The sequence below is a fragment of the Beta vulgaris genome, chromosome 8 (genome assembly GCF_026745355.1).
Source record: "Beta vulgaris subsp. vulgaris cultivar EL10 chromosome 8, EL10.2, whole genome shotgun sequence".
Lineage (NCBI taxonomy): Eukaryota > Viridiplantae > Streptophyta > Magnoliopsida > Caryophyllales > Amaranthaceae > Beta > Beta vulgaris.
Window position 1 is genome coordinate 26,819,448 of NC_079209.1, and position 72,089 is coordinate 26,891,536.

The following is a 72,089-nucleotide window of genomic DNA, read 5'->3' on the forward strand; positions in this document are numbered from 1 at the left end:
ACTCGATTTAATAATATAATTGGGATATATCATGCGTTATTATAGCTCTAAATAAAAAACTCGTCAAAAAAAAAAAAAAAAAAAGCTCTAAATAAAATTAATAGGGTCATCTAAACTCTTCAATGGATATTCATGTTAGAACATGTTCTCCTCCCCAATCTTAGCACAATACATAAGTAAAGGTAATTCTCTTAGTTCTTTCAATATAGGAATAAATATAGTTATGTGTTATTTTATTTAATTTGTCTTAATAAATACATTATGATAATTAAATTTTATATTTTTTTAAAAAAGATTTAGACTTATATATAATTAAGATATTAAAATAATTGAAAATAGTATGTATTGGTAAACTTGGAAATGAGAAATTGAAATATATTTTTTAAGATGGAAGTAATAACATATACCAGTTTGGCAGTTTCTCTTAAATACTTTGGGAAATAGTTTACACTATTTACAAATGAAATAAATAAAAAAAGAACACTTTTAGAGAAAAATAATTTCCTCGTAACTAAACCCTGTCTTGAAATGCGAGAAAAGTGAAAAGGCCAAGAAAAGTTAGATGGGAGGTTGTTGGTTTGGAGAAGGTAACTTGTACGTGATAGAAGGCTAAAAGAATAAAGAAAGAACAAAAAGGACGGCGTTTAATTACGGTTAATTAATTTTTATGGAAGCTGCAGTTTAAACTTTGGATAAAATAATTTAAGAATGTAAAAGAATTTTGGGTATTACTCCACTTTTTACCTCGTTGTTAGGGAAAAAAGGAGTGGGGCCCACACATAAGAGGGTTGATCTAGAAATCTTGGAGTTAGACATGAAAACCAAGAATGTTGAGTAATTGACACGGCTTCGGGATCCGTTCACTTTACACTCTTAGACAGTACAATTTTAGGAGAGAGAAAATGAGATCGGCATTTACCCAAAAACATAGTGTATGTCGTTTCCTTGCTTTGTATTTACGTATCACTAAATCTTTTATATCATTAAAAATTTATTGTATTATTATATAAATTTTTTTAAAGATTGGAAGAAAAAATCTTTTGAACGGTTTTGCACAAAACTCCACCCAAATCCCCAGATCAATATTGGTATTCTTCAAGTAATTCTCAAGAAGAGAGAAAATGGAGAGCGAACTCTACCTCAACGTTGATATTTTTTTTTTATGTGCTTTGCTTTTTATGGAGAGAATTTGGAGAAATGCTCTTCCACAAGAGTATCGGGAGAGCATGCTCTTGGTATAGGATGATGACACATGTCATTGAGAATATTTTTAAAAAATAGCAATTGAAGATAATACTCCCTCCGTCCCAAAATATAGTTCTCAATTCATATTTAGTTCCACATTTTTTCGTAATTTGTCTAGAAAAATCGTGTCCCATCATTTATTTGCTTCTTGAATTTTGTTTTGTCCTTTCTTTATTCAACCAAAATGTTACAATTAATGCTCTTTCACCAATTATTCACTCTCTCTCCTAAAATCATCTTTTCCCATACAACATTTATTTAAATGAACAAAAAATCTTTACTATCCCTCTTATATTCTATTTGCATAAATTACCGTGAAAAAAGGGAAATGGGAACTATATTTTGGGACGGAGGGAGTAATAAATTGGAGAGTATATTGGAGAGTGATAGCACTGTTAGCAATTTTTGAAGGGGTGATCTTGGGATAGAGAAAGTTAAAAATAATAAATTGGAGTGTAATCTTGGAGAGCTATATTGATATTGGTGCTCTTACAAACGAAACACCCCAACTATCCTCCCCCTTAGCTCTCATGCAAATATTTGGGCCAAGGAGTATGATTTGAACCCTATACTTTGCTAGGGAGATGAAAAAGTTCACCGTTTGAATCAACTCCATACCAATTTTATTTAAATTTTATTGTATTACTCCCTCCGTTTCCTAAAGATCTTCTCTCTTTCCATTTAAGGGTGTTTCCAAAAGATCTTCCCTCTTTTGCTTTATTCCTTATTTGGCAAAACAAATTTCCCTATTTACCCTCTCATATCACTATCATATGGTCCACCATTAAATTATTAATTCAATTTTACTCCCTTTCTCTCTCCTACTTTAACCTCTTTTTATTTGTTTATTTATCTTAACCCCTTTCTCTCTCCTACTTTACTCACACCATGCACCACACAACTTGATTTTCCCTGCTATATGTAGGAACAGTAAGTGGGAAGATCTTTAGAAAACGGATGGAGTATTATATTATTAAATAACAAAATCCTTAATTTTATTGCATTTTATTAGATTTATGTAATTTTTGTTATACACTTGGCTATACTACAATTTTATTTCATTTTATTGGATTTATGAAATTTTTATTATACACTTGGGGCTTGTTGGGCCTCTGAATGAGTGGTCCTGTGCGAGGATAGCCTAGAGATAATTCATCTTACTACGAGTTCCTGAAAGGGGTCCAAATATATTATTACTTTATAATGGGTCAAGTACTACAGATAACAAAAATTTAAACAATGTAGCAATTAAAAAGAAATCACCATTTAAGAAAAATGTAGTAATTAAAGAAAAATGGAGGAGGTATGAGTATAGTTTATGCAAGATTTTTTTGCTTATTTCTTATTTGAGATGAGAAAAGTTCATTAAAAATAGTGGTTTTAAATAAACAATGAGCACAAAAAATACTCAGATGTATCATATAGGAGTGTATTATAGATACACATTACTAAAGTTTATATGAATATATCTCTCTATAAAGTTAGAAAGAGATTCCTATAAGCATGTGTTACTTATTCATGTTAATTAATACAGCCCTATATCTTCTCTGACGGGATTCAATATTAATGTTGATATGACTCATAATAATTTGTATGCATGTTCGATCATGTTGGCTTGTATGGACCATTGTAAGGAAAAAATATTGATAAAGTTTTTGTGGATTGGATTCATAGCAAGTTTTTCCAAGGTGAATGTCATCTTTTGGGAATCAAGAATATAGTGACGGTGACACTATTCTGGATAGGTACGTAGTGGAGAGAATTTTTTTCAGAATACATGGAATTAGTGGAGAGATAATGCCCACTAATAATAGGAGAAAGAGGTATTGGTAGGTTGGTAATCATAAGGAGAACTAATTACTAATTAAATATTACATAAATTTAATGTTTACTCTCATTTTGTTTAATTTTAGGTCAAAAGTCAACTCTAGCTAGTAATGCACTATAATACTTCCTACTCTCTTTGTTTCAAATTATAAAGAATGTAAATCACTTTTACACATATTAAAAATTTAGTTAGTTTTACATAGGTAATAAGAATTAACATTAAGTATTGTATTGATAATAGAAAATAACCTATAATCTTATCTTAATAGTATAACGTTATATTAAATTTTATATTGGTAATGTACAATGCCTTATATTTTGAAACAATTTTTTTTTAGCTAAAATACCTTATAATTTGAAACATATTAAGTATATATTAAAATTAAAAGGAGTTAAGAATTCTTAATATGATTATGAGTAATCCTCGTTTCGCAGGCAATATATTGCTTACATGACATGAAAAATAATCTTTTAGACTTGCAACAAAGTTGTCAAATCTTACAACAAGAAGTCAGAAGGATCATTCCCATTTCCCCTCATTTCCAAATATTATTGTGCAAGCAATGTTGATGTGGACGATGAATGACTTTTCCCCTTACACCAATTTGTCTAGTTGAAGTATTAAAGGGTTTCTTGCCATGTCATGAATGCACATTATAGACATGGAAAAACCTATGCGGTGCCACGTGTGAACGCATTAGAAATGTGGAGCAAGAAACTAGCAGTACAATAAAGCTCAGGAACAAAAAAAAAAAAAAAGGTAAGGAAAAAAAAAAAAAAAGCTAAGGAACAAAAGATAGAGTCGATAGTTAGTAGTTACCTATGAATCTTTGCAAGGAAGAAATTCATAAACCTTAATTGGTTCATCAATTTGTAAGGGAAATGAATAAAAGGATCCAATCCTAATCAAAGTTTTCAAGCCATATAGCCTGAAATGCGGTTTATTACTCCATTGATCTTAAACCAAATAGTGGATTTGAGTATGAACAGTGGCGGATCTTGACAATTTTGCTATTGGGGGCCAATGAACTATTTTGAACCTTTAGTTAATATCTATGTTACAGGGACACAAATACAAGATGTGGTCCCCATTGGACCCCTATCACATTATCCTTCTCAGATTATTTTGGGCTGGGCTAGATAAGTTAACAAATCTGTAATTTTTCTCCAAAATCTTTCAGGGGCCAGGCCCACTCCTGCCCCTGAAAAGATCCGCCATTGGGTATGAAGGTGCAAATCAGGCCATGATCCCAGATTCGCCCATAACACTAGCTCTAATAATCAACACAATTTAAAAAATCCAGTAATTTAAATAACCAAGAACACCAAATTGGCTATCTAAAACAAGCACTGTTGCTAAAATAGGGCTATTTAGGCTTTGTTATTTTGGACCGAATTGATGAAAATTCAGTTCAATTCACTTCAGTTTAGACAATTTAATTCACTTCACTTCAGTTTCGGAAAAATCAGTCTAAGAAAATTCAGTTCAATTCATTTCAGTTAGTTTTCTCTCACAGATTTCATTAACTTCAGTTCCGTTCAATTCAGACAAATTCACTTTAGTTCAGTTAAGACAAATTCACTTTAGTTCAGTTAAGACAAATTCACTTCAGTTCCGTTCAATTCAGACAAAGCTTTGTTTTGGTATAACAAGTTGCCTGCCTCCATAACCACTTCTTGGGCAGAGTTATCAGTTCAATTCAGACAAAGCTTTGTTTTGGTATAACAAGTTGCCTGCCTCCATAACCACTTCTTGGGCAGAGTTATCAAAAATGTTCCTTATCAAATGGTATATCCACACACACACACGCGCGCACGCCCACGCGCTCGCGCACGCCCACGCGCACGCGCACACACACACACACATACATATATATATATATATATATATATATATATATATATATAATAAAAAAAATGCTGTGTTGAAATTTCGCTAAATTTAATCCCAGCTCTGATTATTTATTTATTTTGGAATAAATTGAAATTTTGGTGATAGAATCTCAAAAAAATATGAACTCTTATTTATCTTGCATAAGATAAACTCAAAACAGATTGGTGATGACAAGAAAAATAAGAGTTCGGATTATTTTGAGAAGTTATTCCCCAAAGTGGGGGATATTCTGCCTTGCCTCGCTAGCGCATGTTCTATGTGTGAGGCCACCACTGGGGGTTGCGTTTTATCCTTCCAAAAAGTTCCAGAGCGATTGTGTTGGATCTCTATCATAAGCAAACCTACCCAACCATGACATTGTTCTCTTATTCCTAACTTGAGAACTTGAGTGCATCTTACATGTGGCCACCTCTTTAAGAAGAGGTAAAAATAGTGGGATTAATCTCGTAGTCATGGACCCTTTCAGACTTAAGTTAAACCTAACCCTAGTTTCAAACATAAAACTAGACTTTAGGTTTGAACATTTGCATTCATGTTACATGACATGATTTGCTTGTGATTGCAATTTTGCCTATTATTAACTTGTGAAATTGTCATTGTTATGCGTCATACCTAAGAAAATCGCGTCTAAATAACAAATAAAAAAGAATCGTCAGTTGGCCAAAACCTCGTCTAAAACCCCGAAAAAATGTCGGGGGAGTAGTGCGCCAGACGCAACACTGTATGCTGGGCGCAACAATGTTGTGCGGCACACAGTCTGTGCATCGCATGCTTTCGTTGATTTATTCGTCGTGATGGTCGGTCATATATTCGATCTGCCTTCAGTTGCGTAAAAGCACGGTCATTCTAAGGGTCTCACCTAATGCAAGCATAAAAAAAATAATTCTTTTCATGCAAGGTCAAGTCTGTCCTAAAAAAAGTGCATCTAGAAAAGTGGACATGTTAGAGTTAGGATTGTCATGCATATCTACCTTCTCTCTGCTGTCCAACGAAGCTTCCCTATTAATCTTACCTTCTCATATTCAATCAATATTAAAAAGAGAGAAAAAACTTACATTTTTCAAAATCAATCCTACACCCTCTTCTATTCTACCACTTTTTCGAAAATATTTACTAATCAGTTACCACATATTAAAAATATATATATTAGGCCCGCTAGCATTATAGTCGATCTTATGCCCATATAAGTCTAATTCATCTCAAAACCTAGGCTCATCTGCATCTTTATGTGAACCCCAGTTTCTGTCAAGCCCAGTATAAGTCAAATCCCAGTCTATTTTTAATGTCAAGCCCACATGCATCTTCTAGTCTAAGTCAAACCTATATGTTAATCCATTCCATAATTAGGTTCATTTAGGCCCAATTCATATCCTAGGTCTAGTTTTCATCTCCATGTAGCATGTAGGCCCTAGTCAAGTCCAACTCCTTCCTAAGTCCATAATGACCCAAATTCCTAAAGTTTAGCGTAACTGGTCCTTCCATAGATCCATAACTACCCAAATCCTTGAGTTTAGCTTAGTTACTCAACACTGCAAGACCATAATGGTAACCCCAAAATCTAGCGAACTAGCATTCCGTAATATAAGTCTATATAGGCAATTTTTGAGTCTAGATTGCTCAATTTAATGTAAGTTTTGAAGATTAGTTATCTAGCATGACTGCTCACCCTTAAGTTCAAAGTCTAGTTGCCTAGCCTACTTGCCTTAAGTTAAGAGTCTAGTGTCCCTTATTGTCCACCTTTCCTTAAAAGTCTAGCCTACTTACTCACCTGTCAGTTCAATGTCTAGTATCTCCTATCATCATCAAAACCCGGTTATTCAATCCAGTCTGCTTGCATAGTCTAGTCTAGTCCAGTCCAATCCATGAATGCATATGCATATAGTTAGGCCATGCTAGCATCATGGTCAATCCCATACTAGTCAAAATCATACCCATCCCCATTCATCCATTTTCCATTCCCATTTGTCATTTCCATTTCTCATTTCGAAAAATCATTTTCTAAAACCTTACAAGCAAGATCCACACGGTTTCGTTCATGACCAATCGAGATATTAGAACTTAGAAACGCTTAATGGAGGAACAAAGTGTGAGCCTACTTTACAACTCATCAAGCGCACTATCACCACACCGACTTTATTCAGAGTCATGAAGATTACTTTTGCCCGCTTTTACAGTAGAGGCGCGATCACTTCTATAGGGACTACTCCGAACCCTGGACCTAAAAGAAAATTCAAAAGGTGCAATCTACATATATACTGCAAATTCCGACGTAATAATGGACATCTGACATCTAGTGTTGGATCCTACAAATGCAGTGTAAATTATGGTCGATAATGATAGAATACTAATACTTGTTACAATGAGAATAAACATCATCGACAGCCCCTTAAGAAGTACATCAACAATTCAACAGGCTTAGTCTTTAATTTCTAGTTTCATAGGATGAGTCAGAGAGTCCTTATCCTGAGCCATCTATGCCATTTTCCATCGAGTCTATGTCACTATAGGACTTCATCTAATATACCTTTTCATTTCATTTTCATTTCATTTCAATTTCATTGGCCTTCCATTATTTTATTTATGCTTCTAATTCGATGATGAAACCTAAATTACCTAATGATCTTGACTATAAAAAAAATATGAAAATAAAGAAAATAAAGAAAAATGACACTTGGACATATTTTGGATTATGAGTTATTCCCTCTTACCTCCATCATCCATAAACCATCATCTCCGTTAGCTAAATAACCTTTTCAAATCAAAATATCCACTAATAGCTTTAAAACCTTCCAATATCCTAAACCAAAAACCTGTATGCAAGCCTTACTACATATAAAAAAAAAAATCAATGCTAGGCGAAATTTTTTTTTTTTAAATTGAAAACAATTAAAGTGCGAAAAAGCAAAAAGCAAAAGCTTATGGAAACTCACAGGACAAAAAAAGCAAAAAATAAAAATCCATAGGCAAAGAAATAAAAGTCAAGCTATGGGGCTTGCATACAAGTCTTACCCCTCATTCAAATCCTTCATCCAATTAAAACTAATCCATGATCCTCCATTCGCCAAACTAGTTAAACATTCATCAAAATTTCAAGCCTTAAACCTTTCAAGCTTTCATCAATCTTAACTCCTTTTTTAAGGAATGTCCAAGCTCGCTAGGCTGAAATCCCGAAAGGAGGGCCTAGGCAAAACTTAGGGGACAAAAGAAATTAATAATAATAATAAATCAGATCCAGAACTACGAATGTTGTGATTCCACAATGATATGTAGGAATCGTCATCTCAAGGTCATACCACTTCGACAAAATAAATTAGTTAAGGTCTTAGAATTACTTTATATAGTTCAGAAATATATTCTTTCTAGATCCCGACATAGACTCGAGTTGAATCTAGCCTCGTCAAAGACTTTTCCCACCTACATTCATTAAGTCGTAAATTTAAAATTTTATTTTTATTCCAAACTCTCCTCTTCCCTGAAGGACTCTCTGATAATTCCATGGTCTTTGACAATGTCTGACTTTGCCTAAATCAACTTTCCAAAGAAGAATCCCCAATGAAAACTTTGAATGCTCAAGACAGATCAACTACATTTAACCAAGGCTCATAGCGCCTAATTCAAGACAAGCTTACCCAAAGTCAGGCTTCCTGTATTATGTGGTGATTCCTCCAAATCAAATCAAATTCTCGAAAAGTTGTAATTTGTGGACTTTGTTTACAGACCTCGATTATTTACAAAAAAAATAGTTTTCGAAAAATTAATCTATCTATTTCTGATCATTCTATCATTCTACATATCGAGATCTCCTAGCCTTGCAAAACACTGACCTTGCATTACATACATCCTAGTCTTGCATAACCCTGACCTTGCATGACGTGACATCTTCCTTAGCTTAGCATAACCTTAATCCTTTCATAGTGTCTCATGCATCCTAGAGAGTCTAAGTTTTCATATTTGCAAAATTATGAGCTTTATCTGAGTTGTTGGCACTTATCTGCTAACATCTTCTTCTGTAGGTAATTAAATTTGCTTGTAGTTATTGCCTTGCATACTAACTTTTTTTGCAGATACCAACTCTAAACTGCAGAGCGTTTAAATTGTTCTTTGTCCTGACACCATATACTTTGACTTTCGGCTTCCTGAAACTCTGTCAAAGTGGCGGCTTCTGCAGACACATGGGGAGAGCAGCCCGTTCCAGTTAAGGACTCGATGATGAAACATATAACGATCTTATTTGGTCCGACCCAAGGGGAGAGCATCCTGAAAAGCCATCTCAAAACTATTACGAAAATTGTTAAAGTCTTATTTTAAAGCCAAATTAATTATTCATGATAATGAATTGCACTTTTAGCCCAATTCTTTGAAAAAGCCCAATCATTAATTATTCAGGATAATTAATTATTTTATTTAAATAAATAAATATATTCAATGACATTTTCATAATATAAATCGAAGTTCTGGAGTTAAAAGATAAAAGAAAATCCTTAAAACGTTTTTTTAAAAGGAAAAATTACAAGAGAGAGCTTAACTATTACCCATTTTCTTTCATAAGTTCCAACTATGGATTATTCTCTACCGGTCCCAAGTTTACTATCTGATGATTTTCATAGATCCTGAGTTACTTATAACCGGTTTAGAAGGTAAGATTTTTAAATGTTTACCATCTTCGAATACTTTCATCAAGTGACAAAAACCTTAAAAATGGAGACAACATTTAAAAATCTTAACTTCTAAACCATTTATAAGTAGTTCAGGACTTATGAAAATCACAAGATGGACCTGTAGGGAATAATCCATACACTAGGGAAAAAAAGGAAGGGCTGCGCTGGAAGGGTTGCGTTTTCTTTAAGACGCAACCATTCTTTTATGAAGGGCTGCGATTTTAAAGAAAACCGCAATCCTTTTAGTGAAGGGCTGCGGTTAACAAGAAAACGCTGCCCTTCTTACTGTAAGAAGGGCTGCAGTTTTTGGGCTAATTGTAGCCATGCAAGTGAAGGGCTACGATTATCCCAAAAACCACATCCCTTCTTACACGAAGGGCTGCGTTTTGAGGATAAGCGCACCCCTTCACTTTCATTTTTTTTTATATTTAATTGCGCGCTTATTGTACAGTACCCCCATTTCGATTTCCCTCCCTTAGACAAATTTACGAGTGAGTTGAAGTTGCACCACCTTCTTTGCGCAAACCCTACCTCCGCCACCACATTGAACCACCGCCAGTGCGCCACAACCATACAGCTGCACCACCTTGCGCACCACCTTCTCTTCTCTCCGATCCTCCACTACTGCATTATTTTTGGAGCATCACTTCTCTCACTCTCCTTCGGTAAATCCCCTCTCACATTCTCTCCTCTTTTACATTTCTCTAATTTTTGTTTAATTTGAAACCAATTTCTATTTTTTGTTGTTAAATGTGCTTGTATTTGCTCAAAGAGTGATTGTTTGGGGTGAGTTGGGGTGGGGGAGGGCTGGGGAAGGGTGGGTTGGGGTGGGGGTGCTTGGCAGGTGGTGGGGGAGGACTGGCATGGGGGTGGGGAGGGGTGTGAATGCTGGGCAGGGGGTGGGGGAGGGTTGGGGAGGCTGGATATGGGGTGGGAGTGGGCTGGCAATGGGTGGGGAGGGCTGGCAGGGGGTAGGGGAGGGCTGGGGATGCTGGGCAGGGGTGGGGGGAGGGCTGGGGATGCTAGACAGGGGGTGGGGGAGGGTTGGGGAGGCTGGCAGGGGTGAGGGAGGGTTGGGGAGGTAAATTTATTTGTATTTCTTGATATGAGATTGTATGAAAACGCAATGTAATTTAGCTATGAAATCTACAAGTTGTTTGAATCGTCATCATATGCCTAGATACTCGTTCAAGACTTACTCACTAGGAGTAAGTCTTGAATAGTCCCGGTTTGGGACTGTTCTTGGACTTTGATCTCACTTAGGTGGTGAATGTGTGTCTTCTTTTCAATTCTGAGGAAATCTTGGCTTATCGTTTCTCTACATGTTCTCTGGTACATATGTAGATAAGCAATTATCTACATTGTGTACTTGGAGAACTGTAGGGAAATGCTGCCGGATTTTCCTTAGAATTGAAAAGTTGGCATATATTCACTAGTGAGATTAGACGTCCAAGGATGGGTTAGGTTGGAGTGATAAGGACCTTGCTGCATGCATACAATTGAACATGTCACTATCTTAGCTTGTTATACGTGTGTGATTTGAATATGTGAGTGTATGTACTTTAATAATGATTGATGCATTATAATGAATGTTGTGTTTAATTATTAGAGGTTTCTTGAATGAGATGGATCGTACTTGGATGTATGGTAGTCTGAATCGATTGAGTTTGTGAAGGGGTCTGGAATTCTGTAAATGCATTAGAATATCAAACATCCTCTGGAGCAGTCGACTTTTATTGTCCTTGTTGGATTGTAGAAATGTGAGCAAGGTTAGTAGTATACATGTGGTTAGGGAGCATGTCTTTCGCCGTGGGTTTAGGCCTCAATACCACGTATGGTTTGGCATGGTGAGCAGGGGAGGTATATGGAAGCTCTGGTAAAGAATGATGTATGTGAAGAAAAAGAAGGATATGATGAGTTAGGGGATGAGAATTTGGATGATGAATTTGGAGATGAGATAGGGATCGGGTAGACGAGATGATACACGAGGTTGAAGATCAGTCGTGTAGACGACCTCGTATTTTTGAGTCTATGTCTAGGCTGCTGAAAAGCCGTTGTATCCAGGTTGTACAAAGTACACCAAACTTTCGCGTGGTAACACTGTTCAACATTAAGTCGAACGCTGGTTGGACGGTCTAGTTTCACATCGTTGTTGGAAGTTTTAGCTGAGATGCTCCTGATGGAAATGAACTGCCAAAGTCGTACTATTATGCGAAGAACTGATGTGTCCTTTGGGTTTAGAGTACGAGCGGATACATGCTTGTCCTAACGATTGTGTGCTTTATCGTAATGAGTATGAGCATTTACATGAGTGTCCACGTTGTGGATTGTCGAGGTACAAGCGTGAAGGAGCTGGAGGTAGTGAAGGACCACCAGTGTTGTGGTATCTACCCATAATACCTAGATTTAAGCGCATGTTCTCAATTAAAGGAGATGCGAAGAATTTGAGGTGGCATGCAGATCGTAGGAAGAAAGACGGTCTGCTCAAGCATCCGGCTGATTCGCCTGAGTGGAAAACTATCACAGGGTGCATAAGTCATTTGGTAATGAGGATAGGAATCTGAGGCTTGGATTATGTACGGATGGCATGAACCCTTTTGGCAATCTCAGCTCGCAGCATAGTACATGGCCAGTAGTTTTAGTGGTTTATAACTTGCCTCCTTGGTTGTGCATGAAACGCAAGTACATGATGTGTCGCTTCTTATATCGGGGCCCAAACAACCTGGAAATGACATAGATGTATACCTTCAGCCGCTTGTTGAAGATTTACAGAAGATGTGGAACGAAGGAGTGTTAGTATTTGATGCGTATGCTAATGAGATGTTCACTCTGCGTGCCATGCTTTTTTGTACTATGAACGATTATCCAGCTTATGGGAACTTATCTGGGTATAAGACTAAAGGAAAACAACCTTGCCCGATTTGTTTAGATGACATGAAATCTACACACCTTAAGGGCTGCAAACATGTGTATATGCGCACACGAAGGCTCCTCAAACGCGACCATCCCTATCGGTTTAAGAAGAAGGCATTCGATGGGACGGTTGAAGAAGAAGTTGCTCATAGACCATTAACTGGTACTGAAGTTTATAATCAGGTGAAGGGCATTGAAACAGTCTTTGGTAAACCTGCTAGTGAGGTTGATAGACCTACAGGATTATGGAAAAAACAGTCCATTTTTTGGAAACTCCCATATTGGAAAGATCTAAAGGTCAGACATTGTTTGGATGTCATGCACATAGAGAAGAATGTTTGTGAAGCTATATTACGCGACACTTATGAATATTCCGGGCAAGACAAAAGATGTTAAGGCGTCACGACTTTACTTGGAAAAAGAGGGGATTCGACCAGAGTTGTGGGCTCAGAAAAGGGACGGAAGGAAGAAGAAAAGAGGGAGGAAAGGGTTGATGATGAAACTCAGAAAAGTAAAAAGGTGGAGGATTCGGAGAAGAATTATTTGCCACCAGCTTGCTACACGATGTCGCGTGCAGAGAAACGGATTTTTTGCGAGTCATTGTATGGCATTAAGGTCCCTACTGGCTACTCATCGAATATGAAGCGCTTTGTTACCTTAAATGGTGAGTTGAAGTTATCGAGTATGAAATCGCACGATTGTCATGTCATGATGCAAGTATTCTTACCGATTGCAATTCGGGATACTTCCAAAGCATGTGAGGCACACCATTACAGAACTGTGTTCATTTTTTCATACAATTGCAGCAAAGTCCTAGACCGTCGACCCTCGATTCCTTGCGCCAGAGTAGTTGAAACTCTATGCAAATTTGAGATGTATTCCCCCCCCCGCATTTTGACATTATGGTCCATCTCATTGTCCATCTAGTTCAAGAAATTAAGCTGTGTGGTCCAGTATTTTTGAGGTGGTGCTATCCCTATGGGCACTTTGAAGGATAAAGTTCGGAATCCTGCACAACCAGAAGGTAGTATAATTCAAGGGATTGTGGGTGAAGAGATTAGTTTTTGTGGCTGAGTATTTTGCTAGTGTTGATCCTGTTGGACTTCCGACATCCCGACACGAGGGCAGACTTGAGGGCAAGGGTACAATTGGTTCAAAATTGATCACACCTTCCGTAGAAAAGCGTAAACAAGCTCACTTATTTGTATTGCATCAAGTACCAGTGTCCATCCTTATTTAAGTGAACATATGGAGGAATTACGTGTTAGCAATCCTGGAAAAGGAGTGAGGGCATTGACGCAAATGCATAACAAGACTTTCATTGATTGGTTTCATAAACGAGTACTCAATGATTTGGATGAAAGTGTTCCTGAAACAGTCAAGTGGTTAGCATTTGGTCCTCGTGAAGCTGTACGCTCTTATGAGGGTTATGATATTAATGGGTATACTTTTGGACTGAACGTCAAGATCTGAAGTCAAGATCGCAACAAAATAGTGGTGTTTCACTTGTGGCGTCGTCTACACAATAAGCAAGCTCGAAAGATAAGTCGCTGTACATGCTGAAAGCAACTATTATGGGCGAATACAAGAAATATGGGAGCTGGACTACTGTACTTTTAATATTTGCCTCTTGTGTTGCAAGTGGGTTGACATAATCGACGTTGTGTAAGAAACGATGATCCTTGCGGTTCACTCTTGTTGACCTTAGTCGTCTACGTGAAACTGAGGAGCCATTTGTAATTGCATCACAAGTAAGCAAGTATTTTTTGTAACTGATCTGCTGATAATAAGTGGTCAACTGTTGTACCTGGTAAAAGGAGTATCCTCGGTATTGGTGATGTTGATAATGAGGAAGAATATCATGCATTTGAGGACCTCCCCTCTTTTATCTATCCTGAAAATAGTGTGGAAGATGATGTGAATATGTAGGAGAACTATATGCGTGTAGATCACACGGAAGGGATACATGTACTTGAGGATCCTAAGAAACGGCGAAAGGTCAATAAATCATGAGACATAAACTTAAGTCTGTGTAATTTCTCCAATTTATAACTATCGAGTCATTCAACCCCAAATTCTCTTTGAACATGATTAAATGAGGTATAATGTAACTTGTGTGTAGAGTTATAGGCTTGCATTTGTTGTTGGTTGCATTTCGAGAATGAAAAGGTCATTTTAGGCCTGTTTTTGTCTTTTCGCGTCCAAATCGTACTTATCGAGTCATTTAACCCCAAATTCCCTTTGAACATGATTATATAAGGTATAATGTAACTATTGTGCAGAGTTATAGGCTTGCATTTGTTGTTGGTTGCATTTCGGGAACGAAAGGGTCATTTTATGCCTATTTTTGCCTTTTCGCTTCCAAATCGTACTTATCGGGTCATTTAACCCCAAATTCTCTTTGAACATGATTATATGAAGTATAATGTAACCATTGTGTAGAGTTATAGGCTTGCATTTGTTGTGGTTGCATTTCGGGAATGAAAAGGTCATTTATGCCTATTTTTGCCTTTTCGCTTCCAAATCGTACTTATCGATTCATTTAACCCCAAATTCTCTTTAGACATGATTATATGAGGTATATAACTATTGTGTAGAGCTATAGGCTTGCATTTGTTGTTGGTTGCATTTCGGGATCGAAAAGGTCATTTTATGTCTGTTTTTGCCTTTTCGCTTCCAAATCGTTCTTATCGAGTCATTTAACCCAAATTCTCTTTGAACATGATTATATGAGGTATAATCTAACTATTGTGTAGAGTTATAGGCTTACATTTGTTGTTGGTTGCATTTCGGGAATGAAAAGGTCATTTTAGGTCTATTTTGCCTTTTCGCGTCCAAATCGTACTTATCGAGTCATTTAACCCCAAATTCTCTTTGAACATGATTATATGAGGCATAATGTAACTATTGTGTAGATTCCTAGACTTGCATTTGTTGTATATCGGGAACATAAATGTGATTTTGGCCTATTTTTAGGCTTTGCATAGCCCCCTTCCCCCCACTGTTGCCCCTCCACTACACAGCCCCCCACAACCCCACTCCCCTCCCCCCACTGCTGCCCTCCCCTCCCCCACCCTGCTGCCCTCCCCTCCCCCACTGCTGCCCTCCCCTCCCTACACCCTGTTGTCCTCCCCCACTACTGCCCCCACCCTGCTGTCCTCCCCCACAGGCCTGCTGGCTGCTACCCTCCCCTCCCCCACAACACTGCACCCCTGTAACACCCCCGAAAATCCATACACGTATACGACTACATCGCATCGACTTTGGGAGTGTTACCACCGCGATGAAACGCAAGGCATAATAAGAAAGAACGTTAACTCAAATCATTGTCTCGAAAACTGAAAATGCAGCGGAACTAAAAATGTAACTACAACTCGGGAATCATCAACGACCCCTTTTATTCAAACAACAAACCAATACATAAATCATAGTAATCTTATAGTACTTAATTAAAATGCAATAAAATTCAAATACTAATGACTATCCCTCGTATGCTCGATATCATGCAGCAGCACCAGTACACCTAGTCTGCTCCCCATTGTAGCATTAATGGTTCATCACAGGTCTGTTGAGTACATAATATAACACACAATCAGCTATGTTGAGTACATAATGAACCATTGAATGCATATAAACATAAACAAAGCAATAGTTAACAATCTTAAGCATGATACTACAATACGTTATTACATCCATTACTCTTTATTTAGTTGGCGGCGAACGGGCACTATCATTTTACTAGAATCATACGGGCTACATAATCCTTAATAGACAACTTGGTCTATTAGATGAAATGCAAACCACCCATCACCTTAGTACGCATACCCCCAAGATCGTACGGAACCTTCTGCCTACTTGAGTTATCAAAATTTATAAGGACACTACTATCGTCACAGTAGGCATGCGTAGAAGTGTAGAACAAGTCACACACTCCCCCCATTGTTCATCACTTGTAGGGAGTCCAACTACAAGTTTATTGCCATAACTCATTTTTAATACTATCCATTCATATCACAACAACATAGAATCATTTTAACATGTTCTCTTAGTTACAGTACTCAAATCTTTTCTATTGTAACACTCTTGTTACACTATGGATCAGATTAATATGAATAGAATGCTCATGGTCATAATACGATAGAATTACGCATTCTAATGCAACATATCAATTTCCAATCATAACATGTTACCAAACAATCTCAACAATCAAACGTTCCCTATCATGATTCTAGGTTCCAATAGAATAAATCGCAACCTAATCATGATACTAGTACTTGCAACTAAACTGGTACGCGTACTTACCTTGTAATGGAGAATTTCCGCTGTATTAACCAAACGTGCCACTTATGAAATTGGGACCTAAACGATTAAATAAGTACTTCAGTGCTACGTCCTTGATGATATTATCAACTAATACGTAATTAACTATAACGACTTAGTAATTCGAAATATAAACGAAAGCTAAACTCATTGTTCATGAACTTCCTTTTCTTTTCTATTCTAATGAGTTTAGCGTCTTTTAGGAGTCAACGTTAGTGAGCAAACTGGTTTTAGTTCGTGTAATGATCCACTACATTTACCAAATCCAATCAAGTCATATGTCCAATCAAGTCTTATGTCCAAAAAGTCTTTTGTCCAATCTTCAAAATCAGTTTCGCATAACAAGGTTATACTTCCAACTAATAATAACAATCTAATTTCTTTACTTCCCACCTCACTTAATTACAATCCTAAAACCAGATTTACAACATAAATCAGATTAACAATTTAAACTAATTATACAACTTAAATAGTTAATAATTAACTCGAATTACAAATTAATTATTTACAACTTTAATTAATTATAAAAACAGAATATAATATTAAACTAATATAATATAATATTATACATATTAGGTTTTATACCACTGAATCTCGCCGGCATTAAACATCGGCAACCGAACTCCGGCGACGACTAGTCCCGCACTGCACTCGCGCAACCGTACGCACCCACACCACTCTCGACCACAAGCTTCACTCGTCGCCCAGCACCCTCGAGCCACTGGCGCGCCTTCGCACAACCACACGCTCGGTTCGTCGCTCGCAGCGTTCGAAACCCCTCGCTCGCACAACTTCGAATAGCCACGCACAACTTCGCACCCTCGTACCAACCTTCGAACACCACACAACTTGTTCGCTCGCCTTCGACCCCCGCACAAGACCACACTCAAACGCGACCCTCGTTGCTCGCACAAACCCTTTGAATTGTCGCACAACAGTGACGCTCACCACAATTCGCGCACCTTGCTTGCGCTCGCCCAGCAGAATCACCCGCACCCTCGAACACACCACACACGAACTCGACTTCCTCGTTCGCACAGCCCTCAAACTCCCTCGCTCACACCTTCGACCAGCCCTCGTCGCTCGTCACAATAGTGATTGCTCGAGTAACGCACACCCACGCACAGAGGACGGTGAAGAAGAAAGAGAGAAAGGGAGCATCAGAGGGAAAAGCCGAGAGAAAGAGTGATTGAGAGAGAGGAGAGAGAAAGGAAGTGCTGAGAAGGAGAGAGGACTTATGTTTTCCGATTTTTTAATTTTATTCTCTCTATTTATAGTGTGGCATATTTAGGTCTAACTAAACTCGGTTTAATCTTTTAAAATTCTGAAATTAACTAAACCGAACCATATTATTATTATCCTATTATTACATTTTGTAAATAATACTAAAATACCTTTTAATTATATTCTCTATATTTTCTTATATATAAAGAATTAACTCTAAAAATACGGAGTATTATTATAGGCTTCCCCCCATTAAAGGAAGTTTCGTCCCGAAACTTTGAGGTAGCCAGTCTTAACGACGATCTTTTGCACTTCTAAGTCCCAAAATTTCACAAGCATTTTCTAACTTTCGTACATCAGATAAGCAATAATTACACATAACTAACCTAACTAACATAATTAACATACTTTAGGGTGAAAGCGCGAAATTCTATCGCATTCTTCCCCCCTTAAATGAAAAGTTACGTCCCCGTAACTCACCTACCTCTTGAAAAAGTTCAGGGTATTTCAGACGCATCGCATCTTTGGCTTCCCAGGTGGCTTCCTCGGTATTTTGATTTCTCCACAACACTTTTACAATTCTGACGTCCTTATTCCTCATACTACACACCTTGCTGTCAAGGATCTGGACAGGTTTCTCCTCATAGGACAAGGTTTCATCTAACTCGACGTTTTCAGGGTTAAGGACACGGGACTCATCAGGTACTCTTCGGAGTTGGGATACGTGAAACACGTTATGGACCCTTCCTAAGTCGTTGGGCAATTCCAGGTGATAAGCGACTTTGCCTACTCTCGCCAAAATCTCATATGGTCCTACGAATTTAGGGCTTAGCTTCCCCTTTTTCCCGAATCTCATCACTCCTTTCATTGGAGACACCTTAAGCAATACCTTTTCCCCGACTTCATAATTCTCATCCCTTCGCTTCTGATCTGAATAGGATTTTTGCCTATCCTGTGCGGCCTTAATCTTTTCTTGAATGACTCGCACCTGATCCGATCCACTGTCTCCTGAATCATCTCAGGTCCTAACACCACAGTCTCACTAATGTCATTCCAACATAAGGGGCTACGACATTTTCTCCCATACAGTGCTTCGAATGGTGCCATTTTAATGCTAGCATGATAGTTGTTGTTGTATGAGAATTCTATGAGGTCCAAATGGTCTCCCCATGATCCTTCATATTCCAAGGCACACGCTCGCAACATGTCCTCTAAGGTCTGAATAGTTCTTTCAGTTTGACTGTCTGTAGCTGGGTGAAAGGTTGTACTCATCAATAGCTCACTACCAAATGCTTCCTGAACCTTTTTCCAGAAATTCGAAAGGAATCGCGAATCTCTATCTGATACTATACTCGTGGGTACTCCATGCAATCGAATGACATTTTTCACATAAGCCTTGGCTAACGCTTCCAAATTCGAAAGGAATCGCGAATCTCTATCTGATACTATACTCGTGGGTACTCCATGCAATCGAATGACATTTTTCACATAAGCCTTGGCTAACGCTTCCATACTCCACGTATCCTTCATAGGTATGAACCTTGCTGTCTTGGTTAGTCTGTCCACTATTACCCATATGGTATTATTGCCTCCCCGACTCCTAGGTAAGGCTATAACGAAGTCCATAGATATCAAATCCCATTTCCATGTTGGAATATCTAGAGGTTGAATCTTTCCTTGAGGTCTCTTGTGTTCACTTTTGACTTTCTGACACGTTAGACATTTGGAAACAAACTCAGCTACTGCTCGCTTCATCCCAGGCCACCAGAACATCTTGTTGAGGTCCTTATACAACTTATCTCCCCCTGGGTGGACGGAATAAGTCGTGTTATGACCCTCACTCATTATCTTCTGTTTCAACCCTTCACACTTTTGTGGTACACACCACCTACCCTTATATCGTATACTTCCATCTTCATCGATCGCAAAACCCTCTGCTTTGCCCTCCTTAAGCTTTGCTTTGACTCGCTCAAGTTTCACATCCCCAGGTTCACTAGTAGAATAATTGCTTATTGCTGCGGTTTTACCCATACGCAGCAATATATAACGTAAAAGGAAAAGGAAAAATATAAAATAACCATATTGCTGCGGTTTTCGCTGAAAACCGCAGCAATATGGTTTGAGCGAATTCTTTTTTGAAAATTTTTGACTATTTAACCAAATATATTGCTGCGGTTTTTGTCAAAAACCGCAGCAAGATATTAAAATAATATAAAAAATTATTATTTGATCCTATTGCTGCGGTTCCTACAAAAAAACCGCAGCAATAGGCTTTTAAAATTAATATTAAAAAAATTCACTAGGGTTTTAACTTTTAAGCTCTATCTCTTCCCTCCTCCCTCTCCTCTCACGTACCCCTCTTCAGTCTCTCTCTCTCCTCTCACGCAGCCCTCTTCAGTTCTTCCTCTCTTCCTCTCTCTCTCTCCTCTCCTCCTCTCTTCCTCTCTCCTCCCACGCATACCTCTTGACCTCTTCAGTTCTCTCTCTCCTCTCATCCTCTCGCGAGGCTTCAACCGCCAGATTCCATGGTTCGCTTGGTTCATCGCTCGTCAGACTCGACGGCGTAAGTTTACTCGCAGACCCTTGGCCGTTCGACGGCGTAATTTCGCTCGCAGGCCGTTCGACGTGGCTCGCCATATTCGTTCGCTCGCAGGCTGTTCGACGTGGCTCGCCAGATTCGGTCGTCTACCAGTTCGTTCGTCGTCGTCTTCCAGGTTCGTCGTCTTCTAGTTCATTCGTCGTCTTCCGTCGTCTTCCAGTAAGTTCATCGTCTTCCATCGTCTTCTAGTTCGCTCGTCTTCTCCAGTTCGTTCCGCGTTTTGTATAATGGTTGTATTATTTTTTTGTAATTATTTATATACGAAATTACAACTTATAAATAATATGATTGTTGTTATATTATTTTCAGATCTAGTATTTTGTAGTATTATTATAATATAGTTGTAGTATATATTTTTTTTATATTTTTTTTGGAGTTACCTTTTTGTGCTTATGTTGGGTGTAAGATAATTGTTATAATTTTTTTTTCAGATCTGTCTTTTTGTGTTTTTTATGTTTTTGAATTTTGTATAATATTCTTTTGTCATTAGTTTCAATCAATACTGTTTTATTTTCTTTTATAGCCTTTTTGTGTTTCAAATGTGATGGAATAATGCAAAAAAAAAAAAAAAATTTACCTATACCGGCATCTATTGTTGCGGTTTCTGTTCAAAACCGCAGCAATATGTTGTATTTTTTTCAATTAAAAAAACATATATTGCTGTGGTTTTGGCCTAGAAACCGCAACAATATTTGTAGATATTGTTGCGGTTTAAAACCACAACAATATAATTAATACCTATTGCTGCCCCCTTAATTGCTGCGCGCCCTAAACCGCAGCAATATGTCACTTTTTGACCGCAGTAATAAGCATTTATTCTACTAGTGGTTGCCTCTCTCTTATTTCGTCTAGAAAGTTGGCTCGATGGTTTGGGCACTCAACAATTTTTCTACCTCCCCTTCATGAACAACTTCTATCTGGACTCTAGAAAATTCCTCACGAAGTTTGTCGGCAACGACCAATGTATTCAAGCTATGGCTAGACCTGCGACTTAATGCATCAACAACGATGTTTGCTTTACCCTCATGGTACTGGATGTCTAAGTCATAGTCCTTAATGAGCTCTAACCATCTGCGCTGTCTCATAATAAGGTCCTTCTAGGTGAAGATGTATTTGAGGCTTTTGTGATCAATAAAGATTCAACAGGTCACCCCGTAAAGGTAATTTCTCCAAATTTTCAAGGCAAATACTATGGCGGCCAATTCTAGGTCATGTGTCGGGTAATTAACTTCATATGGCTTCAACTGACGGGCACATAAGCTATAATCTTCCCATTTTGCATAAGAACACAACCCAACCCATTCTTGGACGCATCACTATACACATCATATTCCTCATTCCCGTTATGCAGAGTTAGGATAGGGGCTGATGTTAACCTCTCCTTGAGCGTTTGAAAGGCTTTCTCACTGTGCTCGTTCCAGTTAAACCTGCAATCCTTCTTCATCAAGTTGGTCATGGGGTTTGCTATTTTGGAGAAGTCTTTCACAAACCCCCTATAGTAACCGGCTAAACCCAAGAAACTCCTTATATCTGTGACATTCTTTGGGGTAGGCCATTCACTCACAGGCTTTGATCTTTGCAGGATCTACTGACACACTCCTTGGAGACAAAATGACCAAAAAGACACTCTTTCCAACCAAAATTCACACTTCGAAAACTTGCATACAGTTTTGTCCCTAAGTGTCTGAAAATGACTCTCAAATGACCCTCATGTTCCTCCTTGCTCCTAGAATAGATCAGTATGTCGTCTATGAACACAACGACAAATTTATCGAGGTAGGATCAAAAAATCCTATTCATGAGGTCCACGAAAACTGCAGGTTCATTAGTTAACCCAAAAGGCATGACCGTAAACTCATAGTGACCATATATATCTAGTCCTGAAGGCAGTCTTAGGTATATCATGATCAACAATCCTCAATTGATGGTAACCTGAACTTAAGTCTATTTTGGAGAACATCCCTGCACCATAAAGTTGGTCAAACAAGTCATCAATCTTAGGTAATGGGTACTTGTTTTTCACAGTGACATTGTTCAACTCACGATAGTCTATACACAACCTCAAACTACCATCCTTATTTTTCACAAATAAGACGGGAGCTCCCCATGGTGACATGCTAGGTCTAACATACCCTTTGTTGAGTAGTTCCTCCAACTGGTTCTTCAACTCGTTCATTTCTGCTGGAGCCATTCGGTATGGGGCTTTCGAAATTGGTCCAGTCCTAGGTACTAGGTCAACAGTGAACTCTACATCTCTCCTTGGAGGCATACCAGGTATTTTTTCAGGAAAAACATCCTGGAACTCTCGTACTATAGGTACATCCTCAGGTCTCAACGGATCATCCTCAACTCTTCTCACCGAACACATGAATAGAGGCCATCCCTTGTCTACATAGTTCTTAAGTTGCAAAGCATTGATCACCTTTATCCCGGGTTCTCGAGGTATTGTCCTATATGACACCCTTTTCCCCGAGATCCCTCAGTTCCACTTTCTACGCATCGCAATCTTAGCCATGTATTTCCCAAGTCAATCCATCCCCAAAATAACGTCTAGGTTTGATAAGTTAAACTCTATCAGATCAGAAGGAAAGAAACCCTCCCCTATTTTCAGTGGTGCTTTTCGAAATCTCCTAGAGCAAGTAATAGTCTCCCCAGACGGAATAACTATAGGCATAGAAATCGACTCAGGCTCGACCAATGCTAAAGTTCTAACAGTTGAATGGGCAACATATGAAAATGATGCTCCAGAATCAAACAATACTTTAACAGGAGTAGATAGTTGATAAAAAATGCATCCGTGACAACATCTCTACGAGCCTCTTCTTCGCTAGTCGTCATCATATACAGCTTCCCCTTGCCTTTATTATCTCGGGAATTGGTTGCATGGTTCCCATTAGATGTCTGATTGTTGGTGTTGGTTGAAGGCATGGAGTAATTAGGATTCCCATTGTAAGCACTCCCCCCATTTCCATTTCTGTTTCCCTTTCCATTTCGAGGCTTGTCCCCATAATTCCCCTTCTTTTGGCCATTGGGGTTAAGTTTATTTTTCGAGTAGCACTCATATGCTCTATGTCCCAATTTCCCGCATTCTCGACATTCCACCTTGTTACCCTCACAGTCTCCCCCAAGATGGTTGTTAGGGAACTTTCTACACCTATACACACGCTCGGGTCTGCGGTTATTGGTGTTGTTATTGCGGTTATTGTTGTTGGGATTAGAGTTGTTGTTATTGGGTCCCTTACCGAAATTCCTTTGAGGGTTTTGATGGTTTTGGTTCCCATTATGCATCTTTTCAAACTTCTGGACCTCGGGGTTTGGATTATCTTTCCTGTAACACCCCAGTTTTTGGGAATATAATTAATATTTATTCTACTCAAAATAAATTATTTCTTTTAATTATTTCATATTTAATATTTTTATGTAGGAATTATTTAAAAAATATATATATATAAAAATATAAATGTTTATGAATTTAGTGGGTTAAGTTTAGTGAAGAGTTTAAGTATTAATAAAGAAAGTTATATATATCTATATATAGTTATTTGGAAAAAGGAAAGGAGTAGTATTCATGTTAAAAAGGAAAGGGGGAAAATAAAAGAATAAGAAAAGAAAAGAAGGAAAACTACGTTATAGCGGTTCTTCCATCTTCATTCTCACTATCAAAAACTCACAATCTTCATCACACAAGAACGCTACCATCTTCAACCTCTCTATCTTTCCGGCGCCTCAACTACAACACAAGCTTTCTTCACCATTAATCTTCCATAGTAGTGGGTAAGTTAAGTTCCTATTTAATTTTAGTTTTCTCAAAGTTTATGAAGTTAGGGTTTTTTTATAATTGAAATTGAATTGGGGGTTTTTGATTGTGAATGTTTGGTGTAGTTTGATTTAGTGAGATTGTTTCATGATAATTATGAGTTTATGAACAAGACTTGAAATTCGTAGAAATCACAGGTCAGTTTCGTAATTCATGTTTTTCAACAGTTTCCGGGCGTTTTTCGCAAAAATACTATTTCACAAAAGTTGTTCATATCGAAATTCTACTCAAGTTAGGCTCAAGAAACGCTTGATTCGGAGTTCGAATGAGGAAGTTATGCCCATTTTAATTTTCTACTGAAATTAATAAATCTAGTTTCGAGTGTTTTAAGTTTGAATGTTTTTCCTAATGCATTTTAAGTATCTAAATATATATGATGAAGCTTAGGTGTTGGTTTATATAAACTAAGAGAGATTTTAGTATTGTTAGTATGAGTTAGTTATGTCATTTGAAGAGAGGCTCATAATTTATAAAACTAGAGTTAAGCAAAGCTCATTAACTAGTTAAGCCAAGTCTATTATTACCTAATGAGTACATATATGTTTATATTGTAGATTCCGGTTTCATTGAGGAGCCGTATTGACTGCTTGACATAGTTGATTTGCTATATTTCAAAAGGTTAGATTTCTTACTAAAACTTTTGTAGTTAGAGAAGAGTTTTGAAGAGGTATGTATCTCATTTTGGTTGAAAGTGGTTTGAAAAGGAGGATGTTCCTCCATTAATAGAAAGTTTTGTTGGTAAGGGAGGATGTTCCTCCAAAGATAAAGATGTTGGTTTCCGAACCACCAATCGAAAGTTGAAGGAAAGTTTATGGAAAGATTATATGAAATAGTTTTGTGTTTTTAAAGTTGTGGGGATTGCCTGTGTGGCATCTCAAAGAATGGAACTTTGTCGGGTTTGGCTCGATTTTAAAGAATGGAACTTAGTTGAAATATAGTAGTTCTATTTCCGCTGCACTACATATATATATATATATATATATAAATATATATATATATATATATATATATATAATATATATATATATATATATATATATATATCATCATTTTGGAACTTAAGGTTGTAAATATTAATTTACTTAAACCTTTACACGCTGGGATTGTAATAGTTTAATTTAGTTGTTGCTTTAACATTAATTCAGTTAGGTAGTTATCCTTATTGGTTGTTCCTGCAATAACCGTGGAATAACACTTTTGGATTTTGGATACTTATGCATGGATGTATTAATTTTTGAGCTGGATAAGGATCTTGGAGAACTTGGTTTGCTGGATTATTGATACAGGTTTATAATTTGGACGCGAGTCCTAAATGAATTTTAGGCAGTCCATATTTCAGACGGAGCTCTGTCGAATTTTCTGTAGAATTTTGATATTATTTAATTTAATTAGCAACTCAAAATTTACATTCATTTATAGAAAGGTTAAACTTGAAGAATGTCACACCTTGTGAGGCCGATATCTCTATTCCTTCTGGTCTAAGTGTAACGTGTAATAGGATGTACCTAGATGTTCCTATAGCTTATGGTGAAACTACTCTATCTGCTGATTTAATAGCATTTCCTTTGAAAGATTTTGATGTAATATTAGGGATGGATTGGCTAGAAAAGTACAAAGCCAAGATTGATTGTCTGAAACAGGAAGTCACAATAGAGAGTCATAAGGGCGTCCATGTGCTTTATAGTCGTCGTCCTGTGAAGATCATTTCTGCCCTTACTCTAAAGTCTTATTTGAGAAAGGGATGCCCTATGTACCTTTGTCATATTCATGATACGAGCAAGGAAAGACTAGAGCTCATAGATGTTCCAATTGTGAATGAGTATCAAGATGTGTTTCCGAATGATATTCTTAACATGCCTCCGAAGCATGATGTTGAGTTCAACATTGATTTGGTACCTGGAACGGGACCTATATCTAAGCCACCTTATCGGATGGCGCCTGCTGAGATGAGAGAGTTGAAAACTCAGTTAGAAGAATTATTGGATAAAGGCTATATACGGCCTAGCGTGTCCCCTTGGGGTGCACCAGTTCTGTTCGTGAAAAAGAAGGATGGTACCCTACGATTATGCATTGATTACAGAGAACTCAATAATGTCACGGTGAAAAATAAGTATCCGTTGCCAAGAATAGACGACTTGTTTGACCAATTGGCAGGTGCAGGAGTGTTTTCTAAGATCGACTTACGATCGGGTTACCATCAGCTTCGAGTTGCAGATAAAGATATTCCAAAGACAGCTTTCCGCACTCGATATGGACACTATGAGTTTACAGTTATGCCCTTTGGCTTGACTAACGCTCCAGCAGTGTTTATGGACTTGATGAATAGACTATTTAGAGCTTATCTGGATAAATTTGTTGTGGTGTTTATCGATGATATACTGATTTACTCAAAGAATGAGAGTGAACATGAAGAGCACCTCCGAGCGGTGCTGCAAGTGTTGAGAGAGAATCAGTTGTATGCAAAATTTTCCAAGTGTGAATTTTGGCTCGAGGAAGTTGCTTTTCTCGGACATATTATTTCTAAGGAGGGTGTCTCAGTTGACCCGTACAAAATTCAAGCAGTTTTTGAGTGGTCCACTCCGAAGAATGTGACTGAAGTACGCAGCTTTCTTGGTCTAGCTGGCTATTATAGAAGATTTTGAAGGATTTTTCGAAGATAGCTCGTCCATTGACCAACCTGATGAAGAAGTCTACTAAGTATGAGTGGAATGATGAATGCGAGAAGGCTTTTCAGACGTTAAAAGAGCGTCTTACTACAGCTCTAGTCTTAACTCTACCTGATGGAGATCAAGGCTACGAGGTGTATACAGATGCTTCGAGAAACGGTCTTGGATATGTGCTTATGCAGAACCGGAAGGTTGTAGCTTATGCTTCGAGACAATTAAAAGTTCATGAGATGAATTACCCTACTCATGATCTTGAATTGGCAGCAGTCATCTTTGCGCTGAAGATTTGGCGTCATTATTTACTTGGCACTTCATTCCGAATATTTTCAGATCATAAGAGTCTCAAGTACATTTTCACGCAAAAGGAGCTGAATATGAGACAAAGGAGGTGGTTGGAGCTAATTAAGGATTACGACATGGAAATTCAATACCATGAAGGGAAGGCTAATGTTGTTGCTGATGCACTTAGTAGGAAAACTGTCTACTCTTTGCATACGATGCTTTCGAGGAGGTTACTTAGAGATGAGTTTCAGAATTTTGGTGTACAACTTGTTCGAGTTGGGGCTCAACTTAGCTCCCTTACTCTACGCCCAGATGTATATGATGAGATCAAGGAAAACCAAGCTAATGATACACTTTTGAAGAAAAAGATAGATGAGGTCCGAGACACTAAGGACGCTTACTTCAAGGTCCATACAGATGGTATTCTGCGCTATAAAGGTTGGTGGTGTGACCCTGACATCCCAGACCTAAAGAAGAGGATCTTAGATGAAGCCCATATGACTCCATATTCGGTACATCCAGGAGGTGACAAGTTATACAAGGATCTTAAAATAACCTTTTGGTGGCCTCATATGAAACAACAAGTCGCTGAGTATGTTTCCAAGTGCTTGACTTGCCGAAAGGTCAAGTTTGAACACAAGAGACCTCAAGGCGAGATTCGACCCCTAGAGATCCCAGAGTGGAAGTGGGACTCGATTTCCATGGACTTTATTTGTGGACTTCCGAGAATGCCAAGTGGTAATAACATGATTTGGGTCATTGTGGACCGCCTCACCAAGTGTGCTCACTTTATACCGATGAAGTATACATGGAAACACCAAAAGCTAGCAGATGCCTATAGGAAGAATGTGTTACGATTGCACGGTGTGCCGAAAGATATTGTTTCTGATAGAGATAGTAGATTCTTATCTAACTTCTGGCTAAAGCTTCAGGAAGCTTTAGGAACACAATTGAAAATGAGTACCGCTTTCCATCCTGCTACAGATGGACAAACAGAGCGGACAATCCAGACACTTGAAGACAAGTTGAGGGCATGTGCCTTAGAGTTCCAGGGCTCGTGGGAAGATAGACTTGACTTGATAGAGTTCTCATATAATAACAGCTATCATACTTCAATTGGGATGGCCCCATATGAAGGCTTGTATGGTCGGAAGTGCCGTAGTCCTCTTTGTTGGAATGACATTAGTGAAGCTTGCGTTCTTGGTCCTAAAATGATCCAAGAAACTGTGGAACAGGTGAAATTGATACAACAGAAAATGAAAGCAGCACAAGATAGACAGAAAAGTTATGCAGATAAATACCGACGACATGCGGAGTTTGAAGTCGGTGAGAAAGTCCTGCTAAGAGTCTCTCCTATGAAGGGAGTGATGCGGTTCAGGATGAAGGGCAAGTTAAGCCCTAAGTTTATTGGACCATATGAAATTCTGGAGAGGGTAGGTGAAGTTGCCTACAGATTGGCATTGCCTCCGGAAATAGCCCGAGTTCATAATGTCTTTCACATCTCTCAGCTTCGTCGGTACATTAGTGATCCTTCACATGTACTAAAACCCGAGAAATTACCTTTAGAGGATAACTTGTAATATATAGAGGTTCCAGTGAAGATCCTTGATAGTAAAGTTCGAGCCACTCGGAATGGAGAAGTTAAACTGGTGAAGGTATTGTGGTCGAACCACAAGGACGATGAACTTAGTTGGGAATCCGAAGATGCGATGCGAGCTCAATATCCCCACCTATTTCAATAGGTACGCTCTTAGTTACGGGACGTAACTAATCTTTTAGGGAGGGTGGAATTAGTATGATTTCTTAGTATGTTCGGACGTGTTTGACTTGTAGTAAGAGTTGGATTCTACTTGAAAGTTATTGCATGTTGATAATGTGCTAGTATGATAGTTTGTGTGGAAGTTTGATAATATATAGGTATTATCCTTTGTACTTTAATAATAGATAGTTGGCTTAATATATAAAGTTAATGAGCTAAGGTTTTGAAAAATGATCGGATTTTATCTACGAGCTTAAGAATAGTTTGAAGTTTCGAGGACGAAACTTATTTTAAGGGGGTAGATTGTAACACCCCAGTTTTTGGGAATATAATTAATATTTATTCTACTAAAAATAAATTATTTCTTTTAATTATTTCATATTTAATATTTTTATGTTGGAATTATTTAAAATATATATATATAAATATAAATTTTATGAATTTAGTGGGTTAAGTTTAGTGAAGAGTTTAAGTATTAATAAAGAAAGTTATATATATCTATATAGTTATTTGGAAAAAGGAAATGAGTAGTATTCATGTTAAAAAGGAAAGGGGGAAAATAAAAGAAAAGAAAAGAAAAGAAGGAAAACTACGTTATAGCGGTTCTTCCATCTTCATTCTCACTATCAAACACTCACAATCTTCATCACACAAGAACGCTACCATCTTCAACCTCTCTATCATTACGGCGCCTCAACTACAACACAAGCTTTCTTCACCATTAATCTTCCATAGTAGTGGGTAAGTTAAGTTCCTATTTAATTTTAGTTTTCTCAAAGTTTATGAAGTTAGGGTTTTTTATAATTGAAATTGAATTGGGGGTTTTTGATTGTGAATGTTTGGTGTAGTTTGATTTAGTGAGATTGTTTCATGATAATTATGAGTTTCTGAACAAGACTTGAAATTCGTAGAAATCACAGGTCAGTTTCGTAATTCATGTTTTTCAACAGTTTTCGGGCGTTTTTCGCAAAAATACTATTTCACAAAAGTTGTTCATATCGAAATTCTACTCAAGTTAGGCTCAAGAAACGCTTGATTCGGAGTTCGAATGAGGAAGTTTTTGCCCATTTTAATTTTCTGCTGAAATTAATAAATCTAGTTTCGAGTGTTTTAAGTTTGAATGTTTTCCCTAATGGATTTTAAGTATCTAAATATATTTCATGAAGCTTAGGTGTTGGTTTTATATAAACTAAGAGAGATTTTAGTATTGTTAGTATGAGTTAGTTATGTCATTTGAAGTGAGGCTCAGAATTTATAAAACTAGAGTTAAGCAAAGCTCATTAACTAGTTAAGCCAAGTCTATTATTACCTAATGAGTACATATATGTTTATATTGTAGATTATGATTTCATTGAGGAGCCATATTGACTGCTTGACATAGTTGATTTGCTATATTTCAAAAGGTAAGATTTCTTACTAAAACTTTTCTAGTTAGAGAAGAGTTTTGAAGAGGTATGTATCTCATTTTGGTTGAAAGTGGTTTGAAAAGGAGGATGTTCCTCCATTAATAGAAAGTTTTGTTGGTAAGGGAGGATGTTCCTCCAAAGATAAAGATGTTGGTTTCCGAACCACCAATCGAAAGTTGAAGGAAAGTTTATGGAAAGATTATATGAAATAGTTTTGTGTTTTTAAAGTTGTGGGGATTGCCTGTGTGGCATCTCAAAGAATGGAACTTTGTCGGGTTTGGCTCGATTTTATAGAATATTTTGTGGGAGTACGTTGATCAATACCTCGGACTCTGATCTTCTGCTACGGTTTGGCCGTTTGTAGGGTGTGCACACTAGGGATCTTTGTCTTATTTTTATCAGGAGGGCCTAGCTAGCCCAATGGAAATAAAAGTTGTTCCACTCTCAAGATTTATAACTTTGAGACTTTTAATATATTTTGTGAAACAAAAAGGAAAGAAAAGAATTGGTTTCAAAAGGAAAAAGGAAATAAAAGAATTGGTTTCAAAAAGAAAAAAAGAAGAAAGAATGTATATGTTTTGGAAAGAAATACAAAGAAAGGAAAATGGGTTTTATAAAGTTGTATTTAGTATTATGTTTTGAAAGTAAATGATTTGTAGGATATGTTTGTTATATCCTACCCGCATATATGTTTGGCTTCTTAGTATGAAATCTTGCTCAGCCAGTTTGGCTGATACTACATGCCTGATATATGCAGGTACATGAAGATTTGCAAGTAGGGTGTGGGCTGAGAGCAACGTTCCACTAACTTAGTTGAAATATAGTAGTTCTATTTCCGCTGCACTATATATATATATATCATCATTTTGAAACTTAAGGTTCTAAATATTAATTTACTTAAACCTTTACACGCTGGGATTGTAATAGTTTAATTTAGTTGTTGCTTTAACATTAATTCAGTTAGGTAGTTATCCTTATCGGTTGTTCCTGCAATAACCGTGGAATAACACTTTTGGATTTTGGATACTTATGCATGGATGTATTAATTTTTGAGCTGGATAAGGATCTTGGAGAACTTGGTTTGCTGGATTATTGATACAGGTTTATAATTTGGCCGCGAGTCCTAAATGAATTTTAGGCAGTCCATATTTCAGATGGAGCTCTGCCGAATTTTCTGTAGAATTTTGATATTATTTAATTTAATTAGCAACTCAAAATTCAGGGGTGTTATAGTCCGTTTCTCACCCTGGTTACCCCCTTCCTCTCTCTTCCTGATGACATAAAGATGAGCAGCTTTGCCAAACACGTGGTCTAAAGAGGTGAATGTATCTCCCCAGTCTTCCTTGCAGGTCAAGGGTAAGTCCTAGTTCGAAACGTGAGGCTTTAGCTTCCTCAGTAGGGGGAATTTTTGGGGCAAATCTCATCAGCTCAATGAACTTCCGTAGTAATCCTGAACAGACAGGGTCCCTTCCTCTAACATCATAAATTCTTGGGCTTTCTGCTTCTTAAGGTGAAGGGTAATATTTGTCCCTTAAGGGCTTTTTGAAGGTTTCCCACCCAAAACCAGGCTGATTTAGGAGGTTGTCCTTAGCTTGGGTCCACCAGAAATGAGCATCTCCCTGTAGGTAGTACTAGCTAAGGGCACAATTTTCTCATCAGGGCAGGATAGGGTGAAGGAAAGTTTATCGAATTCCCCAACCCAGTTCTCTAATTCCTCGAGTCCCCCTTTCCCATTCAGTATCGGTGGGTTTCTACGGGCAACCTTCTCAGATAAATCCTCATCACGGTTGTGACCTTGGGCCAGCTTGGCTGTGATTTGCACCAAGTCAGGAATCGATTGCTCGATATTCAGAGAGGTTCCAGGTGTGCCTCCCGACCGAACCATTCTATGCTGAAAATAACATAATAGTTATCTCAGTGACACACACGTCATCATTTACTTACTTAACCATTACACATTGCACATATGACAAGTAGTTGCTGCGAACAAATATTAAGTCTCTATTGACTTGCACACAAACATCTCACATAAGATGTCACAACTAATAATAGAGAAAAACATAAATGTATCATTAAAGGTTTTATAACATATATTATATATATAGGTATTTAAGAGATAAAACGATCATTTCAAGCAATTAAATAGTTTTGTCGTAAAATAGGGTTTTAGTTCAACACCATTTTGGAAACATCCTTGTACATCCTCTTAATCTATTCACATTTGAAAATTTCTAGAATCTTTCACAACTTTAATTGACCAATAAACGACACATACTAGTTCAAGGCACAAAACGAAATCACGATTGAAATAATTCCTACAATTTAATGCACATAAAATAATCTATATGCTCCTATCCCATACTACCGATTTTAAAATCCTTTTAAAACGTCTTTGAAAATAGGAGCTTCTGGCTCTGAATCCAGTTTTGTAACACCCCCAAAATCCATACACATCTATGACTCCGTCGCATCGACTTTGGGAGTGTTACCGCCGCGATGAAACGCAAGGCATAATAAGAAAGAACGTTAACTCAAATCATTGTCTCGAAAACTGAAATGCAGCGGAACTAAAAATGTAAATGCAACTCGGGAATCATCAACGACCCCTTTTATTCAAACCACATAACAATACGTAAATCATAGTAATCTTATCGTACTTAATTAAAATGCTTTAAAATTCAAATACTAATGACTTTCCCCCGTATGCTCGATATCATGCAGCAGCACAAATACACCTAGTCTACTCCCCATTGTAGCATCAATGGTTCATCATATGTCAACAAACACATAATAACACACAATCAGCTATGCTGAGTACATAATGAACCACTGAATGCATATAAACATAAACAAAGCAAGAGTGAACAATCTTAAGCATGACACTACAATACGTTACATCCTTACTCTTTTTTAGTTGGCGCGAACGGGCACTGTCATTTACTAGAATCATACGGGCTACTTAATCCTTAATAGACAACTTGGTTATTAGATGAAATGCAAAACCACCCATCACCTTAGTACGCATACCCCCAAGATCGTACGGAATCTTCCGCCTACTTGAGTTATCAAAATTTATAAGGACACTACTATCGTCACAGTAGGCCTGCATAGGAGTGTAGAACAAGTCCCACCCCCCCCCCCAATTGTTCATCACTTGTAGGGAGTCCAACTATAAGTTTATTGCCATAGCTCATTTTTAATACTATCCATTCATATCACAATAACATAGAATCATTTTAACATGTTCTCTTAGTTACAGTACTCAAATCTTTTCTCTTGTTACACTATGGATCAGATTAATATGAATAGAATGCTCATGGTCATAATACGATAGAATTACGCATTCTAATGCAACATATCAATTTCCAATCATAACATGTTACCAAACAATCTCAACAATCAAACGTTCCCTATCATGATTCTAGGTTCCAATAGAATAAATCGCTACCTAATCATGATACTAGTACTTGCAACTAAACTGGTACGCGTACTTACCTTGCAATGTAGAATTTTCGCTGTATTAACCAAACGTGCCGCTTATGAAATTGGGACCTAAACGATTAAATAAGTACTTCAGTGCTACATCCTTGATAATATTATCAACTAATACGTAACTAACTATAACGACTTAGTAATTCGAAATATAAACGAAATCTAAACTCATTGTTCATGAACTTCCTTTTCTTTTCTATTCTAATGAGTTTAGCGTCTTTTAGGAGTCAATGTTAGTGAGCAAACTGGTTTTAGTTCGTGTAATGGTCCACTACCTTTACCAAATCCAATCAAGTCATATGTCCAATCAAGTCTTATGTCCAAATAAGTCTTATGTCCAATATCCAAAATCAGGTTCGCATAACAAGGTTATACTTCCAACTAATAATAACAATCTAATTTCTTTACTTCCCACCTCATTTAATTACAATCCTAAAACCAGATTTACAACATAAATTAGATTAACAATTTAAACTAATTATACAACTTAAATAGTTACTAATTAACTCAAATTACAAATTAATTATTTATAACTTTAATTAATTATAAAAATAGAATATAATATTAAACTAATATAATATTATATTATACATATTAGGTTTTATACCACTGAATCTCGCCGGCGTTAAACACAGGCAACCGAACTCCGGCGACGACTAGTCCCGCACCGCACTCGCGCAACCGTACGCACGACACACGACTCTCGACCACAAGCTTCACTCGTCGCCCAGCACCCTCGAGCCACTGGCGCGCCTTCGCACAACCACACGCTCGGTTTGTCGCTCGCAACGTTCGAACCCCTCTCTCGCACAACTTCGAACAGCCACGCACAACTTCGCACCCTCGTACCAACCTTCAAACACCACACCACTTGTTCACTCGCCTTCGACCCTCGCACAAGACCACACTCAAACGCGACCTTTGTCACTTGCACAAACCCTTCGAATCGTCGCACAACAGCGACACTCACCAAACTTCTTGCACCTCGCTTGCACTCGCCCAGCAGAATCACCCGCATCCTCGAACACACCACACATGAACTCGACTTCCTTGTTCGCACGACCCTCAAACTCCCTCGATCACACCTTCGACCAGCCCTTGTCGCTCGTCACAGTAGCGACTGCTCGAGTACCGCACGCCCACACATGGAGGACGGTGAAGAAGAAAGAGAGAAAGGGAGAATCAGAGAGAAAAGCCGAGAGAAATAGAGATTGAGAGAGAAGAGAAAGAGGAGAGAGAGAAAGGAAGTGACGACTGATAAGGAGAGAGGACTTAGGGTTTTTGATTTTTTTCTGATTTTTTTATTTTATTCTCTCTATTTATAGTGTTGCATATTTAGGTCTAACTAAACTCGATTTACTCTTTTAAAATTCCGAAATTAACTAAACCGAACCATATTATTATTATCCTATTATTATATTTTGTAAATAATACTAAAATACCTTTTAATTATATTCTTTATATTTTCTTAATTATAAAGAATTAACTCTAAAAATATGGAGTATTACAACCCCTCCCCACTGCACTGCACATCCCCCATTCCCTCCCCTGTCCACTGCACTACACAACCCCCCACTGCTGCCCTCCCCTCCCCACACCCTGCTGCCCTCCCCTCCCCTCCCCCACTACTGCCCTCCCCTCCCTACTGCACTGCATAACCCCCTCCACTCCCCCCTCTGCACTGCACACCCTGCTGCCCTCCCCTCCCCCACACCATGTTGCCCTCCTCTCCCCACTGCACTGCACACCCTATTGCCCTCCCCTCCCCCACAGCTCTGCTGCCCCCTCCCCACTGCACTGCACAACCCCCCTCCCTTCCCCATTCCTCTCATATAATCATGTTCAAAAAGCCTAAAAATCACATTTATGTTAATGTGTATATTTGTACAATTTCAGGGAGGTGGTGGAGGTGCATACGGATATGAGCACGAGTGCTGAGCACACTACTGAGGATGAGTCTTTCGATGCGAGAAAGGAACGCGGTAAATTGGTTCGACCTCGCCGTGAAGAAATAAATGCACAAATGCCTAGGAAGTCATTGGCGACGAAAAAGAGAAAAGAAAGGGAGCCTATAAAGTCACTAGGGAAACACACCCTAATGACTTTAGAGTACGATCATTTGGGGCAACCTTATGGAAAGTGGCATCAAAAGTATGGCATGCAAGTTGGCATTTGCATGCATAAACTCTCCATTCTGCACTCATGGAAAGAGGTGCCCGAGGGGTTGATGAAGTGTAAATGGGAAGATACTATGGTAAGCTTCACGTACAATAACGTTTAGATTCTAAATTATTTAGTTATATATATGCATAATATTTACTAATTTGTGAACTGCATTTTTTGTAGAATCAATTCAATATTGAAGATGATGAAGGCAAGAAGAATGTATTTCTATCCGCGGTTGCCCAGAGATTCAGAGATTACAAGGCTAAGTTAGTGCCTGGGTGGATCACTAAGCGGAGATAAGTAGTAGGTACAAAAAAGAAGAACATCTACGGCGGAGAAACACTAGCCGGTTATGAGGCTTCACCGGAAACATCATCTGCACCATCCAAATTACCATTTCATATATGGAAGACTATCAAACCTGAAGAGTGGGAAGCATTTGTTGCCAAAAAAACAACCCCAGAAGCTATTGTAAGAATATTTTATTAAGACTTAATACACTTAGATTGAGTATTATCATATAACATCGTATCTAACCTTTATTTATAATTGTGTGTTTTAGGCAACTCATGAGAAAACTAGCGCAAGTGCAAAAGTTAGGAAGTATTATCATCATTTGGGTGCTCATTCGTACAATGAGGCGAGAGAGAAGTGGATGTTCAGTCATTACCCAACAATAGGGTCGACAACAGCAATGGGGACTAGCTCAACAACGACAGTTGCACAGTCTCGGCAACCAGATAGAGTCCTCGATTGGTGGTGTTCGATGCATGGGGTTGATGCAAAGGAAAAAAGAGTCTTGCCTGATCCCGGAACACAACAGATAGCGAACGTCATTATAAGTACAGATTATATGGTTATATAAGGTATATATAATATAACTTGTACACTCACGAGCATTTCTCTCTTATCCTTATGTAGATTGGCTTGAAGGAAAAAGAGGCAACTGGTGAGTTCACTCCTAAGGATAGATTGATGCATTGCACGAAACAATAGGAAAGGACCACAGTGGACGCGTGAGGGGCGTAGGAGGTGTCCACGCCTCGGTTTGAGAAAGGTATGTATATGGTGATTAATACACTACAACGACAAGATCGAGTGCAACTTGTGTGAATTCAGCGGCGTCAGTAGATGTGGAGGCTATGAAAGCTGCAATTTGGGAGGAGCTCAGAGAGGAGATGACACAGAATTTTACGCCCTTTAGGAGCAAATGGGTTTACCGACTTTTGCTGCATTCAAGAAGGGTAGTGTTATTACACCTAGCCAGCCTGATCCACCTGTAGTACCCGAGTTGAGGTAATCACTTAATCCCTTTGTTTTGTTAAACAACTATTGTTCTTAAATGCGTGAAATTCTTACTAAATTTTGTTTCATAGACTAACTATAAATAGAGTTTTTTTTTAAAGGAAGAGACACCATGTGAACTATTAGCTCAAGGAGATGGTTATGCTAGTACATTCTTGTAGCTTATGGCCATGCACAACCCCCTAGTGACCGAGTATGATTGCATAACCAGTTAGTGGATGATAATCACTATGTGGTCAGCCTCAATGGAATTGTGTCTGGTTTTGAAGAATTACCTCTTCCGCTGCCGAAGCCAGAAGTTGGTCTACAGTCACTGAATGATGCCCTTGGCAGTTATGTTCTATGGCCGCGTGCATTGGTGCGGTTCTTAGATGAGGTACAATGATTAACATATATATATACGTGTTTTATTTTATAGTTCCGATGATTGTCAGTAATATCTTTACTTTTAACTAATTAATAGGTTTCGGGGAAGGCCGGCTCACATGACAGGAAGGCAAAGATGGCAAGTTCACCTGAGGAAGGCCGACATGATGAAGGTGAACGAAATGTGGTGAAGGAAAAGGTTTCTATGACAAAGAATCCACTTATTATCGATCCAAAGGTGGTGCAAGGCCTTAGTACTCCATGCTATTGGTTACATGAGTGCGCTAGCGATTTACCCAATGATAGTACAATTGAGGTTCCTTTGGGGGAGAAACAATTTCACTACTTTGAGGACTCATCGACATTCATTTCTAAGGTTGATATTAAAGAATTCTTATGTGGGGTAGAGTTGAATGTTTTCATGATACAAACATTCATGAGGTAATACATAAGTGTATAAATTAAATATACATATACATATGCCTTAAGTAGTTTTCAAATCAACTTCCATAATAAGTAAGTTTTCTTTTAATCAATTTGATTTCTCAGGTTATTATACAATGAATTGATTACAACATCTAGTGATGAGTCAATGTTTGGTTGGTTATGTCCAAACATAATACGAGATGACGATTGCTTACAAAACAAAGCCGAAGTGAAATAGTATCTCAATATGAGTTTCAAAGCATCATCTCGTATTGGATATCATAAGATCTTTCTTGTTCCTTATATTGAAAAGGATGCTTGTTAAACTCACTTTACTTTTATTATTCGATAATTAAATTGACCTATTAATTGTTCTACGATTAATATTAACTATATTTTCTTGTTGTAGGGCTCATTGGACACTGCTTGCGATATGTTTGTCACGTAACGAAGTCTACCACTTTGATTCTTTGCGTTGACAACCACCACGGTCCTTACTAATCAAATCATTGTTAAATAGCTAGCATAATCGAAAATCAATATATGCGCACTTATTAATATTACATATCATTCATCATATTTATATATATAAACAGTTAGTACATCTAATCTTATAATAATGTATTGATGTAGTGTGATGAAGCATGTTAGTGCAACAACACTTCGAGCATCAAATGCTCCTATTTGGAAATCAGTCGAGGTAACGTGACTAATTTATTTGTCCTTGTATAGAAATACTTTTAGCCACATACTACACATCTAACATGAATGTCATTGGATTCATCCTTTGGTGAACATTTAGTGTCCGCAACAAGATGATGGACTTGCATGTGGCTATTACGTGCTGAGGTACATGTTCGATATCGTCAACCGTTGCACTAATGTTGATGATCTTCAAAAGGTATGTAACTTATTAGTATATGTTAGTTTAGGCCTATTTTTGCCATTTACGCTTCCAAATCGTATTTACCGAGTCATTTAACCCCAAATTCATTTTGAATATGATAATATGAGGCATAATGTAACTATTGTGTAGATTTTTAGGCTTGCAATTATTGTAGGTTGAATATTAGGAAAGAAAAGGTCATTTTAGGCCTAGTTTTGCCTTTTCGCTTCCAAATCATACTTATCGCGTCATTTAACCCCAATTTCATTTTGAACATAATTATATGAGGTATAATGTAACTATTGTGTAGATTCTTTGGCTTGCATTTGTTGTTGGCTATATATCGGGAACTTAAATGTGATTTTAGGCCTATTTTTGCCTTTTCACGTCCAATTCCTATTTCTCGAGTCATTTAACTCCATTTCTTTTTGAATATGATAATATGAGATATAATATAACTAGTGTGTAGAGTTTTAGGCTTGCATTTGTTTTTGATTGAATTTTGTGAAGGTATATGTCATTTTTAGAACTACTAACTACGGTAAATGATTGAATTCTTATATTATGTGTTTGTTCATTGGTTGTTTTGCAAGTTTTATATGAATGACACACCAAGTTTGAGGGCCTTCACCACGGAAGAATTACATGAAGTTCGGGATAAGTTGGCGTCCCACATTACCGATGATTGCTTATGATACATTTTGGTGGAATATCATGATATAATTATTAACTACATCTACTAGTTTGTATCAATTCTATGTACACTTTTTACATTATTAAATATATATTTAAAGTTAATTATTACGTTCAAAAACTTGTCATATATTATTGCAATTTGATATTATTGTGTCGAAGGGAGGTTTTGGTGGGGGTGGGGTGGGGGGCTGCTGGGTGGAGGGGCTGGTAGAGTGGGCTGGGATGGGGGTGCAAGGGAGTGAAGAGGGTGGGGTGGGGGCAGGGCAGGGGATGGGCTGGGGGTGCAGGGGGCAAGGCAGGGGTGGGCTGGGTGTTGGGGGTGGGCAGGGCTGACAGGGCAAGTAGGGGGAGTGTAGGGGTGGGCTGGGGTGGGCTTGGGTGTGGGGGGTTGCTGGTTGGGGTGGGTTGGGTGTGGGGGTTGGCAGGGGGTGGCCTGGGGTGGGCGTAGGCATGGGGGGCTGCTGGCTAGGGTGGGTTGGGCTAGGTGTGGGGTGGGCAAGGCTGTAGGGTGTGGGAAGTGGGTAGGGTTGCAGGGTGTGGGGGGTGGGCTGCTGGCTGGGGTAGGCAGGGGGCTACTGGCGGGGTGAGTGCAGGGCAGGGGGCATACAGATTTATTTTTTAAAAAAAAAAAAGAAAAGGAACACGAAGGGCTGCAGTTTTAATCCTAAAATGCAGCCCTTCTTATCTCAAAGGGCTGCGTTTTAGGCCTAAAACCACAGCCCTTCACTTGAAGAACGGTTGCGGTTTAACTCTAAAACGCAACCCTTCTAGCTACGAAAGGCTGCATTTAGGAATAAACCACATCCCTTACTTTCTTTTGAAGGGCTGCTATGGAAAGGGTTGTTGGCCAATGCAAAAACGCAACTCTTAGGGTTGTTTTAATCGCAACCCTTATTTTTCCACTAGTGATAGTTGGGAACTATAAAAGAAAATGGGTAATAGTTGGGCCCCCTCTTGTGAATTTCTGCTTTATAAAAAGAGCTGTCAAAACATGTCAAAAAGCAAGGCGGTGCGCGTAGCGCACCATCATGCGCTGGACGCACCTTCATTCAACTGTGTCAGGCACACCAATGTTTGCCTGACACATGGCAATATGCGTCATACAGAGTTGTGCGCTCGGCACACTCCTCTATGTAACGCGCAGGGTTATTTTCTATCTTTTTTTAACGCGTAACTGATTGGGCATGTCTCATCAGGTGCCCCAATGTGCGCTTGACACGTGTGATTGTGCGTCACACAGGGTGTTGCGCTTGGTGCACCCAACGTGTGACGTGCGTAATTTTGTCTTTCCTATGAATTGGTATGTTTTTCACACGGTTTTTCGCACGGATTTTCCATAGTTTTAATACTTCAACTTCGACACTTCACAAATATTTACGAAATCTCTCTACAAAATTTCTCTACAAAATTCATACTTACAAACACAAAAAACAAACACATACATACACTCGTTCAAATTTTCAGGCTTCACAATTGCTCGTATCGAAGGTTGTCAATCTCTCAGATCCAAGCCATCGTATGATCATGAGGGTCCTCGAATAAATCCTTTATTTTTATATTGATGTTCCTAACTATTTCTTTCCTGATGTAGATTGTTTCTTTGTAAATAATGCATGCTATGTGATTTTCCTTGTTTAATGCTTTCATCACTCATATGATTATTATTGCTAACCAAGACCTAAAGAACTGCTCTAATATTAATCAGATAGTTTGAATAACCTGCTAGGTTAATTTCCTGTAACTTGATTGCATAATAACTGATCACTAAAAATAGTCTTTTACTTATATCATGAATCAATCTAGACTAATATATTTCTAGGATGCATGAACATATTATTTGGTTATTCTATTGCATAAAAATTAACATGAATCGATATTAAGTAGATGCCAGCAATGGAAGACATGGTTCCTGACCTTGTTCGTACCCTCACCACCAAACTCAATCTATGATTCATTGACCATACATGGAGTCAGGACAGGGAAATCTACATTCTATAAGCCTCTAATTTTTCCCTATGATTTCCCAATATCCAATTAGTTTTATGAGTCTTCCTTTAGAAACTTGTTGGCGACTTCAAAATTATTTTTAATAAAACCTTTACAATGAGGTAATACACGCTCATACCGGGTAGGCAAAATAAAAACACGCCTACAATCAGAATCAACTTTTCCTAAAATTTATTGTGAGATTTTTTACTACCTCACATACTAGGTAATTAATCAATTTGATATTGACATTATGATTCTATTAAAATATTCCAAATTTACAACCTAAAATATAGTATTATATTAAAAATGGTTTTTATAGCACATAGATCTATTAAATTCGACCTTTATTTATTAGCATTAGTTATCTTATTGGCGTAATTGCAATTAGTAGGTCTTATATATAGGAAAATAAAAAAGTTGATAGTTATAATATACAATATATGAAAATATTATCGCAAAAGAAGTTAGATCTAATACGTACAAGAACACAAATATGAAAATTATAACTAAGATGGCAGCTTGACATTATCATGCAAAAATAATAATAAAAATAAATAAATAAATAATAATAATAATAATAATAATAATAATAATAATAAAACAATAATAATAATAATAATAATAATATTAAAATAATAATAATTATTATTATTACTATTATTATTATTGCTATTATTATTATTATTATTATTATTATTATTATTATTATTATTATTATTATTATTATTATTATTATTATATTATTATTATTATTATATTTTCTTACCCATTTTCATGTCCATATATTTTTATTCTCCTTCTTTATACCAATTTTATAGTTAATTTTCTTCTATAAAAAAGACTTATGTCCTAACCAATTGAAATTTACTAGCTCCTAGTATAACATCATTCTCTCGTGTTTAAAAAGGATGAGGAGCTAGCTCATGTGGTAGAGCACTCCCCTCTGATCCTTGAGGTCAGGGGTTCGATCCTTACCCCCAACATTATGTTGGGGTATTTCCTTAGCATGCTTTACCAGCCAATGTGCTGGTAGTTCCTACAAGGCTAGTAGCCTTGGTAAGGGTTAGCTCTTGGGTTGACTTAATTTCCCAATCAACAAAAAAAAAAAAAAAAAAATCTCTCGTGTTTAAAAAAGTGACTACCATGTAGTTGTGTTCAGAAAAAGTAAAGAAATTTGCACAACAAACCTTAAAAATTACTACCTCTCTTTCCTAAATATCTTCTTTATTACTGTTACTACAGATACTAATGAGAATCAAGTTGTGTGAGGTGTGGGGTCGGTAAAGTAGGAGAGAGAAAAGGGTTAAGATAAATAAACAAATAAAAAGGGGTTAAAGTAAGAGAGAGAAAGGGAGTAAAATTGAATTAATAATGTAATGATGGACCATATGATAGGGACATAAGAGGGTAAAAAGGGAAAAAAAATTCAAATAAGGAATAAAGTAAAAGAGGGAAGATCTTTTGGAAACACACTTAAACGAAAAGATGGAAGATCTTTAGAAAACAGAAGGAGTACTCCCTAACACAATTTGAGATTGTACATGCATTCTTAATCGCCCTATTCATATATATCCCTAACGATCCACTATCTCTATTATATAAGGGAAGGGGGGAGCAATGGTGTCCTCTTTTGAAATGTCTATTCCCCCCCCTTCCCTTTTAAATTACAAAAGAATGTCAAAATCAAAATCGCACTCAAAGAAAACTACCAAAATTAATTTACAACACTCACTCACAAATCACTTAAAAAAGAAAATTTACAAATCACTCATACAATTGAAAAATAGTTATAAAAATCAGCAAATCACTCAAATAATCAGAAACTTTATTAAAACTTAAAATTAACATACAAACTAAAACTAATAACCTAGAACGTCAAATCATCAAAAACATTTACAAAAATTTACTTACAAATCACTATTCTCAAGAACCATTCACAATTAATGGTGGGTCATGATAAAAATAAAGTGTATTTGTAGTGAAATCAAATTTAGAAGTTAGACAAGGAAAAAAATTATTTACTTTTTTATAGTGTTTCCTATATATAATGAAACTTTTACATATATTTGGACCTATTTTTTCTATTATATAATACGATTAATTATCAAGGTAAAAAGGTTTATGTAAAATATCATTCAAGAATTAAAGTACAACATATCTCTATTATATAAGGGAAGGGGGAGCTATGGTTCCCCAATGAAGAGACTATGTTACCCCTCTCCCATTCTAAATTACAAATTCACTTACAAATCAAAGGGGCTTCAAACAAAAAATACCAAAAATATAATTATAACAATCACTCACAAGTCAACTAAAATATAAAATTGCATAATTTACGTTATGCATATCACTAAAATGAGAAAACTTTACAAAAAACTTAAAAATTCACTTACAAACTACAACCTATGAAAAAATTGACTTGAAATCAAAGTGTCCACTTTCTTTACAATTTATGAAGTATTGTACTTAATTCAAAAATCAACTAAAAAATTATAATATTAGAAATCATAAATAAATTCAATAAAATTTCTATTTTGTTCTAACTTTGAAAAGTAAAAAAAAAAAAAAAAAACAAAAGAATGGTGAGAGACTTAAGTGACAGAAACTAAACCAATCAAATTTTGCAACTAAAAACAATTATACTTCGTATGTCTAATGTTCAAATTTTGACTCTTATGCCGAAGAAAATCGAGTTTCTGTTTTGAAAAAAATTCAAGCACGCATCGCGTGCAAAAAATTCTAGTGCAATAAAAGGAAGCCATAGAGAGCTAAAAGAAAATCATATTCCATTGCGAATTGTGAATGGGCATATGCAGTCTCAAGCTGTGAGTTACTATTTTAAAGAAACTACATGATATTGTAGAGTAGTTAATTAATATATTTATATCTCAAATGAAAAGTTATGTATTTGAATTTTAAAACACACATTTTATCTCTATTATATAAGCCGGGAGAGCAATGGTGTCCCCCATTGAATTTACATATTCACCCCCTCCACAACATAAAACCATTACACACCTAAACTTACCAAAAAAAATTCAACCGAATCATTATTAAACCCAATCAACTCATATAATTGTCAATCACATAAACTTGCCAATAAAAAAAATCAATCAAATTAAATTTAGCTCCAATAAACTACAAAAATCGTAATCAAGAACTTAACAAAAATTAAAATCACGGACAATAAAAAAAAAATGGCATTCTCACTACAAAGACAACTCATATATAAAATTGATCACAAATACAAACTCCAAAAAAAATTCAGTTTTAAATTTTTATTACTTGGATATGCACATTTATAACTTATAGTTACTTTTAAAATGTTTTTAGATACTATTTGTAAGTATTTGAATACTTATTACTCACCAAATGAAGGTGAACGTATACATACTTTCATAATTTTATTTTTCATTTCTTTTAATATCGAGTAATAATCATGCCTAAAATGTCACCGCACGCATAGCATGCAGAAAAAGCTAGTTATATATATAATACTCCATCATTGCTTTTCTTTTTAATCTACGCACTTTCCTTTTTATCGGTTTTTTTCTAATCTACACACTGTCAATCCATCTTGTGTGAACCCGGTTCACAGTAAAATTAGTGTGCATCAAGATCAACATGTGTATCAAGACATACACTATTATAATACACAAAAGAGAACGTATTAACCCACTATATCACAAGTAGATACACTATATAAGATAGAAATACATTATATCACAATAAATACACTATAACATGAAAACTCTATCACAAATAAACATTATAGCTCTTGCCAAAAAATACACTTTAGCACAGAGAAACACACTATACCACATACAAACACTCAAACTGACAATATTACCCTAATCTTCTATAACAGGCTATAGCACAAAGAAACGCTATCACAAAGAAACGCTATCACAAAGAAACGCTATCACAAATAAACATACTATAGCACAGGGAAACACACTATCAAAACTGACAATATAATCATAATCTTCTATAACAAGTTCAATTGTACAATCAACTATATCAAAAAAACTTAAAAACTATAGTAAGAACTTGAAGAGAGAGAAAATGAAGAGTGATGAGAGAGAAAATGAAAAGGCAAGGAAGTCTGAGGAGAAAAAAAGACAAAATAGTAGAAGTTGTAATTACTACAAACTTATATAACATCTATTGGATGCACACTAATTAGTGGGCACCAGGTTCATACGAATTGAAGTAGGGAGGGCCTCCTTCCCCACCATTCCGGCCTATTATTGATAGGGATTTTACCAATGCTGAAGGTAGCTTGCTTACCAAGCCACCCACTTGAGAAGCTAGTCGCCAGAAAGAAGCGACGAGGGCTGTCTACGAAGCTCCTCCCCCTGTAGTCGTAGTACTCGGCTCATAGAAGGAATTTTTTTTTTAACACAAAAAGGGATTAGATTAGATAATACTGATTACAGCCCTAGCAGATCGTTTTCGAAAATTATACAAAACATTATAGAGATTAAGAACGAAAGTCAAAGGACCTGCACTAAGCCACGCTAAGCCATCGGGTTTACCAACTCCTGCATATACTCTTGCATCACACATTGTGGAGGGCCAGTGTGAGTGATTTTATCTTCGTCCATGTTCATTCCCAATTTAGCCAGTTTATGCGCCACTACATTTGCATCCCATTTTGCATGATGGAAGATAACCACCCAGTTGGTTTTGATGAGCTTTACAATGTCACTCATAGAAGGAATTCAATCACTACTAATTGGTCTCTTTATTTATGCATCAATGACGATAGATGCATTCGCTATAGTTTCAGCATTACGGCAAACACGTGTCAAATATATAGCGGATTTGGGCGCTCTAGCCAAAACGAATCCCGTTTCGATTTTTTTAACACACTTTTACCTTTTCTATTTTTGGTGACACATCGTATCTACTTTATCTTCTTTTTTCATCCATATCATCCACTTTAAAATACTTTGACCCAGTTTTTAGTTTCTCTCTTCTACTTTTTAGTTTCTTTTTCCACTTTTTTAGTTTCTCTATTACTTTTGTATTTTATCCTTGATTCTCCCACAAATGTGAGTACATTAAAAAGAAACTAAAAGAGTATGTCTCATTTGTAGGGGACAAGAGAATTTATGTGGCAACATATCATACTTTTACTGTGGATTTTAGATATTATATAGATTATTTATAAAATTGGTATAATGAGGAAGAATAAGAATAGATGGATATCAACACCATTTCTATTAAAGGATAGGAGTTAGCTCAAGTGGGTAGAGCGCTCTCCCTTGGCCACTGAGGTTAGGGGTTTGATCCTTACTCCCAGCATTATGTTGGGGTATTTCCTTAGCATGCTATGCATGCCTTACTAGCCAATGTGTTGGTGTTTCCTACAGGCTAGTAGCCTTGTAGGGGTTAGTCCTTGGGCAAATTTAATTTCCTAATAAAAAAAAAAAAAACACCATTTCTATTACAACTAGAAATAACTTCAACTCTCAGTACTTTTCTTATCATAAATATCCACTTTCAAGCATAATGATATTTCAAAATTCAAATCGCACTATTATTTACAGATTAGTACAAACAAAACATGGTAGATAACTGAAGATCGTCAAGACGGAACTGAACTGCAGAAGAAACTCAAGCCAACCCATTAACTTGACTAAGCATAAGCTAAAGTGTATACTATTAAGGAACCACCCTTCGCCCGTTCTCCTCAACCGAGGGCTAGAGTCAGCCAAAAAAATATTGCTACATTCTCAAACTGAACATCTAATCAAAATAATACACCCTGTTTACAGAAAACTTGTTACATAATCAAAAAACAGAAGAATACATGAATGAATAGTTTATTCAGACCAAAACTTGACGAAGGCACCTACAAAAGCCTTAAAGAAAGCTACTAGAGGATTAGTTTCTTGCTTCGAGGCGGTCCATGATTCACTGAAATGAAAATAAAAAAACAACTTATGAAGCAAGATCAAATATAATTAACTTTACTTTTGCAACTGCAGTTTTCCAGAATACTTACAGGTTGATTCTATCTAAAGGCGGAGAGTTTCCAACGGTTGCTTTCTCATCTCTCTTAAAATCGTTTCCATTTACAACTGTTGCCTCCTTGGCATTCTTGCTGCTTGTCTTATTATTATTTTCAACATAGCTAGTTCCCTTTGAGCCATTCTTAGACTGCAACTGCGCATCACAAGAAGACTTAGAAAAGCCCTCAAAGAGCTTAAAAGCAAAGGTTTAAATTATAGTTTTCTAAGCACTATGCTATTGGGCTCCTCACCAAATCATACATTATTCAGATGCTGATGCTTTGCGCACCGTCAACAAAATAAGACTCAAATGACACTACTTGATCACGAAAAAAGAAAAGCTCCTTCCCATATGTTCCTCTCAATTAACAGTCATTTGCCGATAGCCTATATGTTATTGCAAGGATAGCGCTGCGTACATTTACACACACACACACACACCCTCCCGCACCCCCCCCCCCAAGAAACTAAAAAAGAGCCACCAAATAAAAGGCAGTCTGGAGGCATCCAGATATAGCTTGTCATTTTATTTTTTTATCTACCAGATTATATGATTTAGGAAACGGCTGAGTCTCATGCCTGGAGTCGGGCTGCAGATACAGGATACAGACAAACCAGCTAAGAGCCAAACCCAGCACTAAATTGCTATGTCTCAATTGACATAGCCCAATCAAAGACTTAAAAAGATTGCAGATATGCAAGAAACTCTTGTAACTATAATTTTGTTGCAGCCATTGAAATTACGGAACAGAGTTCTCGATCTTAGAAGGAATACAGAAGCCAAAGGATTGAATGGTATATACAGATGCCATTAAACTAGAGCATCTGAAAATCCCATGTTAAATTATACCATCCACAGCATGCAACACAAAGATTGTGAAAAGGCACGAAATCATATCGTTGGCAGGAAACGAATCGAGGAAGCTTAAATGATTACAATTCTTAATGAACTGGACAGACAATAGCATGCTCTGAGTCACAGCATTAGGACAGGAATAAGTAAGCCACCACTCTCAAACAGAGAGGGTCTTTAGCCAAAATTTTCAGCATCAAACAAGGTTAGCACAAGAACAAGTGAAAATTTCCGGCCTATTCATTTACCTTACTAAAATCTTCATTATATTAGGATCCTTCACCTACCTTCCTGTACCCATGTCAGACATGGATACCAACCGTCCTTAATATGAGAAAACCAAGGGAACAAAGATGTACCCGTTGTTGGACACAATAACTGAAATAAGTTGATATTTTTGTCGATTCTAAATACCATAAATCAATGCAATGAGTCATGACAGAAGGTCCAATTAAATTAAAAGTTACTAGATTTTAACATTAGCGTTCTTCTCAGTGTGGATGCTGATTTTCACTTCTTAAGTAGCTATGATACAACCTTGTTCCATAATTCATGCAACACTTGCTATTTCACGGTCTCAATGTAATACTTTGAACATCAACATCTTCAATTATGTATTAATAAAAATTATGAAAAGTTTACATTTTCACACCACATGGAGATGAAACTAGCAAGATTCCACGTGACTATTTTTTTCCTATAAACTCCCTCCGATTTTTATTAGTGTACCACTTTTTGGCATAGAGTTTTAGGAGAAATAGTTATGTGGGTCATAGAAGGGAAGATAAAGCATTAATTTACTGGCATATTGTATTGAAGTTAATGGTGTGGGCCAAAAAAAGTAGAGTGAGAAGGTAAAGGTAATAATAAACAATTTGTGGGACTATTCCAAAAATTAAAAAGAAAGAAGTGGGTAAAGTAATAAAAACCAAGTGGAGTAAATGATGATAATTCATGAGCAAAGTTTATAGAATTAAATATTAAAATAGGAAGTAACGCATTAATTATAAACAGAGGAAGTATTTGTTTCTTATGCTACTCCATGTCTTCGTTCCTCTTCTTACTGTGTAAGACTCCCTCTGTCTCAAAGATACTCCACTAATCTTTTTTGGTTTGTAACCTTTCATAGTCCTCTATAATCATAAAATTCATATATACCCTATCAATTTCCTATGTTTCTAGTAACTTTCTACTGGTGAATGCCCGCTCGAGAATTCGGTCTTTTAAATTATGTGAAAAGTAAACATGGACAATCCACAGGGAACGAGGGGTATAGGAAGCACAATAAAAGGCAGTTGGAAGCATGCAATATTCTTAGACTCTATGCAAGCAAGATGGACATTAAAGCTTTCCACCTAGGCACCTTAGTCAGGATGAGGAAAGGCAGTGCTGGCTTATTGACATTTGAGTATTTGACAGCATCCCATGACAGAACAGGACTAAACAATTCTACTTAGATTCATCAAAGTCCTGCTGCCAGATGTACTTTCCTTTTTTGCTTAGTATAAGACACTGAATGGTTTTGATATAGTGGTTTGGAAACTTCCTTGATTATAATTCACCTGAATTTTATAAATGACTAAGCGTGTTGAACCTGAAAGACTAGTTTTGTACTTGTCTCGGCTTACCCACATGAACAAGCTAGGACACTAGATCTCCTATACGCCTATAATCCTGGGTCGGTTAAAAAATCCATGGCATATTTGTAGGCAGTAAGAAAATGGCGACAATGATGATGAGTTGCAACATAAGATCCATACTGAAGTCCACTCCATCAACAAATACGTATTATATTTCATGAATTGCCATCACTATTCAACAATTATAAAGGTGGTATTGGGTAGTAATGGAAATTTATTGATAAACAAATATATTGGGATCGAGAAGCAATACCATGAACAAAAGACTTCCTTTGCAAAATGGTATCCAAACAAGCTGTTACTCTCAATGCATTACTGCCCAAGTCAACGGCTCCTCGTTTTTCAGAAATGGTGAGTTTGCACTTTGGAGGTTAACTGTCCCACTTCACCTCTATAGTTGAATTTTTCAGCCTTCTAGTATACTGATTCTCGTGATTGTGGAAGTAGAGTGGCTACATCTCGGCATCTCACATTGCCTAGTTAATGCCCTAGTTATCCTCAAATGCACGTTTACTACCTGCAGCTCTTAGCAAGCAACCCATGGTCCAAGTATAACAGGATACTTTGTCTACAATCATCAACGACAAAACAGATCTCAACTTCAACTACATGTCAGTCCTTCCCATGCTTCAAAGATTCCAACTAGATTTTGTGATTTAAAGTTAATTTTCCCAAAATGACTTCCAGCCTCTAATTGCAGAATGACTTAACTGGGATGAGAAAAATATGAACATAAAGTATTCAATACAGGAGTACAGCCACTAAAGATCCTGAAGTGTCATATCTGACAAACCATAAAGCAATTACATTAAGCTTAAATGATTCTGAACCAATTATCATTATGCTTAACACTGTGTTTGGATAGAGAGAAATGAAGAGAAAGCAGGGGAAGGGAAATGGGGGCATCTAAAATCCTTTTTTTGGATAAGAACTTGGAGGGGAGGGAAATAGGGTACGGATTTTTCTTGTGGTCTCCTTGATCCTGATGGAGGACTTGTAGCTAATTCCCCTCCTGATCCTGTCCATCTTTGAGGTATGTCAAGTACTGTTCATGCCCTCATGTTCTAGTCCATCTTAAAGGGAAGTCAAGTACTGTTCATGGGCAATTTGGGTGTGGGTCAATATTCACTACTCATCCCTATGTTTGATGATGGAAAACTACTGAAGCTGGCAACTTCCAAGCTATGGAAGTGACTTTATGGTAGATCTGTGGAAGATCAATGTGTAATATATGACCATATGAGAGCGGAGAGTTTTCCTTCCAAAAAGTTGCAATTCTGTGAGTGATTTGATTTGTTGAAGAAAGAGGGAATATGTTTCTATTCAAATCTATTCTCTCTTTCCCGACCCATTGAAATTAATCTTCAAACGAGGGATTTAAGGTTCCTCCCTCTCCCTCCCCTTCTATTTCCACTATTGTAAGAGCGTTTTCTCTCAATCTTCCACCCTTTCTCTATAAGTGGCGCAGAGAAGGGTATGAGTACGGTTTCGAATTTGGATACGGGGACGAAAAACAACAAGATTTCGAAAATTTAGGAATGTTGGTACGCTTACCCGTACAAGACATGTGTCGTATCGGATACAGCTGTACGGGTACAAGTACGTGATCTAGAAGAAGTACCCATGCTACAAAGCAATTTTTCTCGCCACTCTCTCCTATTCTCTCCATATTTCTCTATCCAAACACAGTATAAATGATTCTGCACCAGTGATTATTAAGTGTTAATAGTTATATTACTTGACATAAACATGAGAAAAAGGATTGCAATATTAGGGCAGAGATCAGATCTATCACTACAACTGCTGTAGCTTACTTTAGCTGCATCAGGCCCACACAGTCCTACAAGATTATTTAATTTGAGCAAAAAGCTCATGGCGTGCTGTTTGTAAACTACAAAGAGACTTAATCAGCTGCAATTTGAGTTTAATGCCCTTTGATATTAACCCAGGAAAACCACATATGTTGTCATATCATAAAAAAATGAACAATAGAGACACACATATCGACATTTAAATAGAAACTGACCTGATAGTTATTTTGTTCAGCTGCCTTTGATGTGGAGTCACCAAGTTGTGATGCTTGGTTCATGCACTCAGGGATAGTTGCAGTATCCTTTTTCATTGGTAATGAATATGACATATCTACTGAGTCATTTTTGAGATTGACCTCCACCATATAATTGACCTCTGGATGTTGAGCCATCATATCATGACTTTCTGAGACTGAAACTTCAGAATCATCTGCTTCTTTAGTTGTCACCAGTTCAGATGAAGTGTCAGAGGAGCCAACTTTATCTGAGAGTAGAGTGCTATTGCTAAATTTAGCCTCTTTGTCTTCAAGTTCATCAAAATTTCTATCAAAGTTCTTTGAGTCAGTTAATATACTGCCAAAGTCATCAGTCTCTATAATTGCAGGTCTCAAAGGGAAAGTCTCTACCTCCACCTCCTCTGTTGGAAGCACTAATGTAGCTTGAATTACACCCATGTCTCCCGATTCTCCATCTTCTTCAAAGGTCTCATATCCTGGAGTTACTTCTGCTAACTGCTTATCAGACTCTTCTAACATCATTGTCTGTGTATGGTCCATAACATTAACACTGTCTGTTTCATTCACACTGAAACACTGCCCATCCCTGTTCAAAGACGTCCCAAAACTTGCCTGTTCTTGATGGTTGTAAATACCAACAGTTTCACCAGTCGGCATAAAAACAAGCTCACTATCACCGGCTTCACCTATTCCATCAGTACGATGTTCAATAGAGTACTGAACATCACCCACTTCGAAGTGCTTAGTATATTGCACACTGTTGTCGAAATTCAACACCACAGTCTCTTCTCTTTCTAGATTAGTAAAATCATTCATCTCACTCTCTGTCGTAAACAGAACACCTTGAGGTTCAGAAGACATAGTTCCCAATGGATAATCTAAAGCGAAAGTATCTTCTCTTTGTTCTTCAGAACTAATTTGTCCAGGACCCAGAACCCTATTCTCTTGAATTATTTCCCTAACAATCTCCCGAACTGTATAAAACGAACCCCCAACTTCTTTATGAGTAAGATTCAAGGATGGGAAATTCCCATTATTTGAACTCTGGTATCTGTTAACAACAATATTAAAAGTTCTTAAACATGATTTCTTAGTTTGAAATCGTATCTGAACCCCAAGAAACAGAGAAAAACCTCCAAAAGTTTGTAAGAAACAAATTTCCCATAACTAAAATATCCCTATTCCATACAACAACAACAACAACAACAACAACAACAACAACGCCCTAGTCCCAAAATGATTCGGGGACGGCTAACATTGATATGAATCGTTATAAGACATTCGTTTCCGTGACAAATGAAAAATAACTAAAACATCCATAATATAAACTAAATTAAACAACAATTATCATACATTATAGTTTAATTATCCAAATGAAGCACAAGAAATAGTAGTAAGGGCACCTTTTGATGAATAATTCAACCATAGTCTTCCTCTCTTCCTTGGACCGTCGAATTCGGGACTTTTTAGCCCCTGAATCATTTGGTGCAGCTAAGGCAAATGCTTGCCCAGCCCAGCTGCCCTTCACACTATACATGCTTAAATTGATTCTCCAACTTTACTCATAAATATCTGCAAAATAAAACCCATTATCAAAAAGTAAGTTATACAAACAAAAATCGAGCAAAATACCCAAATGATCAAAGAATGAGAAATCTTACTATAAACAACGGAAGTAGTAATTACAGTGAGAAAATGGGGGAACGTGCGGAAAGATTGAGAGACAGTGAGAATGTGAAGAATGAAGATGGGAGTGGGAGTGGGAGTGGGAGTGTAGAGTATAGAACCCCAAAACCCTACAAAACACTAAATGAATTGTTTAATTATTTTTTTTTTTTGTTGACGGGAATTGTTTAATTATTTTTGGTTTTTCTATGATATATCATGTGTTTTTTAAAATTCTACTTCCTCCATCTCATACTATAGTGTCTATTTCATTTTTAGTGGGTTAAATTTTAAAATTTTTGACCGAATATTCTCATTTATATATATAAACGAATATTCATGTGAGATCTTATTAAATTCGTCTCAATGTGTAGTTTCATAATATCAACTTTTTATATTTTTTATTAATACGGAATTAAATATATTAAAGGTCAAAGTTACGTCGTGGAGATCGTGTAAAAAACAAGCAATATATTATGGGACGGAGGGAGTATAATAATCCTTTATATTTTTTTTAGTTTTGCATTGTATTCCTGTATTTTTTATGTTTTCTACAAGATACTCTTAGCGTGTATTAATGAAAAAGGATGTTATTGATTTTTGAATTCTCACACAAAACTTTATTTAGTAGTTGAGATCTCTAAACTTCTCCCACTTAATTCTTATGCTCTTCTTCCCTAAACCCTCATCAGCCAAAGAAATCTACATCCTCTCAGTTAAAATTCTAAAAAAACATGTTTCGCAAACCCAAAAAATTTGGAACTTGGTGAGAAATTTCATCACTTTGAGTTGCATTGAAGACGAAGGTGACAAAGGAAGACATAATTTGAAACACAAGTGCACAACAGAGAGTTATTAGCTTGGAATAATCAAAATTTAGATAATTTTCTTGATTATTAGTTGTTAAATTGGTAGATTTATGTATTTGCAGTGTTTTAGTGAAGTTCAAGGTTTGATTATAATGTTTTGGTGAAGTTTAGGGCTTGACATTTAATTGCATGTTTGTTGTTGTGTGTTTATGTTCGGAGTAGTAGACAATGCCTGATAGAATTGTCAAAATTAATTACCTAGGAAATTCTGTAAATTTAAATGTTCAAGATGTTAAGTTGTGCTTGATGATAGATATATTGAATGATATGTGTGAGTAATTTGATGAAAAAGGCTATAAGCTCCCTGAATTTCCCGTGCTTTTCATGTGGTAATGGGGATGAAAGGACTGAAATGGTAGATGATGGGAGCATGATGAAGATGTTTAAGGTTGTTGGTACAAAGGTGATCAATGTTGGGTTAGTGTTGTAGAAGAAGCAACTTTTATTTGGACCTTAGCACAAAGAGTTAGGAAGGCTGACCAAACTAAGGCCCATCAGATAGGTGTGACTAAAGGTCCAAGGACAGTAGGCCCAAAGTACAAACTAGGAGCACCACATGAGATTAGTAACTTACCCCACCAAGCCAACAAGCCCATGACTGTGTTAGGTGACCCTATTGAACCTACCCCACCAAGCCAACCAGGCCCAAAGATTATTAGGCTCAAACTACAAACTAAGAGCAAAGACACATGCCCGTAACACTATTTCTCCACAAATTGACTTACATTTGAGTAATGACCCACCCCCTCCAAATCCACCTATAATTATGTTAAAAGAACCAACCCCACCACCCCAAACGAATTGTTTTCAATCACTTTTTCTCTTAGCAGCCCTCCAGTGAGGAGAAGCTCAAGGTTCCCATAATTGCTTACATCCCAACCATCACAACAACCCCATTTCCACTTCAGTGATCTTGACTAACTAGATTAGACTATAAACAGTCTTGATCACAATCCATTTCATAAGCCCATGCATTCCCAGTCCCTCCATGAACCCACTACTTCTCAAGCCCTTGACCAACTCACCTCACAGCCCAATCCTAGCCCACCTCATAGCTCATTGATGAGCCCACTTCCCAGCCCATTGATTTAGCCCACCTCACATCCCATTGATGAGCCCACTTCCCAGCCTATTGATGAGCCAACTTCACAGCCGAACAACTTATAATCTACTACTGCTAACCAACCTAACTCAACTAGATAGACCCACTCCTCAGTCCAATGTGGATTCAAGTGAGCCTTCTAGCAAAATCAAAACCAAACCAACCTTTCAATATATATGGAAAAAAAGATCAAAATCTACAGCCAAGGGTAAGGGACTGTGGATTGCCCAAACTCAAACTAGGTCAACTGTTTATACTGCTCCTACTGGTAGCATACCGGAAAGAACTAGATTAAGGGTTGTTGTGATGGAATGTGTAGAAGAGAGTGATGATGATGAATGTGAAAATGATTGGGAACCCGCCCAGGATAGTGAAGAGAGTTCTGAGGATAAAAATGAGGATGATATACTCATTGATGAGGATGATGTGTATGAGTTACTTAACCATGCTTATGTAGATGGTGGATGGGAGGCTTTTAAAGAGTCATAATAGAATTATGAGAATGGATATTTTACCAGGATGTTTAGGAATGGTCAATTGTATGATGATGTTGACATGGGAAGCATCGATTTGAAGCCATGGACGATGTCTGTGGACAAAGAACATTTAAAGGACACTCTTAGAGATTAATGTATCCAAGAAGGGTTTGTCTTGGATATGAGGAGGTCAGAGGGGGCTAAGTACACTGCTGAGTATGCAAATGAGAGGTGTGAATGGAGAATTTATGCCTCTAGACTACCAGATGGTCATATATACTTGGGCCATAAAAACACTTAAGCCTGGCCACAAATTAAATGTGACATGCATTTGGTTCAGAATCCCATGGTTACTTGTGAGTGGGCAGCTAAGAAATTGTTTGAAGAATTTGGATAAGGAAAAATGGAAACTAATAATCCAAACTTTAGCACTTCTTCTGAAAACAATACCACATCTTAGATTTCTGGAAACAATCCCACATTTAACCCCCATCTTCTCAAAATAGGTCTTTTTACCTCCAACCTGTTTACCAGGTTATTTTTTTTTTTTGAAAAATTGGATTTTAATAATCCAACCTTTAGGCGATCTTCTTAAAACAGTCCCACTTATAAGTTATTTTTGAATAATCCAACCTTTTGGTAATATCTTCTCATAATGGTCCTTAACCTGTTGTCACCGGCATAATAGGTCAAATGTGACACATGTCACCCTCTCGTTGATCAGAACATTTTCTCCTCCTCTACTTCTTTTTCTACACAACCACCACCATTACCACCACCCTACCCCTGCCCCTTGTAGCACCACCCTCACCCCCACCCTATCCCATCCCACTGCAACCTACCCCCAACCGAAACCCCTTGCAGCCCCACCCCCACCCTAGCCCACTGCAACCCAAGCCCCTGCAGTCCGACCACACCCCAATTCGCTGCAGCCCCATCCCACCCCCAATCCGCTACAAACACCACCTCAGTTCGATGCAACCCCACCCCCGCCACCCCCACCCCACCCCACCAAGCCTGCTGCGACCTAATTCCAGCCCGTTACAAACCCTAAACTCCACCCCACCCGATCTCTCCACCCGATTCCCACCCCCGTAACAAACCCCCTGTAATCCCCCCACACCTCGCCGGTAGCCCCGAGCAAACCCCCTGCAAACCTCGCCGATCTCTCCACCCGATTCCCACCCCCGTAACAAACCCGATTCCCACCCGATTTCCCTTCGTCTTTTTCCATCTTGTCACCCCTTCCCGGCGACGAAGAGAGAAACAGAAAAGCGGCGACGAAGAGAGAAAGGGCGGCCGGTGGAAGAGATGGGAGGGGTCAAACTGAACCAAGGAGGTGAAGGGGGAAGAGAGAGAAATGAGTAGGAGGAGGGGGTAAAAATTACCTGATGTTCAGGTCACAAGTCACTGGGATCATTATGAGAAGATATTACCAAAAGGTTGGATTATTCAAAAATAACTTATAAGTGGGACTGTTTTAAGAAGACAGCCTAAAGGTTGGATTATTAAAATCCAATTTTTCTTTTTTTTTTTTGTCCTTTAATCTGTCTCCCCACCTTACATCCTTCTTTTATGGCTCATCACCATTCCTAAACCGACCACCACCACCACCAAACCCCTCTCGCACCTAACCATCGCCACCCCCTCTCACTCGACCACCGCTGAAGAGGAAACCCACCCGACACCACCAAACCAGAACCCTGGCCAACCCTAATCCCTAAACGCCACCTGAACTGAACCCCCCACCCACTCCACCACCTGAACTGAACCCGGAATCCCACCCCACCTTCATTGCCACCCCCTTTCACCTAACCCTCACCCCCACTAGACCAAAACCCCAACCTACTCGATTGAAATCCCACCTCACACATGGCACCCACCGCCTCGACCCAAAACCCACCCCACTAGTCAGGTAAAAGGGAGGTTGCTGGGAAGGGGAGGGAATGGGATGGGGGCTCCAGCAGGCGAGGGGTGGGAAGGGGATGGGGGCTCTGGTAGGGGAGGGGAGGGGAGGGGATGGGAGGGGAGGGAAGGGGGAAAGGGGAAGGGAAGAGGGAAAGGGGAAGGGGAAGGGAAGGGGATGGGGGCTCCGGTAGGCAGCAGGGGAGGGAAGGGGATGGGGGCTCCGAGGAAGAGGCAAGGGGATGGGGGCTCCGAGGAAGAGGCAAGAGGATGGGGACTCCGGCAGGGGATCGAAGAGGCAAGGGTATAAATTCCTTTATTTTTAAAAAAAAACTAATTAGAAGGTGACACGTGGTAAGTCACCTTCTAAAATAAGTTAACAATGTCACAAACCGGTAAAATACATGTTTTGAGAAGATGGGGGGTAAAGGTGGGATTGTTTCCAGATTTCGAAGAGGTGGGATTGTTTTCAGAAAGAAATGCCAAAGGTGGGATTATTAGTTTCCAATTTTCCTTTAGATAAAACACACAGATGAAAGGCAAAATAATTAAAGGCCTATCGTGGGATAGTTATGGGTTGACAATGGTCACATCTACTATGTATAAGATGAAAGATATAGAAATCAGGATGATTCAGGGGGGGCCATGATGAAACTTACACTCACTCACTAACCTACTGTGAGTTGTTCCTTAAGAATAACCTTGGCTCATTAGCTTTTTGCATTTGGAGAACATTGCAAAAACCTGAGAAAGCTCTATAGTTTACATCTATCTTCATTAGCTTTAAGTCTCAGTTCTAAGGATTAATAGATGATTGTAGGGGATTGTGGGAGTTGATGACACTCACCTTAAATGTAATTATGGAGGGATTCTTTTGTCAGCAGTCTTATTGGATGGCAACAATGAGATCTTCCCAGTTGTTGTTGTTGTTGTTGATTGCGAAAACAAAACAAGTTGGAGTTGGTGCTTCACACATTTGAAGACCTTGTTGACTACAAATGGCAGGAATGATTGAACAATAATGAGTGATATACAAAAGGTAATAACTTCACTTGTTTGTTTTGTACATTCATAGTTTATATGTAAATAACACTTACTAATACCTTTGCTTGTGTGTTTGTCACATGTGAATAGGGTATTGATCCTAATAGTCTAAATCGGGTTTGGCCAAAAGTACCAAGAAGATACTGTGCAAGGCACTTATGCAATAACTTCAAGCATGAATACCATGGTATTTTGATGCACAAATTGTTTTGGGGAGTCACAAACTCATAGTCATTGTACAGTTTTAGGAAGGCTTTGCAAAAGGTACAAGAAGTTGCTACTTTGGGTGCTTGGAAATGGTTCAAGGATGTAGGTCCCCTTGAAACTTGGACAAAGTGGAAGTTTGATCCATCACTTTGTAATGATCAAAACACCAACAACTTTGTGGAGAGATTTAACTCCACTATTGGCTCAGATAGGTGCTGCCCTATTTTGACCTTGTTGGAAGGTATTGAAATCTTTCATTCGTTTATTGTAGTTTTTTTTTTTTTTGCATTTTCTCACTCATGTTTATAATTGCTGTTGTGTTTCAGGTGTTAGAAGAATAGCCATGGTCAGGCATGCCACTAGCTAACAACTAGAAGAGCAATGGGTTGATGATGGGATCTATCCAAATATCAGGGAGATGGTAAGATTTTTAACCAAAGACTCTAGGACATGTCAAGCTTACCCACTAGGGAGAGGTGAGTATGAAATTCATGATGGCAGGGTTACTTCACATGTTTCATTGAATCATAGAACCTGTGCTTGTGGGAGATGACAGATTAGTGGAATTCCATGTAAACATGGAATTAAGGCAATCTTGGATGATGCGAAAGACCTTTTGCATTTTGTGAGTGAATGGTTTAGTTTGGCTAGGTACAGGGAAGCTTATCACCTTAACATATCACCTATTCCTGATTCAGAACAATGGCCTGACCTAGGTTGTCTAGAACTCATCCCTCCAACCATGCAAAGAGGAATAGGTAGGTCGTTTAGGAATAGAAAGATGGAGCAGGGAGAGGAAATGAAGGGAAAAAGGAGCACAACAATGCAATGTAAGAAGTGCAAGGCATTTGGCCACAACTCAAAAACATGTAAAGGAGGTGCAACAATAAGAGAGCTAAGGGAGCAATAAGGTTTGGAGGTTCAATCTTCCAATCAGACAAGGAATTCAAGAAGACAAGTTAGCACTTCACAGCGGACACAACCTCAGATTGAGAGTAATTTGATTGACTTGATGATCAATCAATCACAAACATCTCCCACTCCTAAGGCAAGCACTTCACAATAGCCTAATTCAAGGACAAACACTTCAAGGAAATCACAACCTAGGCTCCCATCTTTACAGCAGCAGGCAAACACTTACAGGCCTAGGCTCCTATCTTCACAGCAACAACCAAGCACTTCCAGGCCTAGGGTCACATCTTCACAACAACATGTGTTCATAAGGGAAAAACACCCAAGGCAAACTGCCATTAGCCTTCCATCTGCAAGTATTGGACATACACTTATTAAAAAAAAGATAGATGGCAAATGCTCCAAAAGTAGTTTGTTTTGCTAGAACAATGGCCCCAATTTTTGTCAGAATCAAACTGGCTTTTTTGCGCTTTAGCTTTATTTTGTGAACATCTAGGAAATGATATACTATTACTTAGCTTATTGCCAACTATGTTAACAGTAGATAGTGCTTTCCTTTGTTGGGAATATTAGTTTTTAGCAGACAAATTTAATTAGACAAGTTATTTGTGTAAGACTTGGTTCTTTTTTAGGAATGTCAAATAATCAACTATGTTGCAAATTTTCAAATGCTACATATCAAATATTTGACAATTAAATTGAACACTGAATTTGATGCTCTCATTCATAACAAAATAGGATATAAACTTTGGTCATTATAAAATAAAAAAGAGAGAACTATTGCTTACACCCACTTGCAACATTCTCATCCTGGTATAACAAAATTAAAATTAGCATTAAAACATACAAAAAAATACCAATTTTTGCCATCTCCTTTAAAAATCCAGCCAATTCATGCACCTTATCTTTAACCCCTTCAACCTCTTCTTTGATGCTAATTAATGTCGCATCATGTTCATCTTCTACATTTGCTTGAATTCCAAACTGCAATGCCTTACCTCTCCTCTAAACATGGTGGTTAGGGGTGTTAATGGGTGGTTAACTGTCCCGAAATAATATTTTCGTTCGGTAACCGAAAGTTTCAATTCACTATTTTTGCTGAGAGAATTTGAGTTGTACAACGGAATTCTCTGAAATTTTAATAAAAGTGTTCTTATTTGCCATTGCCTTCTGCATCAGGTAATTTATGCCTTCTGTAATTTGTCTCGAATTGTTGTTTTTTTTATGAATTTTGTAAATATTAATCTTTTTTTTCGAATTACAATTAAATTCTTTGTCTTCAACCTCTCATCAATCTGGACTTCATAATTCATAAATTCTAAAGGTTTTTCTTGCCTTTTTTTCCTTCAATATCAAAGATATGAATTTTGATGGAATTATTGTAAATTGAATAATTAAAAGGCCTTTCATTATACAATATACAAATTTTGACTAATTGAAATTTTTATGCTTTATTGTTTCTCTAAATTTTTCATAATTCAATGCAATAAGTTGATTTCCTTTACATGCCTAAAACCTGATGTACAATATCTGTAATGAATTGAAAGTGTTGATTTTTCGATGAATATGGAGAAAACTATTTGTGTTGAAAGTTTCTGAAATTTAGTTATGCTTCATATGTATTTACAAGAATGACGACACATAAGGTGGATGATGATGCAGTGAGCACTGATCATCATACTTTAATGCATTTTGAATATCCAGAGTATTCAAGTTGTTTATTTGAAGGGTAGGCATGAGTGCATGACACTGTTGGACACAAGCCATCTCAGCCTCTCAGGCAGGGCTGCGCAATTTGCGTGCGTGTTTGGCCCCCCAAACTCTCCATCTTCGTAACCTAGTTGGGATATAAACCCACCTAACTAGCCTTCATAGCATTTCCCCACCACGAAAAATATACAAGAAATCCGAGTACCAAACTGCAGATCTATTATTTGCAAAGTTCTGGTAATGCTGTTGAGCTAAGAGCACTTTGGTGATACTTTGACTTGTTGAGTGTTTGTCGAGTGGGAACTAGGAATTAAGGTAGAACTAGTATGTGTAAATGGTAGTGCGCATATCTAGCAACTCTGTAATAGTATATCTGTTCCTTATGCTTGAATGGATTTTTCCGTCATTAGTTTTTACCTACTTTTGAAGTATAAAAAAATGATTGCACATAATAACACATCTTGAGTTAACTGAACCTTTATTTCAACTCCGGTTGAGGCTTTAGTTGTCCAGTTAGCCAAAAGGGAAGGAGAATTGCTTCATGAAAAGGAGGAGGTGAAAAGGCTAGCACACTTCTTGAAGCAGGTATTGTAAGAAATAATGCTTTTCAGTTATCAGGTGTCCATCCTCTTTGCTTGTTATGTGGTCAAGTCCATCCTCTTTGCTTGGTTTCAAAATGTGGATATGCATTCCACTCCCGAAAGTTCAAATTACCCAATTCCATGAAATTGTTTGTGCACTAAGTTGTAGTTTATATACTAGCAAAGACTCTACTCCAGATGTCTCTATACTCTTGTTGTGAACCAACATGTCTTCTGTTAGACTGTTGATTTCTCTTGCTAACATTGGGAAAGTGGGTTGGTACTTGGTAGTAAGGCTGGCTTTTTGTGTCATCTTCTGCTTGAAATTTTAAAAATATTTCATTGCTCGGGAGCTTGTGTGGTTCATGCAATTTTTTTACTTGTACTTTCATGTGCTTATTGAAAGTTCTCTGCACCATGCTTTGATAAGGTAAATGATGGAAATATGATTTCGTCTACCCTAACTTCTTTAATTATGGCAGGTGGTAAGGCGGGTGGAGTTCAGTAGCAAGTTCGGCGGCAAGGTGAGTCACGAATCAAACTCTAATCTTTACCTATATTTGATTGATTTATGGGTTACTATTTCCCTTGAATGACATTTCTTTATTGAAGTGAATTTCTACAATTTCTTGGATTTCTGGTTACTTAAGTATTCAATTCCTAGCAAATAATGTTATTTAGGATCGCAAATAGTTACTACATGACAGTGGTAAGTCAAAATCTGATTATGCTTATGGGTGAGATGAATGTCAGGCGATGGATTATGTTAATTATAATTATAGCCCACAAGCCAACAGAATGAGTCCATCTAACAGACATAATTTGACATCGAGTTTCTAGTTTCTACCATATGCCATGTATTAGTTAGAAGTCATATAAGCAAGAGTATTTTGTTTAGGTCATGTTTTATGTGAATTATTTGAAGATATATGTTCATATTTTTTTTTTCTTCTTAAGTTGGTTTTTATTTGTTATCGTATATTTTTTTTTTTTAGACATGGATTCTAGTTGGATAGATTTACCAAAAGGCCATCCCGCTTATTATAATGGTTGCATGAAATTCTTAGAGCTTGCTAAAGAGACTCTTGTTGAAGGAAAAACTCGATGCCCATGTAATAATTGCAAGTTAAACAAATGGTTTAAGTTGGAAAAAGTAGGAGGCCATATTTTATTGTACGGTTTTTATAAGAACTACAAAAATTGGATTTTTCATTGTAGTCATCAAGTGGGTAACAACTTAGGGCTCCATGTGATCAAGCAAAGGGAGTAGGTCGAGTTGATATTAATGGGTTGCTAAATGCAACTTTTAGGGTTGGTAGTCCACAATCCACTAACGAACCCCCGTTATTAATGAGTTAGATTCGATGACGAAGATTAAATGAGATGCATGAAGAGGTAAATTTTCAATACAAGGTAGATGATGAATATGTATCAATTAACACCGACGCAGAAGAGACAAAGTACAATAGACTCAAGGAAGCTTCTAAAGAGAGTCTATATGAGGGGTGTACTACTTTTTCAAAGCTATCGTTTCTATTGCACTTATTTCACCTTAAGTGTATGTTCCACTGGTCTACTGAGTCATTTAATAAATTGCTTGAACTTCTATTAGACGCATTTCCTTATATTATGGAGTTCCCATCGTCTTATTACGAAAGCATGAAGATAATTAAAGATTTGGGTTTAGGTTATGAGAAAATCCATGCATGTCCAAATGATTGCATGTTATATTGGGGGATTTTGCAGACAAAAGTGAGTGTCATATTTGCCACACACCAAGATGGCAAAATGTGAAAGGCAAGCAAGGTGATACAAGTGAGAAAGGTAAAGAAACATGTAGAAGGGGGTGCCAGCTAAAGTAATGCGGTATTTTCCTCTCATCCCTAGACTAAAGAGGCTTTACATGTCATCTAATACTGCAAGAGACATGAGATGGCATTTTGACCGCAAGGACGAAAAAATTATTAGCCACCCGGCAGATGGAGAGGCTTGGAAAAAATTTGATGATAGATATGAAGAATTTGCTAAAGATCCTCGTAGTGTTAGACTAGGTCTAGCAAGTGATGGTTTTAATCCATATCGTCTTATGAACACTAATTACAGTACATGGCCAGTGATTCTGATTCCTTATAATTTGCCTCCTTGGCTTTTTATGAAGTCATCCCCATTTATTTTGTCCTTGATTATTCCTAGAAAATATGGTCCCGGTATTGATGTTGATGTGTATTTGCAACCATTAATCCATGAGTTAAAATTGTTGTGGGAAGGTGTAGATGCCTTTGATGTTTATAGTGGAAAAAACTTTAAACTACGAGCATCCTTACATTCCACTATAAATGACTTTCCTGCATATGCTATGTTGTCGGGTTGGAGTACAAAAGGTTATAAAGCTTGCCCTACTTGTGCCAATTCTACTTGTTCATATTATTTTGGTGGTAAAATTGTCTACCCCGGTTCTCGAAAATGGTTACCGATTGATCATCCTTACGTTCTCAAGCTAATTTATTTGATGGGAAAGAGGAATATGGCTTGCTCCGGTTCATGCTAGTGGGACAGAAATTTTGAAGCAGCTACAAGAAGTTAATTATGTTTATGGAAAATAAAAAACGGTTCCTAAAAAAAGAGGGAGAGAAGAAGTTGAGGATGATAAATTGATAATGATAATGATAAGGTTCTTTGGAAAAAGAAAAGTATATTATTTGACTTGGAATACTGGGAACATAATCTTCTTAGACACAATTTAGATGTTATGCACATTGAGAAGAATGTGTGTGATAATCTCTTAGGAACTCTTTTAGAAACCGAAAAGAGTAGAGATGATATGAAAGCTAGGGAGGCTCTCAAAATAAATATAAAATCTCATCTTTGGCTTCAAACGCATCCTAATCGTGTTAAAGAGTATATGCCTCCAGCTTCATACAACATGGATAAAGAAGAAAAAGAACGGTTTTTGAGAGTCTTGAAAAAGCTTAGAGTTCCTGATGGTTATGGATCAAATTTGCAAAGATGTATGAACATGAAGGAGCGTAAACTTATTAATATGAAAGGTCACGATGATCATATCCTCATGCAAGAAATCCTTCCTGTTGCTTTAAGAGCAGCAAATGCCACAAAAGTTATTGATTTGCTTGAGGAGTTGTCGTACTTTTTTAAGAAGATTTGTTCAACCACCATTGATAAAGGAGAGTTAGATACCATTCAGTCAAAGCTTGTGTTGACCCTTTGTAAGATGGAGAAAGAGTTCCTCCCAACATTTTTCACAATTATGGTTCATCTACTAATTCATTTAGTGGATGAGGTTAAACTCGCGGACCTGTTCATTACAGATGGATGTATCCTATTGAAAGGTCATATTTCTAATTTCATATTTTCTTTCATTTGTTACTTTTTTATATATAAAAATCCATCGTCAAATCTTCTCTTATCTCTTTCGTACTCACAATCTTCATATATATTAAGGTACTTGGTCTTTTTGAAATCTCATGTTAGCAATAAAGCACAACCTGAAGGGTCCATAGCGAAGGGTTCCTTTTATGGGAGACAATTACATTTTGCTTGAGATATTTAGAAAGTGTTGAGACCATGTTCAACAGACCGAAAAGAAATGATGCCGGGGTTCCACACATCACTAACTATCTATACAACTCAGGTTGTCGCGTAAATGGAAAGAGAGAAATGTCGTCTTGATGACAAAAGTTTAAAGCAAGCACATCGCTATGTTTTACTTCATTCGATGAGATGAAACAAGTGTTTGAGTAAGTACCATTATAGGTATCTAGTGAATGTATTAATTATAACTTTAACAATATTTTTTTTTTCAAATTCTTAAGTTATTTCCTCAAGTAAAGCGGCAAGAGCATCGAGTGGGCGAAATTGCGGCGAATGAATATAAAAAATCAATGGAGACTTAACAAATTCTCCGATTGGTTGCAAAACCAGGTTATATGCTTTAAAATTTTGGGTTGCCTTAATTATTTTATATATCAATCAAAGTTTAAATTAATAATTTACCTGGAGTTATAGATCCATAACCTAGATGATAACACAGTAGAAGGAAAGCTGAGAAAAGCGTTGGCTGGTGGTTTAAGCAATTGCGGTAAAAGGATGAAAAGCGTCATTATTAATGGATATAAATTTGATACCGTGGATCGTGAATGATTTTGGAAGACACAAAATTCTGGAGTGATGGTTGAAGCCGATGGGTATTATGGAAAACTGAAAGAAAATTTTGAACTTGATTACTATGGCTCATTTAGGGTTGTAATGTTTCGTTGTGACTGGGTTGACATTCGTAGGGGTTTTAAAACATACCCGAGTGGCAGATTACTGTCAACTTCTCGAAATTGATGCACACTGGTCGAAATTTGCATGATGATCCATTTGTTTTCTCTTATTAAGCAAAACAAGTTTTTTATGTCGAGGATGAGATACAAAAAGGATGGCTGCACGTAATTAAGACTAAGCCCAGGGACTTGTTTGATATACTCGAGAATGATGAGATTCTAGAATAGAAGGTTTTGGGTTTTTAAAATTTTATCATTGTTCATTTGTGGATTTATGTTTTGATTCTGGATTCGAGTTCTTAACTTTTATTTAATGGTACTACTTTGTCTACTCCACATTTATCTTTCTAATTATTCCTCTGTTTGCATTTTCCTCTTGATTTCACTCTATATCTACTTAAAAATTATGTAAATGAATGTGATATGTTGTGGATTATTTTGATTGGGTGAAAGCTTTGCTGAGGATATTGATTATTGATGTCGTATTGTATCATTTATAGTATAAGCCACTTAATTAGGCTTTGTTGTTAATTTTTTGGTTAATTGCTTCATGCTCTGTTGTTCAGATTGGAGATTATTGTTGTTTTTCCGTGTCTTAAGTTAGCATGTTAATTAAAGGAACTAAGATTGGATAAAAAAAACTTAAGTTCTTGCTATAATCATGGGAAAAGAAAACCATATTATAGGCTTATAGCATAACTACTATGATGAGAACTCTTTAAACTGTTCTTCGAATAAGTTGGTCGAGGGAAATAGAAGTTTTAACTCTTTTTGTTTTTCTTTCTCTTCTATAACTACAAATATAAGAATGATTTTTGGTGGTCTTTGTCTATGCATCTTAACTAGAGGACTAAATATGAGTTTATCAGGATGTTTTGGTTGTGGTAGATATGCTTTTTCTCCCACTGGCTTCTTTTAGTTTTAGTCTTATTAGCTGCTTTGGATAGTCGGCCTCATATGTGATTGAATACAAGAAGATAGATTATTGCTATAGAATAATTACACACAATAAGTGCGTGGTATCAAATTTCACAGTTTTTGGTTGATAGGACTCCGTATGCATGGTCTTGAAATGATATTTGGTTGATGGCCTTGTCTCTTTTTCCATTTTTAGTGTTGTGGAGCTATCAACTTGACGAAAGTTACCAGGACCTCGATCTTATTCTCTGTTCTTTACAGTCCAATACTACACTGCATGTCTCCTTCATGCTGGAATATATATAATGTGTAATTAGTTTGACATGTAGGAAGTTTTTTTTTTTTTTTTTGAATTTGTTTGTTAACCTTTATGTGTTCCCCTTTCTTTCCTTTATTTTTACAAGCTTTCTGCTGACTGAATGTATTCAGAAGGAGAATCTCAATATCTTAAATCTTCTAAGGAGAAGGAGAAAATTGATTTTTACAAGGAGAAAGAGTGGTTACAAATCTTTCAAGCACAGTCAAGGTAATATCCTGGTTGCATTATTCCATACCGTGGGCACATAACTGTATGTGTACCCTCTCTCAATCTCTCATTGACCCATTTGCTCATTTATTTTATTTGCAGCAGTGTTAGTGTCTCCATAGTCCATTGGTAAAGTGCATACAACATAATTTGTGACGAGGGCACTTACCTGATGAGGCTGACCTTCAATTCTGATATATCGATGCACCCTGTTATACCACCAGTCTCTCTTCTGCTAGTTGCTTTTTATGTGCTTGTAAACCTTGATGATTGAGTTATGATAATTTGGCATTAAAGTGTTAAGTTCTCTAGAGCCAATTCGTGCTCTAAGATTTCCAGAAGATGCAAGAAGACAGGAGAGAGTTTTACATGTTAATTGAGCTTACTGCTCCCAGACATTTGCAAATGCAGTAAAGCCTTTCAGGAATGATGCTAGAATTTAGCTGGAAAAATGGCATACTTTTTGGTCTGAAGTGGTGGCTAACTCAAAGACTTTATGCCTAAACAATGTTTTAGATTCACCTAAAATATTTTATAATCTGTGTGATGTGACTGGAAAATTTTACTTCCAGAGAAGTTATACGTCGCTATATTGGAATTCTTTTCACTGTATCTGACAGTACAAGTAGAAGTAATCGAGCACTTCCGGTCATGGTTTTATCTAGGTCATAACTCATAAGTCATTGCTTGTACTATATATTATTGTGAGGTTATTGAAGTTTATTCTGTTCACACTTCACAGTATGCTTTGAAGTCTACAATTGTATTCAGTGAATCAGTTGTAAGCACCTGCACATGCAGATAGCATTCCTTTCTGTTTGTGGTTCATTTAGGGGGCTTTACTACAGGTGGTTGTATTAATCCTGGTTTGTATCTCAGTAAATCCCTTATTTTCTTCGAAGTCCTATTTTTAAGCATATATTTTGAGGTTCCGTTTGCTGCTGTGATTTAAATGAGTCGGTTTAGAGTGTTGTTACAGATGCATATCATTCATTTATGGGGATTTACCACACCAAACGTAACAAGGAGCAAATTGAGAAGGAAAAATTGAAATTAGACAAGCTAAAGGATACTGAAGCTATGATAATCAATAATGTAGATGTAAATTGTAATTTGGCTTCATTTTAAATATTATAGCAGTTTTCAGAAGGGCTTGATCATTATCTTTTTTGGTCTTGCAGTGATATATTATGACTTATCGAGGGAAGAGAACGAGGGACGTACATGCAGATGACCAGGCCAGTTCATTGTCTTCGCAGTCACCAGGTGCTGCTGCTGCTGCTGCTGCACACAGCTCTCCTTCGACCGAAAATGCATCATAACCAAACAAAAAACAAATCCTCCAATCACAGCCATATGAGGTTCCTTCTAATGTTAGATTTGGACCATTTTGCCCATCAAGTGTCACCACAACAAAGGTTATGTCTCCATGTTTGAATACAGAAAGTGCAACAACTAGCAAACCATTAGCTATATGGAAAAACCCACCTTAAATTACATTAAAACCAGTCAAAATCCCTCATCTTTCTTCTGGTCATATCTCACCTCTTGGTTCATCTACTGTTACATCAAAATAGCTCAAAGTCCCTCTTACTTCCTCTGTTCATATCCCGCCTCTCAATACATCTACAATTACATCAAAACCGCTCAAAACCCCCACTAGTTCTTCCGGTCATATCCCAGCTCTCAACACATCGACTATTACATCCAAACCGCTCAAAATCCCTCATTCGTCTTCTAGTCATATCCCATCACTCAACCCTTCTACTAATACATCCAAACCGCTCAATATCCCTCATCCTTCTTCTAGTCATATCCCACCACTTAACCCTTCTACTATTACGTCCAAACCGCTCAAAATCCCTCATCCTTCTTCTGGTCATATTCCACCACTCAACCCTTCTACTAATACATTAAAACCGCTCAAAATCCCACACTAGTGGAAAAATAAAGAAGGGCTGCGCTGAAAAAGGCCTGTAGGGCTGCGCTTTTTGACAGCAGCCCTTTCAATAGCAGCCCTTCACTTTTTAAGTAGGGCTGCGCTACACAAGCGCAACCCTTCACAAGGAAGGGCTGCGCTTTTTAGGTAAAAGCGCAACCCTTCTAAGCTAGAAGGGCTGCGCTTTACCTAAAAAGCGCAGCCCTTCCTACCAAAAAAAATGATTTTTTTTTTTGATATTTTTTTGCTCATGTATTAATCTCACATTTTCTGAATGTTAACATTTGCATTAAGCTTTAAAGTAAACCATCCAAATCCAGAAGAGAAGAAATTACAGAAGAGAAGAAATTATAGATCTACAATGCAACTAAACCCAAATATACAGAAGAGAAGAAATTATAGATCTACAATGCAACTAAACCCAAATATACAGAAGAGAAGAAATTATAGATCTACAAAGCAACTAAACCCAAAATAAAAAAAAAGAACGAAACGAAAAGGAACAAAAACTAATATACAGAAGAGAATAAATTATAGACCTGAAAATACAAGAACATTAATCAAAACAAAGATTAAGAAATTATAGATCTGAAAAGTCAAAAACTACCTCCAAACATTAACCTAATAATGTTTAAATACATAAAACAAAACCCTAATACATAATTAAGGAAATAAAAAAATTCGGAAATACTTAAAATGCCTATTTGGAGCCTTAAACGAACTCGGATGACTCGTTGGCCCGTTCCGCTTCCGAAAAGGTATCACAATAGGCAATCGGACTCCGTCGGCATGATTAGTGCAAATCATTTTAGGCTTTTTGTCGCAACGTTTTTGGGAGTTTTTGAGAGATAATATATTTGACCAAGAGAGGATGAGAGAGAAGGAGGAAAGAGAGGAGGGACGTGAGAGAAGGAGGAAAAGGGAGGAGGGACGTGAGAGAGCAGAGAGAATGAGGGATAATATATTTGACGAAGCCCGCTTAATATTTGAAGCCCGCGAGTTTTTTATTTCAAATTTTTTAAGTAGGGTTGCGCTTTTGGTAAAAGCGCAGCCCTACTAAGTGAAGGGCTGCGCTTTTCTTCAAAAGCGCAGCCATTCTGCTATGTAGGGCTGCGCTTTTGAAGAAAATCGCAACCCTTCACTAGTAGGGCTGTGCTTATAGAAAAAGCGCAGCCCTTCCTGCGCAGCCCTTCCTTTTTTCTCCCCTAGTGCCACATCCTTCTTCTGGTCATATCCCACCACTCAAACCTTCTACTAGTACATCAAAACCGCTCAAAATCCCACATCCTTCTTCTGGTCATATCCGAGCACCTTTCAACCCATCTACTAGTACCCCACTCAAAATCCCTTCTAATTCCTTTGATCCTATCCCACCTAGTAGGTCGCCTTCTAGTCATAACTCCCCTACTATCTCATCTCTTAACCAATTAGAATCCTGTAAGCAAACAAAGCAAAA

The 72,089-nt window shown here is 37.4% G+C and overlaps 1 protein-coding gene across 6 annotated transcripts; it reads right to left on the reverse strand.

Annotated features, from left to right (window-relative positions):
• Nucleotides 1-47,541: 47,541 nt before the first annotated feature.
• LOC104882901 (hypothetical protein) lies at nucleotides 47,542-54,317 on the reverse strand. 6 transcript variants are annotated; one of them, XM_010667317.4, is made up of 5 exons: nucleotides 54,158-54,310; nucleotides 53,900-54,068; nucleotides 52,476-53,547; nucleotides 47,950-48,104; nucleotides 47,542-47,861 (listed from the first exon to the last, which is right to left on the reverse strand). In XM_010667317.4, exons 2-5 carry the CDS (start codon nucleotides 54,031-54,033, stop codon nucleotides 47,768-47,770), a joined length of 1,455 nt encoding a protein of 484 aa, XP_010665619.1. In that variant the 5' UTR covers nucleotides 54,034-54,068; nucleotides 54,158-54,310; the 3' UTR covers nucleotides 47,542-47,767. The 6 variants fall into 6 exon arrangements, 4 of the variants coding, with proteins under 4 accessions (XP_010665619.1, XP_010665617.1, XP_010665618.1 ...); XM_010667315.4 differs by having other exon boundaries at nucleotides 47,950-48,110; XM_010667316.4 differs by having other exon boundaries at nucleotides 47,950-48,110; nucleotides 54,183-54,294.
• Nucleotides 54,318-72,089: the final 17,772 nt, after the last annotated feature.

What these genes read in the sequence shown, in the direction of transcription:
- LOC104882901 (XM_010667315.4), bottom strand. Translation starts at nt 54,033, where the DNA reads ATGTATAGTGTGAAGGGCAGCTGGGCTGGGCAAGCATTTGCCTTAGCT. An exon ending in CTGAACAAAATAACTATCAG is followed by an intron (nt 48,111 to 52,475) that starts GTCAGTTTCTAT and finishes TGTGATGCGCAG; the next exon opens with TTGCAGTCTAAGAATGGCTC. An exon ending in CCTTTAGATAGAATCAACCT is followed by an intron (nt 47,862 to 47,949) that starts GTAAGTATTCTG and finishes TTTTCATTTCAG; the next exon opens with TGAATCATGGACCGCCTCGA.